Source organism: Ranitomeya imitator, chromosome 1 (genome assembly GCF_032444005.1).
Source record: "Ranitomeya imitator isolate aRanImi1 chromosome 1, aRanImi1.pri, whole genome shotgun sequence".
NCBI lineage: Eukaryota > Metazoa > Chordata > Amphibia > Anura > Dendrobatidae > Ranitomeya > Ranitomeya imitator.
In genome coordinates, this window is record NC_091282.1 from 294,930,798 (window position 1) to 295,002,886 (window position 72,089).

General features: G+C 43.8%; 1 protein-coding gene across 1 annotated transcript; it reads right to left on the minus strand.

Moving 5' to 3' along the window:
- Positions 1 to 20,240: 20,240 nt before the first annotated feature.
- Positions 20,241 to 47,046, minus strand: UBE2L3 (ubiquitin conjugating enzyme E2 L3). Its single transcript, XM_069756704.1, has 4 exons — positions 46,979 to 47,046; positions 33,103 to 33,198; positions 27,587 to 27,773; positions 20,241 to 21,213 (listed from the first exon to the last, which is right to left on the minus strand). The coding sequence occupies exons 1-4, from the start codon at positions 47,003 to 47,005 to the stop codon at positions 21,059 to 21,061; spliced, it is 465 nt and encodes a 154-aa protein (XP_069612805.1). The 5' UTR covers positions 47,006 to 47,046; the 3' UTR covers positions 20,241 to 21,058.
- Positions 47,047 to 72,089: the final 25,043 nt, after the last annotated feature.

A 72,089-nucleotide genomic window follows, 5' to 3' on the forward strand; every position in this document is an offset into this window, starting at 1 on the left:
TGGCAACTGTGTCTCATCATTGAATGATTGAGACACTAATTGCCATTATTCTTCTGACCATGGCTGATGAAATACTTGGGTATCACTACATACGATCTCCTCACGTCCTTCTTGAAATGTGCAGGATGAGAGGTCAGAATCAATAAATTAAAATGTAAAGACTTGCTCCTTGAAGTGTCCAAGTACGGAATCACTTGCCTCCTGGACTCACCATGGTGGGAGAAGAAGGATCAAGTTGAGAATTATGTGGTCCAGACTCTTGGCTAGTGAGACTGGACCATGTGGAAGATGGGGTGGTGCTGGGAAACATACAGATGGATTATCTGCCATCAAACCGACCACCTATTCGCACCGTTCTGGCTTCAAAAGCATTGTTCTGTGCCTCCTGCAAAGTGGGACAGGAAGCTAGGGCTTGTGGATGACCATGTTTGCCTGCAAACTGTATGGTGTTATTTTTTAAAATAAAATATATAGCCCTGGAAAATTTTTGAGTGAGGGCCAACTTCTGGCACTCAAAAAATTATGAGAGGGCCACCTGTGGTCCACCAAAATTTATGAGGGAGAGCTGCCGGATGGGCCTCCAAAATTTATGACTGAGGTCCGCTTGATGGCCCTCAAAAAATTTGGAGCGAGCGCTGTATGATAACACTGTTGATATGATGTAGGAGTAGAAAAGAAATAATAAATCATGAACCATATACTCTTTTTGGGCTGGGAAGGGGTGCAGGGAAATACACCAGAAATAAAAAGAACATTTGAATTGCCTTCATATTCTGCTGCTGTCATCCTGTGGGGTTGAGAGGTCTTGGCTAATCCATTCCTTGTTCATTTTAAGAACAGTCAGCCTGTCAGCATTTTCAGTTGACAGGCGGATACGCCCTTATGCCCCTAAAAACCCACAGAATCAACTTAAGCAGGGAGGAAGCAGTGATGGCTGCCTGGGAGCCTCAGATTGGCCTCAACTACGAGTAAAATAAAAATAAAGATGCAATAATACAATGGGAAAAAGGCCCAAATGCACTTTTTATATGAGTAAAAGGACAAAGGACTTGTGGTGTTCTATCCCTGGGATTGGTTGGAGAAGTTTCTCCCACATGGTTCATGAATTTTCATTGGCAAAGGTCTCCAAGGAGATAAAAAAAATGTTTTGATACCCATGATTTAACCCCTTTGAAGCCTCAGGGCTACCTGATGCCCTGAACTGGCACAGGAGGAACTACCGTCCACCTTAGATGCAGCAAAATTGGAGTCAGATGGCTGAAGGTCCTTGATGTGCCAGTTGTACCCCGAGTAGCGGCCTCAAATCTGGGACTCCTTTTTGTTGGCCACAGAAGTCCCACTCTTAAATGTAATGTTTTCTGAGGCCCAACACTATGTGTGTTTCAGGGTGTATTGGAGTGCCTCCTAATTTTTGGAAACCCATGCACATAGTGCACACATTTTACTAGTCTAGGGGTCTCACTCCTTCCAATGGGGAAAAACTGTTTTCTGAGGCTATACTCTGCGTGTATTCCAGGGTGTATTGCAATCTCTTCTTTCAATTTTTGATAGGCCTTGCATTTAGTGCATAGTATTCACCAGTCTAGGAGTCGCAGTCCTTACAAATGAGAAAAAATCTCAGAAATCTCATGCACACAATTCTTTTTTTTCTCCTGACTGAAATTGAGAACTGCTGCATTTTTGATAGAAATGGCATGTCAATTCTTTCAGCATGTTTTGCTGCATTTTTCACCATTGAAAGCAATGAGAAAGTGCAAAAACGCTACGTGTGAACATAGCCTAAGGGGTGTAGGAGGCAGTTTTTCTCTCTTTATAATTTTGCAACATATACAAAACATTATACAGGAAAGAATGTTTCCTAACACTTTTTTCCTGTATAATCCATTTTATCTTTGGTTTTGTATGTTTTATTGTCAAACTGTAAAAGTGGCCTAATACTCTGACAACATTGTTCCCAATAGCGACCTGAGAGTCACAAAGGTGTCCAGGCGTCTTGTCCATTGCATCTGAGCACTTTGTCCTTACATTTTAGCGATTTTACTGCCCCCAGACCTCCTGAAAGGTAGAAAAAATGCTCGAGTATCCCATTCACTTCCATTAAACTCATTACTGGAGTTGAGCACCCGAGCAGTTTTATTTTAGTGCTCGCTCATCTACTATATAATCGTCTAATTCCGTCTGTCTGTAACAGAAATCCCGCATCACTGATTAGTCACGCCAGTCGCCAGTGACCAATCAGCGACAGGCGCTGTCAGGCCGCGAATTGGCGAGGGATTTGAACCACGCTTCGCTGATTGGTCGCGGTCGATATTGGCGCGGGATTTATACTACATACATATTCTAGAATACTCAATGCGTTAGAATCAGGCCACCATCTAGTCAATAATAATTATGCTAAAGCATAATACCACTCTTAAAGGGAATCTGTCAGCAGTATTTCACCACCCAACTGTTTATATGTGCATGTAACTCTTTCAGAGACAAGTCCACCAATACCATTACATGGCCAGTCAGTTCCTCGGTTAGGGAGAAATATTCATATGAATTGATATGCAAATGAGACTCAAGAGTTATTGTAGATCTTCAGAGAAGCCTGTCATTCTAGCTCTATTCCCCGCTTGACTGACAGCCTGTAGCTGTGAGACATTAGACCGTGGAGGTGGTGGCACTGGGCAGGGAATAACGCTGGAGTGACATCTACCATAGTTCTCATGCCTGATATACATATAAATTGAAACACTGATTTCTCAGTAACAAAGGAACGGACTAGCTATGTATAGGTATTGCTGGACTTGTCTCTGAAACAGTTACATGCACATACAGCTCTGACAAAAATTAAGAGACCACTGAAAAATGTTCAGTTTGTCTCATTTTTCTCTTTATAGGTATATTTTTGAGTAAAATGTAAATTGTTCTTTTATTCTATAAACTTCTCACAACACGTCTCCGAATTTCCAAGCAATAATTTTTTTATTTTTTTCTGACAAAGAAAAATGGTCAACATTTAAAACCCCCCACAGTGCTTTCAGACCTCAAATAATGCAAAGAAAGCAAGTTCATAATCATGTAGAAACAACAACACTAATGTTTTAACTCAGGAAGAGTTCAGAAATCAATATTTGTTTGATGGCTTGTGACTATCCATCATTCTCTTGATTACATTCCAGAGGTTTTCAATGGGGTTCAGGTCTGGAGATTGGGCTGCCCATGACAGGGGTTTGATGTGGTGGTCTCTAAATTTTTGCCAGAGCTGTATAGTTTGGGGAGTGGGAAAGATTAAATCCTGCTGACAGATTTCCCTTAACACTTTAATCTACTATATAAAGCTGAATGTGTGTGTGTGTGTGTGTGTGTGTGTGTGTGTGTGTGTGTGTGTGTGTGTGTGTGTGTGTGTGTGTGTGTGTAATCCTGCTGACAGATTTCCCTTAACACTTTAATCTACTATATAAAGCTGAATGTGTGTGTGTGTGTGTGTGTGTGTGTGTGTGTGTGTGTGTGTGTGTGTGTGTGTGTGTGTGTGTGTGTGTGTGTGTGTGTGTGTGTGTGTGTGTGTGTATGTCCGGGATTGGCATCTGCACCGTCGCAGCTACAGCCACAAAATTTTGCACAGTCACACGTCTGGAACCCGAGAGCGTCATAGGCTATGTTGTGAGGCGAAATTTTAACCCCGCGCGTTCCAATTCACCAAACAATTTTGCCCCTATCTACATAATGGGGAAAAAAGTGAAAGGAAAAGTGTTGGAGGCGTCGCAGCTACAGCCACAAAATTTTGCACAGTCACACGTCTGGACCCTGAGAGCGTCATAGGCTATGTTGTGAGGTGAAATTTTAACTTCGCGCTTTCCAATTCACCAAACTATTTTTCCCCTATCTACATAATAAGGAAAAGTGTTGGAGGCAAATTGACAGCTGCCAGATGTGAACAAGGGGGACTTAAAGAATGAGAGCGATGGCGCAAAAGAGTATATACCGATCAGTTGCTAAGGTGGGGCCCCGACATGGGATACTCACCACACACGGGGATATGAACACACACACAAAATGCGCCACACACTACCACGTGCTTGAACACATATTACCCTCACACACATTTCACCACACATACACCAACCTCACCACATAAAAGTCGAAACACAAAAGTCGCCGCTCAAAACTCGCCACGCGCAAAACTCGCCACATGCAAAAACTAGGCTCACGCAAAACTCGCCACAAGTGCAAAACTCACCTCATGGAAAACTCGCCACACGCAAAACTTGCACACGCGGAAAAATTGCCACATGTACAAAAGTTGCAACACATGCAAAAGTTGCCTCACACAAAACTTGCACATACTCAAAAGGCACCACACATAAAACTCGCCATGCGCAAAACTCGCCATGCACAAAACTTGCTGCACACAACTTGCTACACTAACCTGTCACATGCAACTCGACACACAAAAAGTTGATACACGCATGTTGCCACCCAAAACTCATCTCACAAAAGTCGCTACATGCATGTCGCCACATGCAACTCAACACACACACAACTTGACAAACGAAACTCGCCCTAAAACACACACAAGTCTGGTATTATCCTTCAAAAATAAAAATCAGATTAATAAGCAGACAAACTACAAGAGCAACAAATGTACCATATAGGAAATACGGCAGCTGTCAGTCACATGACCTGTCTATTATGTGTATATGTGAGCTAATATATACTGCCAGGGGGAGGGCTTCCTGTTGGCTGGGGATTTATCAGGCTGCCAATTTAGCTTACAAATAATGAGGTAAAAATACTGAGCAAATAACGTGTGAACGAGGTCTAATACAGGAGGAGATGACACACAGGTATATACTATATACAGGGGAGATGACACACAGATATATACTATATACAGGAGAGATGACACACAGGTATATACTATATAGAGGAGATGACATACAAGCACATACTATATACAGGAGGAGATGACACACAGGTATATACTATTTACAGGAGCAGATGACCTACAGGTATATACTATATACAGAAGGAGATGACATACAGGTATATGCTATATATAGAAGATGACATACAGGTATATACTATATACAGGAGGAGATGACACACAGATATATACTATATACAGGGGAGATGACACACAGGTATATACTATATACAGGAGGAGATAACATACAGGTATATACTATATACAGGGGAGATGACACACAGCAGGTATATATATATACAGGGGAGATGACATACAGGTATATACTATATACAGGAGATGACATACAGGTGTATACTATATATATATAAGGGAGATGACAAACATGTATATACTGAGGTGAAAATGAGAGGTGTGAGGTGAAAATGAAAAGGTGTCAGTGCAAAATGAGAGGAGTAAGGGAAAATAGTGGAGTGATCGGAAAATGACAGATGTGAGGTCGAAATGACAAGTGTTAGGGGGGAATGAGAGGAGTGAGGGCGAAAATGAGAGGTGTGAGGGAGAAAATGAGAGATGTGAGGGGGAAAATGAAAGATGTGATTGGGAAAATGAGAGGCGTGATGGAAAAATAAGAGAAGTGAGGTGCTATAACTAACCACAGATATTTACTATGCCCAGGCAACGCCAGGCTCTTCAGCTAGTCTAATATATAAAGCTGAATGTGTGTGTATGTATGTATGTATGTGTGTATGTTAGGGATTGGCATCTGCACCGTCGCAGCTACAGCCACAAAATTTTGCACACTCACACGTCTGGACCCCGAGAGCGTCATAGGCTATGTTGTGAGGCGAAATTTTAACCCCGCGCGTCCCAATTCCCCAAACAATTTTGCCCCTATCTACATAATGGGGAAAAAGTGAAAGGAAAAGTGTTGGAGGCGTCGCAGCTACAGCCACAAAATTTTGCAGTCACACGTCTGGACCCTGAGAGCATCATAGGCTATGTTGTGAGGTGAAATTTTAACTCCGCGCTTTCCAATTCACCAAACAATTTTGCCCCTATCTACATAATAGGGAAAAAGTGTTGGAGGCAAATTGACAGATGCCAGATGTGAACAAGGGGGACTTAAAGAGTGAGAGCGATGGCACCAAAGAGTATATACCATACAGATGCTAAGGTGGGGCCCCGACATGGGATACTCACCACACACGGGGATATGAACACACACACACAGAAGGCGCCACAAACTACCACGTGCTTGAACGCATAAACCACCCTTAGCACACATTTCACCACACATACACCAACCTCGCCACATAAAAGTCGAAACACAAAAGTCGCCGCTCAAAACTCGCCACATGCAAAACTAGGCTCACGCAAAACTCGCCACACGTGCAAAACTCACCTCATGGAAAACTCGCCACACGCAAAACTTGCACCCGCGGAAAAATTGCTACATGCACAAAAGTTGCAACACATGCAAAAGTTGCCTCACTCAAAACTTGCACATACTCAAAACGCACCACACATAAAACTCGCCACGCGCAAAACTCGCCATGCGCAAAACTTGCTGCACACAACTTGCTACACTAACCTGTCACATGCAACTCAACACACAAAAAGTTGCTACACGCATGTCGCCACACAAAACTCATCTCACAAAAGTCGCTACATGCATGTCGCCACATGCAACTCAACACACACAACTTGACACATGAAACTCGCACTAAAACACACACAAGTCTGGTATTATCCTTCAAAAATAAAAATCTGATTAATAAGCAGATAAACTACAAGAGCAACAAATGTACCATATAGGAAATACGGCAGCTGTCAGTCACATGACCTGTCTATTATGTGTATATGTGAGCTAATATATACTGCCAGGGGGAGGGCTTCCTGTTGGCTGGGGATTTATGAGGCTGCCAATTTAGTACTATATACAGGAGAGATGACACACAAGTATATACTATATACAGGAGGAGATGACGCACACAGGTATATACTATATGCAGGAGGAGATGACGCACAGGTATATACTATATACAGGAGGAGATGACACACAGGTATATACTATATACAGGAGCAGATGACACAGGTATATACAGGAGCAGAGGACACACAGGTATATACTATATACAGGAGGAGATGACTTACAGGTATATACTATATACAGGAGCAGATGACACACAGGTATATACTATATACAGGAGGAGATGACTTACAGGTATATACTATATACAGGAGGAGATGACACACGTATATACTATATACAGGAGGAGATGACACACAGGTATATACTATATACAGGAGGAGATGACACACACATATATACTATATACAGGGGAGATGACACATAGGTATATACTATATACAGGAGATGATATACAGGTATATACTATATACAGGAGGAGATGACATCCTGGTATATACTATATACAGGGGAGATGACATACAGGTATATACTATATACAGTGGAGATGACACACAGGTATATACTATATATGGGTGGAGATGACATAAAGGTATATACTGGAGGAGATGACACACAGGTATATACTTTATACAGGAGCAGATGATACACAGGTATATACTATATACAGGAGGAGATGACTTACAGGTACATACTATATACAGGAGAAGATGACATACAGGTATATACTATATAAAAGAGGAGATGACACATAGGTATAGAGGAGGAGAGGACATACAGCAGGTATATACTATATACAGGGGAGATGACATACAGGTATATTCTATATACAGGAGACGACATACAGGTATATACTATATATAGGAGGAGATGACATACAGGTATATAGTATATACAGAAGAGATGACATACAGGTATATAATATATACAGGAGGAGATGACACATGGGTATATACAATATACAGGAGGAGATGACATACACTAGGTATATACTATTTACAGGGAAGATGGCATACAGGTATATACTATATACAAGAGAAGACATACAGGTGTATACTATATGTAAGGGAGATAACAAACATGTATATACTGAGGTGAAAATGAGGGGTGTGAGGTGAAAATGAAAAGGTGTGAGTGCAAAATGAGAGGAGTGAGGGAAAATAGTGGAGTGATCGGAAAATGACAGATGTGAGGTCGAAATGACAAGTGTTAGGGGGCAATGAGAGGAGTGAGGGGGAAAATGAGAGGTGTAAGGGAGAAAATGAGAGGTGTAAGGGAGAAAATGAGAGGCATGATGGGAAAATAAGAGACGTGAGGTGCTATAACTAACCACAGATATTTACTATGCCCAGGCAACGCCGGGCTCTTCAGCTAGTACTCTATATAAAGTTCAGTAACATCATATTTAGTTACTATTAACTCTTCTGTTAAGGTACCGTCACACATAGCGACGCTGCAGCGATACCGACAACGATCCGGATCGCTGCAGCGTCGCTGTTTGGTCGCTGGAGAGCTGTCACACAGACAGCTCTCCAGCGACCAACGATCCCGAGGTCCCCGGTAACCAGGGTAAACATCGGGTAACTAAGCGCAGGGCCGCGCTTAGTAACCCGATGTTTACCCTGGTTACCATCCTAAAAAGTAAAAAAACAAACGCTACATACATAGCACTTTTCCAGAGCCTTTGTGCAACCTGTAACGTTGAGGTCCCTTACATTTCCGTTGACAGATGACGGAGCTGAATGGGGACTTGTTCTTTTTTGTGGATTGAGTTGAAGCTTTTATTGGAAACATTTTACATCACATTTATTCTGCGCGCTACGCTTGGCACCAACATCGGGGTTTCCATCTAAATCTCCAAATGATGTGATTTAGATGATTTCCCAATGGATCCATTCACTATGAGGCAGTAGTTACTCTGGACTTCATTTGACCTCAGTTCAGAGGTGTCCTTTACAGAATTAACAAAACTGTGGCCAACCACGCTTTTATGCCCACTTAAAATAACAGACACCGTTGGATAGGCTAAAGTCCACAGTGCCTCATTATAGGGAATCTTCCATCTGAGGTTCTGTCTGAATCATATATTTCAAAGATTTACACGGGAACCAAGGCAAAACGTTTCTCTTTGTGGAGTGACAAGCCAAGCCTCGCGTGCCAAAGTGAGGAGACTTAAGCCTTGCAATGCTCCTCTGGGATATTAAATATTTAAATCATCTCTTCAGAGAGGAAGAGGACTAGAATTCTAGTGCGATCTATTACAAGTAGCAATCCTAAAAGTCAATATAGATCCTTTAACGAGCCTTGTCACGACTTGGGATAAAATCCAAACCAGAATCTCAATTTGCAGACACTGCGCTTCAGGGTACTGCCCCTCATCAGTGCAAAGTGTGAGATCTGGTTTGACTGGATAAGAGGTGTCTGACTGGGATCCACGACAGGCTTGGCTTGTCACTCTCCACAAGGAAAAAACGTTACCCCTTGGATCCCGCACAGACGCCTCTCATCCAGCCAAATCAGATCTCACACTTTGCACTGACGAGGGGCAGTACCCCAAAACAGTGTCTGCAAATTTAGATTTTGGTTTGTCTTTTATCCCAAGTTATGTAGCCATGTATCGTTAAAGTGTCGATATTGACTTAGGATTGCTACTTCTAATAGATGGCATTAGAGTTCTAGTCCTCTTCCTCTCTGAACAGACAATTTACATAGAGATTTACACTGAAACCCTGAAGCAAGCTATCCGCATGTGAATAAATGTGAGCTCAGCCTTACTGTGAACTTTGGGAGGCAGTATTAACAAATCAACAGCACATCAAGAATTGGTTTTATTTTTGATACCAAACAAGAAACAGATTAAGTGTTTAGAAGACTTTATTCTTGGGTCAGTGCAATTACAGCGATACCAGATTTATATTGGTATTTTAAGTTTGCCAGCTGTCACACTAAAAAAAACAAACCTGTTTTTACCCCCCAAAAAAAGTTTTGCATTGCCAAATTTTGGGAACTATACTTTTACTATATTTCTGCCAACCGAGCAATGTGAGGGCTTATTTTTTGCAAGATCATTTTTCGGCACAATATTTTTTGATCGCTCTCAATTCTGACTTTTGGAAGGCAGAATGAAAAAAAAAAACAGCAATTCAGGAATTGTTCTTTCCAGGACGTCCTCCTGACAGCACCCTGGAGGACGTCCTCCTCCCCTTGCTGGGACAGGAAACACACGAGTTTAAAAGGTCAAGTCCCACCCACAGACCTCAGTGTTTTTCCTGTCACTCCAAGGAAGGGACGCACGAGTGAGAAGCTGCGCAGGACTTACCGGAGCTCAGGGGGATCGTGCGGCTTGCCAATACCCTTCCCCCTGTCACGAGGCTCAGGGCAGAAACCCTCCGGTGGGGGGTCCCTCTGCTCCAAAGACCAGGAGTGGGACGAGGCTCCTGGTGGCAGCCGCTCCTCCCGGTGGGAGGCTCTCGGCTGCGGACGCTATCCACGCGGTGTGCGGCCATCCTGGGCAGCGTGGTATCCAGAACGGCGTCTCCAGGCAGGAAGTCGTCAGAACGCGTCACTTCCGGTCCGTCGGCATTTCGTTACCGCTACTTCCGGTAACCCTGTATGTGCGGGGGAAAGCGTGCAGTGAATTGCACAGCGGCAGAAGCGTTCCTGATCTGGCGCTGAGAGCTGCGGGGACCTGCTACCCTCATCATGGAAGCAAGCACTCCAACCGAGGAGGGGGTAAGTGCGCATGGCGCAAGTTCCCCTATCTATATGCAGAAGCAGGCTCACCCCAGTGCTTATCCCTTCTTATGTCATTTAAGGATAAGGGAAACCCCGCGGGTCCTCCTGTTCAGATTAAGAAATCCGGCAAGGCATCTGGGAAATCCTTTAGATGTCCCCTTTGTAATATGAAGCTCCCGGACTCCCATGGGAAATCCTTATGCGGGGACTGCACAGCTAAGGTCGTAAGGGACGAGCAACCCACACTGCTGGCTGAAATGAGATCCCTTATACGTGAAGAAGTACAAGCTTCTTTGTCCACCATGGTGCAGAAATCCAGTCCTATCCCCAGCCGTAAGCGGGCCAGACGGGAGCAGGATTTAAGAGAACAGGAGGTTACTTCTGAGGACAAGTCTAACTCAGAGGACTTTGTCTCAGAGGAAGAGGGAGAGCCAAGATTATCAAAGAAAATACCTCTTCAAGGCAGAAGACACAAATGATCTGGTGCAGGCGGTGCGATGCACCATGCAAATAGAGGAGACATCTAAACCACAGTCCAGGCAGGACTTGATGTTTGGGGGACTTATGTCACGTCAGCAGACAGTATTTCCGGTTAGCGAGCACATTAAGGCCATGATTCTGGAAGAATGGAAAGAGGCAGAACGCCGGCTGGTGTTATCCAAGGACTTTAAAGCTCGTCTACCTTATGAGCCTGAAGACATAAAATTATGGGACGAAATTCCTAAAATAGACGTTCCTGTGGCAAAGGTGGCTAAGAAAACGGCCATACCTTTTGAGGACTCATCAAACCTGCGCGATCCTATGGATAGGAAGGCTGACATATTGTTAAAAAGAGCCTGGGAATCTTCTGCGGCTCTAATAAAAACTAATATAGCTGCTACTTCGGTAGCTCGGTCTATGTACCTATGGATGGGTCAATTGGAGGAGCACCTATCCAATAAGACCCCGAGATCCTCCGAGTTTAGAGGAGGCAGATCCAATAGAGGATCTTATAGGGGCTCCCGTAGCCAGGGCTATAGAAACAGAGGTTTCTTCTTCAGCCCTTCCTCAAAATCTAAATCGCAATGACGCCAGTCTTATAGGGGGTCGGCTCCGCCAATTTTCGCACAATTGGGCCCGGATCACCCAAAATCAGTGGCTCCTTCGGACCATCTCAGAAGGCTACAATATCGAGCTCTACTCCCCCCCACCAGACAGATTTATCAGTCCTACGGTAGTACCGCGAGACTCTCCCATGTTGATAGACCTAATGGAGATGCTCTCCTCAGAGGTCATAATTCCGGTACCATCCCTGGAAATAGGCCTTGGGCATTACTCCTCCCTTTTTTCCATAATGAAACCGTCCGGAGAATCTCGCACTATAATAAATCTGAAACCTCTGAATGCCTGGGTCAGGTACAAGAGGTTTCGTATGGAATCCATCCGTTCGGCAATACTCCTAATAGATCAGAATGCTGTGATGTGCACTCTAGATCTAAAGAGTGCCTATTATCAGGTTCCCGTCCACCCTTCTTCTCAGAGGCTTCTGAGGTTTGCGGTAGTTCTGCCGTTCGGGACCTGTCACTTCCAGTTTCAGTGCCTTCCATTTGGTCTTGCCTCAGCACCTCGTATCTTCACAAAGCTGGTGTCGGAGATTGTCGCTTTCCTAAGAAATCAGGGGATCAGAATAATCCCTTATCTAGACGACTTTCTTCTGGTGGCAAGAACGCCAGAAATTCTATCAGACCACAGGAACCGAACTATTTCGGTGATGGAAGAACTTGGTTGGGTCATAAATTGGCGAAAATCCGATTTAACTCCAGAGTGCAGGAAGACTTTTCTGGGAGTATGTCTGGATTCAATGAACAGAATATCCCTCTTACCCGAGTGCAAGCTGATTGCAATACAGTCTCAGATTCGGCTCCTGTTGGAACACAGGGTGACAACAAGGACGGCCATGCGAGTCCTCGGCCTAATGACGGCCTGTATTCCGTGCGTAAGATGGGCTCAGTTCCATTCAAGACCACTGCAGAAATGGATTATTTTCAGATGGGACAGGAGTCTGTCTTCTCTGGACAGTACTTTAGATCTATCACATCGTGTAAGAAGGTCTCTCCTCTGGTGGACAGAGCCAGAGAAGTTAAGAAAAGGAGTGTTATGGTCCGCAGATCCCTACGTAGTTACTACAGACGCCAGCGCTTGGGGCTGGGGAGCTCACCTAGAAGACAGGATCCTTCAGGGGAGATGGCCGGAAAACGTCATCCACAGCTCCTCCAACTTCAAGGGACTATACGCTGTCTGGGAAGCCTTGAGAAGGAACCGACACATCCTGGAGAATCGTCATGTCAGGATAATATCCGACAATGTGACGACAGTCTCTTTCCTGAAACATCAAGGAGGTGCGAAACACCATGCACTTCAGGAACTGACAGAGAAGATATTTTGTTGGGCAGAAAGATCGGTTCTTTCTATCTCAGCAGTCCACCTGGAGGGCTCCCAGAATGTTATTGCGGACTATCTCAGCAGAAGAAAGGTGTCTGCAACAGAGTGGGAACTCAACCAGGACGTCTTCCAGGACTTATGTCTTCGCTGGGGAACCCCCTGTATAGACCTATTCGCAAGCAGGAGAAATTCAAAGGTCTCAAAATTCTTCTCTCTGAACCCGCGGGATCTTCCGGAAGGGATAGACGCTCTGAGCCAGGACTGGACGGAACCTTTCTCGTATGCATTTCCCCCTCTGGCGTTAGTTCCGGCGGTTCTCAGAAAGATCAAGGAGGATCGAGCTCTGGTCATATTGATCGTTCCATACTGGCCAAGGAGTTGGTTTTCCCTTCTACTAGAGCTAGCAATCGAGAATCCAGTAGAGCTCCCTCTCAGAGCAGACGTAATCCACCAGGGTCCGGTATTCCACCCAAACCCAGAGAAGCTTCATCTCTCGGCATGGATCCTGAAGGGTCCATCTTGAAGGCAAAGGGTCTATCGAGCCAAGTAATATCTACTATGAAGTCTAGTAGGAAGCCTGTTACGTCAGCAATTTACTTGAAAATTTGGAGACGGTTCTGTCTGGAGGGTGGCAGGTCTGAGGTTACGGCAGGCACTCCCGACTTACCCAGAATTTTAGATTTCTTGCAGGCTGGGTTTGACAAAGGTCTTAAACCAAGCACATTAAAGGTGCAGATCTCGGCACTTAGTTCTTTCCTTGACTATCCCCTAGCGTCACACCCGTGGATAGTTAGATTCATCAGAGCCACCCAGAGGTTGCGCCCCACTATCAGACAGATGTCACCTTCTTGGGACCTTAATCTGGTCCTCAGATTTCTCTGCAAAGACCTCTATCACTGCAGGGTAATAGATCTGTCACTGGCACAGAGGCAGATGTGTCAGTACTGTCTCTCAGCAGGAACTTGCAAGCCACCCAGCGTGACCTTTTGGTTTGGGAGTCACAATGGAGACTATCAGCACTACACAATAGCATTGTGCTGATCGGACCAGAGAGGGAGCTCCCTCCATCCACAAGTCGATCAATGCCATGGTCGCTATTGCCAGCGATATCAAAGGGGTTAAACACTAGTGATGAGTGAATATACTCGTTACTCGAGATTTCCCAAGCACGCTCGGGTGACCTCTGAGCATTTTTTAGTGCTCGGAGATTTAGTTTATCACCGCAGCTGAATGATTTACATCTGTTAGCCAGCCTGAGTACATGTGGGGGTTGCCTGGTTGCTAGGGAATCCTCACATGTACTTATGCTGGCTAACAGATGTAAATCATTCAGCTGCGGCGATAAACAATCTCCAAGCACTAAAAAAATACTCGGTCACCCGAGCGTGCTCGGGAAATCTCGAGTAACAAGTATATTCGCTCATTATTAAACACCAGCGATCGACACTAGCACTGATCATGGGCATTACTGCATGGTGTCCGCTAAGATCATATAGTTGACATGCTGATAATTGCGCCGGCTCGGTCAGTGAGCAGACAATTGTCACGCTGTACATGTACGGCGGTTTATGGAGCGTACTTGCCGCTGCGCTGTACATGTAAGGTGGCTGTTGTGAAGGGGGTTAAACTGGCTGTCCGGGCATAGGTATTTAATTATCAGATAGATCATTAATGGCGATTGGAAACCTGTGCTCCCCAACTGATCAGCTATATTTTACTCTAGCAGCCAGATGTTAAAGGGAACCAGTCACCACTTTTTTTCGATTTGAGATAAAAAATATGGTTCAATAGGGCCTGAGCTCTGCTTTACTTCAGTACCTTTCATATCCTCCAATTCCCAACCGTTGCTTATAAAATACCTTTGTAATCTCTGTTTTCCTATGTAAATTACCCTGGTCCGATGGGCGGGGCCTATTCACTGTTCCTCATCTCCTGCCTTGCTCTACGCATTCATTTTTCTTCTTTCCTGCACCTGCACATTGAAGTGGCCTCTCGCGCGTGCGCAGTATGTTTTGCCCAACAGTGGGCATAGCATAAAAATCATTGCACATGCGCCATTTTACATTACGTTCTGTGCCCTGGAAGTCTTGCTATGCAAGGGGGCATAGAATGCAATAAAAAATGTGGGCACATGCACAATAGTGATTTTATGCTTTGACCACAGTTGGTCAAAGCACACTGCGCTGGCGCTAGAGGCCAATTCAAAGCGCACCCGCAGAAACTATGCGGGATCTGTGCTTTTCACAGATCTCGTTACGTCGAGAATGCAGAGAATTGCAGAAACGGCGAATAGGCCCCCCTGGCTGAGGTAATTTACATCGGAAAACGGAGAGATTACAAAGGTATTTTCTCAACAAAGGTGGAGGAATCGGGGGATATGAAATGTACTGATGTAAAGCAGAGCTCAGGCACAATTGAACCATATTTTTTATCTCAAATCGAAAAAAAAGGGGCGACAGGTTCCCTTCAACACTTTGAACAGAGCCAAGCTCAGCTCCATTGAAAATGAAGCGGCTGCTACAAACTGTCACTGGGTATTGCAGCACAGCTTCTTATACAAAAAAACAGGAGCGGTGCAGTAGTAGTCGGCATTAGTGGCTGCACTGACTGAACGGAGCAGCTGAGCACAGCTCCAAAGTGTTTACATCTGGCTGCAAGTGGAAGAAAAACCATGGTCATGGGGGTCATGGCATACCATCACTGCTCGGCTATTGATAACCTATTCAAATACCTATGCCCGAACAATCCTTAAACATTTTTTTGTTATAAATATGTATTTTAACTAAAGAATGTTGAAAATTGTTGTTCCACAGTTCAGGCATAGCTCAGCACACAGAACATCAATTGTTAACTTTTGTGTGCAGGAAATTAAAAATATTTTAAAGTTCATCTGAAATATCAGAAATACAAACTTATTCTTTAGTTCTATGGATGGTGTACTTAAAGGTTCGAGATTTAAATGTGGGGAAATAAAACCTAAATAAAATTGCTACAACTTAAAGAAGCACTCCTCCCATCAAAGCTTTTACCTACTTAATATATTGCAGTAATATTATATAGCACTGCGTACCTACAAATTGCTTTTTGCCTTTTTTTCTACCCAGTTAATGCTTCTATTTGCCATTAGGTCTATGACCTCATGTGAGTAAAAACTGACTAGCTGAATCCTTCTAAGCTCTATGTACAAACAGGAAGTCTCTTTTCTCTGCATGAGTCATAACTGCATAAATCCCTGGCAGGGGGAGGTGGGAAAAGCTTGGTCAGGAGTAGTTACCCGCAAGGGTGGTTTGCACGTTAATGATCGGGCCAATTTTTACAATTCTGACCACTGTCCCCTTATGAGGTTATAACTCTGAAAAGCTTCCATGGATCCCGGTGATTCTGTCATTGTTTTCTCGTGACATATTGTACTTCATGATAGTGGTAACATTTCTTTGACATGACTTGCGTTTATTTGTGAAAAAATGGAAATTTGGCGAAAATTTTGAAAATTTCGTAGTTTTCCAACTTTGAATTTTTATGCCCTTAAATCACATAGATACGTCACACAAAATACTTGTCTACTTTACATCAGCACAATTTTGGAGCCATTTTTTTGTTAGGGAGTTAAAGTTAAAAGTTAGACAGCGATTTCTCACTTTTACAACACCATTTTCTGTTTTTGGGACCACATCACATTTGAAGTCACTTTGAGAGGTCTATACTATACAAAATAACCAAAAGTAACACCATTCTAAAAACTGCACCCCTCAAGGTGCTCAAAACCACATTCAAGAAGTTTATTAACCCTTCAGGTGCTTCACAGGAATTTTCAGAGAGTTTAAACAAAATAAATAAAAAAAAAAATGAACATTTAACTTTTTTTCAGGAAAAAATGTACTTCAGATCCAATTTTTTTTTATTTTCCCAAGGATAACAGGAGAAATTGGACCCAGAAGTTGTACAATTTGTCCTTAGTACGCCGATACCCCATATATGCAGATAAACCACTGGTTGGGCGAATGGCAGAGCTCGGAAGGAAAGTAGCGCCGTTAGACTTTTCAATGCAAAATTGGCTGGAATGGAGATTGGATGCTATGTTGCGTTTGCAGAGCCCCCGATGTGCCTAAACAGTGGAAACCCCCCACAAGTGACACCATATTGGAAACTAGACCTCCTAAGGAACTTACATAGATGTGTGGTGAGCACTTTGAATTCCCAAGTGCTTCACAGACATTTATAACGTACAGCCGTAAAAATAAAAAATAATTTATTTTTTATAAAAAAAAATTTTGCCGCCGATTTTTTTATTTTCACAAGGGTAACAAGAGAAATTGGACCCCAAAGGTTGTTGTCCAATTTGTCCTGAGTACGCTGATGCCCCATATGTGGGGGTAAATCACTGTTTGGACGCACAGAAGAGCTCAGAAGGGAAGGAGCGCCGTTGGACTTTTTCAATGCAGAATTGGCTGGAATTGAGATCGGACGCCATGTTGTGTTTGGAGAGCCCCTGATGTGCCCAAACAGTGGAAACTCCCTAATTCTAACTCCAACCCTAATCCCCAACACACCCCTAAGCCTAATCCCAGCCCTAACCACAAACCTAAGCCAACACACCCCTAACTTTAGCCCCAACCCTAATGGGAAAATGGAAATACATTTTTTTTATTTTATTATTTTTCCCTTAACTAAAGGGAGGTTTGATTTACTATTTATAGCAGGTTTTTATGTTTGGCAGCTGTCACATGCTAAAAGATGCTTTTCATTGCAAAAAATAGTTTTTGCATCACCACATTTTGAGAGGTATAATTTTTCATATTTTGGCTCACAGTGTCATGTGAGGTCTTGTTTTTTGCAGGACGAGTTGACGTTTTTATTGCTACCATTTTCGGGCACATGACTTTTTTGATCGCTTTTTATTACAATTTTTGGGAGGCAGAATGAACAAAAACAGCAATTCAAGAATTTCTTTTGGGGGGAGGGGGGCGTTTATACCGTTACGCGTGTTGTAAAATTGATAAAGCAGTTTTATTCTTCGGGTCAGTACGATTACAGCAATACCTCATTTATATCTTTTGTCATGTTTTGGCGCTTTTATACAATAAAAACTATTTTATATAAAAAATTATTTTTGCATCGCTTTATTCCGAGAGCTATAACTTTATTTTTCGCTGATAACGCTATGCTCGCTCGTTTTTTGCGGGACAAGATGACCTTTTCAGTGGTACTATGTTTATTTATATCCGTCTTTTTGATCGCGTGTCATTCCACTTTTTGCTCAGCAGTATGATGATTAAGCATTGGTTTTTTTGCCTTTCTTTTTTTAATGGGATTAACCCCATGAACTGGTGGGACAGTTTTAGGCTACGTGCACACGTTGAGGATTGGTGTGCAGATGTTTTCGCACTGTTTTTGCAAAATCCGCAGGTAAACCGCACTGCGGATTACCCGCGGATTTGCCGCGGTTATTGTGCACCTGCGGATTCCGATTGAGGAGCAGGTGTAAGCCACTGCGGAATCCGCACAAAGAAATTACATGCTGCGGAAAAAACACCGCTGCGTTTCCGTGCATTTTTTTTACGCAGCATGTGCACTGCGGATTGTGTTTTCCATACGTTTACAAGGTACTGTACAACACATGGAAAATTGCTGCAGATCCGCGTCAAATCCATTGCGGATCCGCAGCAAAATCCGCAACGTGTGCACATAGCCTTATAGGTCGGTTCGTTACGGATACGGCGATACTAAATGTGTACTTTTATAGTTTTTTTTAATTTACATTTTTTTTTTCTTATGTAGGAATTTTTAAAAAATATATTTTTTGCACATGCTTTTTGCATTGTCCCAGGATGGGACATCAGATCGCTGATCTGACACTTTGCACTGCACTGTATCAGATCAGCGATCTGACAGGCAGTGAAGGCTTGCCGGTCCTGATCACAGCAGGCACTGAGAAGCCACCTCTCTGCAGGACCCCAAAGGACCACACGGCCATGTTGGAGCTGGGGGTCTGAAAGGAGAACCTCAGGACAACGCTGTGACAAGGAGAACCTCAGGACAACACGATGACAACGCGATCACATCGTGTTGTGCTGAGGGAAGCACGTAGGGAGCCCCCTCCCTGCGCAATGTTTCTCTATGCCTCTGCTGGCACCGGAATGCTGCATTCTTGATTGATCGCAGTGTATCTCGGGGGTTAAAGTGACGGGAGCAGTCCGTGATCACTCCTGGCACTTAGTGCCGAGTGTCAGCTGTGAGAATCCGCCGACACCCGGCCGCACACCACCCGTGTGTGCGGCCGATGACGTACTGTCCCGTCCATGGTCAGACGGGCCCATGGCACATGGACAGGATAGTACGTCAGATGGCAGAAGGGGGTTACAGATTAGAAGGATTCAGTTAGTCAGTTTTTACTCACATGAGGTCACAGACCTAATAGAAAAGAGAAAAATTAACTGGGTAGAAGAGCAAAATGAGCAATAGTAAATATGCAGTGCTATGTAATAAGACTGCAATATATTAAGATGATAAAAACTTTGATGGGAGGGTCTTTAAAATTACATAAAGTAGTGTTCCTAATATCAACCATACATTAATAAATCAAAAGAAAAGGCCAAAATTTGGTAAACATAATCTTTTTTTGTTACACAAAGTGGTGCAGCCATAATAGTTTTCACTTGTGACTCAGCTATCTAGCAACTTATGGTAATCTTTTTACTGATTGACAAGCTGACCAAAGGAGTTAGAAGTTATTTAAAAAGACAATCCAAAGTTAAAGAAAACACAACAATCAGAAACGGTGTTAATATTTCTATAAGCAAGACATAATCAAACAAACTGGAATAATTGCTTTAATTTCCTCAGATTTGCTACCACCTGCTTCAATCTCCAGCCAGTGACTACCCTGAAGCCAGCACACGCTGGTAGATCACATAATTGAATAAAAAATAGAATAAGAAAAGAAAACCCCTTTTTGTTATTCTATTTTTCATTAAGTTGGGGCCCCTTACGTAAAGTTTTGAGGTCTTTCTTCTAGAGTACATAACTAGCAGCTGTAAACAATGATTTGCCCTGGATGGCTAGTTGGTCAACAGGAGACGTAAGAATTGATTGTTTGGGTATTTAAATACCGTTGATGCTTTTTCCAATTTCACAGACAACCCCATTAGGTACCACTAAATGTAAACCTGTATCATACAAGCTTTAAGAAACTACAAAAATGCAAGTTAGGTCTTAAAAATTGAGTCAAAACAGGGCAGCTTGGTTTACCCCTTTAATAAACATAATCTCAACATCCGGCAGAATTACAGAAGAACGGGCTCATTTCCCACAGTTTAAAGTGTTTTTTTTTCCTTTTTTTATTTAATATTCTTTATGTTACAAACTGAAGGAGAACTTACCAAGTCCCACAAAGCACAGTGCAACACTGAAAGGAAAACTAAGAGCCGAATGTTCGACAATCCCCCTCCCTTTGGTGGGTTTGCATGGGCCATGGTTGTGTAATCCCTCCAAAGTCAGACATACAGAAGACAGATCTGACACCGAGAAGACTGCCAATGGGAGAGGAAGTGACAACAGACTAAAACCTAACATATAAAGGACCTTCGCCTGGGAGTGTTCAAAATTAGATGACAGGAATATTACCAAAGGTAAAAAAGTAAAAAAAAAACAAAAAAAAAACCTAAGCGGTGCTACAGTTTAACCCCCATGGGAAAAAAAAAATACATTGAGATGTGTGTGTAATTTATTTCTTAATACAATAAATGAAAAGAAAAACAATTTCTGCAATTAAGAATGAAAAAAGTGATTATTTTTTTTTTTTTACAGAGAGCAGAACTGCACTCCCAATTTCACACATTTTTAATCCTCCTCTAACAGTTTTAAGTAGAGTTTAGCGAAAGCCGCGGGTTGACGCTGCGCCTCTTTCCGTGTTCCCGCGGAGTCCTGCCTCGTGTGTATTTTCAGGGTAAAGGTGAAGGAGGGGATTCTGAACTCACTGACTCCAATTCTTCAGTTGCGCTTTTTGAATTTGTGTTTGTATTTTGTGTATGTTTCCCTCTGGCGCAATGCCTCAATATCTAGTCCACAGGTCGCTTCTCTCCGTATTTCTTTGTAAACTCTTCAGCATTCTTACAGAATTTTTTACGGTCCTTTGAGTATTCTTCCGCTAGATCTGCACGCAGTGGGTGCTCTGGTTGGGGATCGTTGACCAGGGCAATAAGCGACTGGATGACTGTGTAAAGAAAAAGTCTGAATTTACTACAACAGAACTAATTTCTACAAATACCAATTATCAGTGGAGACAGTAATCAAATTATCTTAGAAATTTGGTGCCACATTGGTTATAGAAATTCTCATTCCCTTACCACCCAAAAAAAAAAGATTTTGTCCCGCCTTTAGAGGATAGGTGCACTCTGTAAAACAATAAACCTAAAGGTTGCATTTCAGCACACAATATACAAATCTTTTCACTCTTTCAAGGGAACCTGTCAGCAGAATTGTGCACAGTAACCTACACACAGTGTCAGATCGGCACCATTATACTGAATAAAATGATACCTATCACTATTCTGTGATGTGACCAGTTTCACACACAATCTGGGGATCAGTCCTCTTTAAATAAAAAAACAAACCAAAAACAATTACACAAGTTTGCCACCGGCACAATCATGCTAACCCAGAGAATAAGATTTCCATAAATAAAACTGAAGCATTGTGAGAACTTTTGCATAGTGAACCGTCGGTATTATTGACACAACTTAGGGTACACATGATGTTTTGATTGCTTTTTATTGTATTTTTTAGGGAGGAGAGGAGAATGAAACCATGCAGAACCTTTTCCACCAAGACCTGGAGAAACTCACTGGTGTGATGAGCTTTGGTGTCTTTTACTGCCAATGTCTTGGTAACCATTTCTTTTTTGTCACAAACAAATCGGACATTGATTGCAAAATAGTTCACTCTGTGACGTGTGCAGGCATCCATTTTAAGAAACAGAAAGCGTCTCTTGAGAGTTTTTTTTAAGTTCTTCCTTTTGTTTAAAAGCTTCTTTGATTACTAATTTTCTAATACTCTCTCTCTCTCTCTCCAGAGAAACACCAAGCTTGCGGGCAATTTCCCCATTCAGACACATAAAAGCTGGTCGTGAAAATAATGAAATAGGCACACTATCCTTTACAACAAGCTCTATTATCTGTTTTCTAAATGTATCTACTGTCATTGTCACAGTAACTTTGTCACTGACAAAATATCTTGCAACTGATGGCTGCAAAGTTCTCTGCTCCTTTGTTTGGCTGGAAGAGCTGGGCACTGGTTCATTGGTTTGGATGCAGTCTTTCTAATCCACTGCTTTCAGTACTTCTGGATGAAAGCGCTGTAAATGTCTCTTTAGATTAGAAGCTCTGGTAGGAGCATTTTTATCTTTGCCTGAATATGCACTGATCTTGGCTTCACAGCATTTGTTTTCGTCTGGATCATTTGTCATACACTGACAGACAATGTTTTTTATCTTGAGTGATGGTGAAATGTTCAAATACAGCTGATTTAATGTGACGCTTCTTTGACATTCTCAGGTTTTTAATTCTGCATTCACAATCCAAATGACAATTGTTTTTCCTAAAAACAATTGTACAAAATTATTGCCAGGTCGTACAACTGATATAGTGGTCAGTAATATTGTTATTCCTCATGTACTCACAGTTAACTGATGCAAAGTTTGTTGAAAGGATAATACTTCTTACAGTCTTCCTCTTCTGAGTAGCAGCTGTGAGATGCTTGGAAGACGCACACCAAACATCTAGTCTAGAGGAGGAGCTTTACTACTAAGAATTTGTAACACATTTTCACTTTCATACATTGTAAGGCCATGTGCACACGTTCAGTATTTCACGTTTTTTTTCGCTATAAAAACGTGATAAAAATGCAAAAAAACCGCTTACATATGCCTCCTATTATTTAAAGTGTATTCCGCATTTCTTGTTAAAATGTTGCTCTTTTTTCCGTGAGAAAAATCGCATTGCGGAAAAAAAAGCAACATGTTCATTAAATTTGCAGAATTGCGGGGATTCCGCACACCTAGGAATGCATTGATCTGCTTACTTTCCGCATGGGGCTGTGCACACCATGCGGGAAGTAAGCAGATTATGTGCGGTTGGTACCCAGGGTGGAGGAGAGGAGACTCTCCTCCACGGACTGGGCACCATATAATTGGTAAAAAAAAAAAAAAGAATTAAAATAAAAAAATAGTGATATACTCACCCTCTGATGGCCCCGGAGTCCTCCCGCCTCTCATCGGTGCACGCTGCCGCTTCCATTCCTATAGATGCTCTGTGTGAGGGACCTGCGATGACATCGCCGTCTTGTGATTGGTCACGTGACCGCGACGTCATCGAAGGTCCTGCACACACATACCATCTATAGGAACGGATACCGCTGAGGAAATCGGCTGTCTGAAGGCAAGTATAACCATTTTTTTTATTTTTTTTTATTATTTTTAAACATTCTATCTTTTAATATTGATGCTGCATAGGCAGCATCTATAGTAAAAAGTTGGTCACACTTGTCAAACACTATGTTTGACAAGTGTGACCAACCTGTCAGGCAGTTTTCCAAGCGATGCTACAGATCGCTTGGAAAACTTTAGCATTCTGCAAGTTAATTTCACTTGCAAAATGCTAAAAAGAAAAAAAAAAACGGGAACACGCAAAAAAAAATAATGCGAATTTCTTGCAGAAAATTTCCGGTTTTCTTCAGGAAATTTCTGCAAGAAATCCTGACAAGTGCACATACCCTAAAGGTAACGTCACACTAAGCGACGCTGCAGCGATACCGACAACGATGTCGATCGCTGCAGCGTCGCTGTTTGGTCGCTGGAGAGCTGTCACACAGACAGCTCTCCAGCGACCAACGATCCTGAAGTCCCCGGGTAACCAGGGTAAACATCGGGTTACTAAGCGCAGGGCCGCGCTTAGTAACCCGATGTTTACCCTGGTTACCGTTGTAAATGTAAAAAAACAAACACTACATACTTACATTCCCGGTGTCTGGTCATGTCCCTCGCCTTCAGCTTCCAGCACTGACTGAGCGCCGGCCGTAAAGTACAGCGGTGACGTCACCGCTGTGCTCTGCTTTACGGCTGACCGGCGCTCACCAGTCAGTGCGGGAAGCTGAAGGCGAGGGACATGACCAGACACAGGGAATGTAAGTATGTAGTGTTTGTTTTTTTACATTTACAACGGTAACCAGGGTAAACATCGGGTTACTAAGCGCGGCCCTGCGCTTAGTAACCCGATATTTACCCTGGTTACCAGTAAAGACATCGCTGGATCGGCGTCACACACGCCGATTCAGTGATGTTAGTGGGAGATCCAGTGACAAAATAAAGTTCTGGACTTTCCCCAGCGACCAACTATCTCCCAGCAGGGACCTGATCGTTGGTCGCTGTCACACAGAAAGATTTAGTTAACGATATCGTTGCTACGTCACAAAAAGCAACGATATCGTTAACGATATCGTTCATTGTGACGGTACCTTTAGTAGAGGGGTTGGGGCAGCATGAGGTTAATCAAGTATAAGATTAGATAAGGGCAGTGGAGAACAGTGACACACAAGAAGTAAAGGCCCCGTCACACATAGCGAGATCGCTAGCGAGATCGCTGCTGAGTCACAAGTTTTGTGACGCAACAGCGATCTCAGTAGCGATCTCGCTATGTGTGACACGTACCAGCGATCAGGCCCCTGCTGTGAGATCGCTGGTCGTGTCGGAATGGCCTGGGCCATTTTTTGATCGTTGAGGTCCCGCTGACATCGCTGAATCGGCGTGTGTGACGCCGATTCAGCGATGTCTTCGCTGGTAACCAGGGTAAACATCGGGTTACTAAGCGCAGGGCGGCGCTTAGTAACCCGATGTTTACCCTGGTTACCATCCTAAAAGTAAAAGAACAAACGCTACATACTTACCTATCGCTGTCTGTCCTCGGCGCTTTGCTTCTCTGGTCTGGCTGTGAGCGTCGGTCAGCCGGAAAGCAGAGCGGTGACGTCACCGCTCTGCTTTCCGGCCGCTGTGCTCACAGCCAGACCAGAGAAGCAGAGCGCCGAGGACAGACAGCGATAGGTAAGTATGTAGCGTTTGTTTTTTTTTACTTTAACGATGGTAACCAGGGTAAACATCGGGTTACTAAGCGCGGCCCTGCGCTTAGTTACCCGATGTTTACCCTGGTTACCGGGGACCTCGGGATCGTTGGTCGCTGGAGAGCGGTCTGTGTGACAGCTCTCCAGCGACCAAACAGCGACGCTGCAGCGATCCGGATCGTTGTCGGTATCGCTGCAGCGTCGCTATGTGTGACGGGGCCTTAAGAAATGTCTATCTCCAGCAGAACTGCTAATCACTGTTGTTTATAGTTTGATAGAACATATATATTTGAGTAAAGGTACCTTCACACTGACCAACTTTCACAACGATATCGCTAGCGATCCGTGACGTTGCAGCATCCTGGATGGCGATATCGTTGTGTTTGACACGCAGCAGCGATCTGGATCCTGCTGTGACATCGTTGGTCGGAGCAGAAAGTCCAGAACTTTATTTCGTCGCTGGATCTCCCGCAGACATCGCTGAATCGGCGTGTGTGACGCCGATTCAGTGATGTCTTCACTGGTAACCAGGGTAAACATCGGGTTACAAAGCGCAGGGCCGCGCTTAGTAACCCGATGTTTACCCTGGTTACCAGTGTAAATGTAAAAAAAAACCAAACACTTCATACTTACATTCCGGTGTCTGTCGCGTCCCTCGGCGTTCTGCTTCCCTGCACTGTCAGCGCCGGCCAGCCGTAAAGCAGACACGTCACCGCTGTGCTTTACAGCCAGCCGGCGCTCACAGTCAGTGCAGGAAGCACAGCGACGGGGGACAGACACCGGAATGTAAGTATGTAGTGTTTTTTTTTTTTTACATTAGCACTGGTAACCAGGGTAAACATCGGGTTACTAAGCGCGGCCCTGCGCTTAGTAACCCGATGTTTACCTTGGTTACCGGGGGACTTCGCATAGTTGGTCGCTGGAGAGCTGTCTGTGTGACAGCTCTCCAGCGACCACACAGCGACGCTGCAGCGATCCGGATCGTTGTCTAGATCGCTGCAGCGTCGCTAAATGTGACAGTACCTTAACATTTAAAAAAATTCATATGAAGGTTCAATTATGAAATATTAATACATTTTTTTTTAAAGCTGGAGTCGAAGTCGGTACATTTCTACCGACTCCGACTCCAACCAAAACTAACTCCGACTCCACGACTCAAACTCCACAGCCCTGAAAAAGTATAGCCCTGTACACATCAGAATTCATCTGGTTGATTCTGTCACATTAAACACTAGCCATACATGCCCATGCCATCACACTGGCCCCACCATGTTTTACAGAAGATGAGGTTTGCTTTGGATCATGATCTGTTCCAAGCCTTCTCTGTATTTTCTTCTTCCTATCATTCTAGTACAGGTTTACCTTTGTTTCATCTGTCCAAAGAATACTTTGCCAAAAAACATCTAAATAAACCAGCCAAGCTCTGGAAAAGTTGAGTCTGGCCTTTCTATTTTTAAGGCCGATTACTAGTTTGCACCTTGCGGAGAACCCTCTGTATTTGCGCTCATGAAGTCTTCTCTTTATGGTAGACTTAAATAATTAACCCTGCTGTTCTGTTGGTCAAAAATGACCGACCTTGAACTTCAATATTCTTTAAAATATTCAAGATGCGGCTCTGAAACCCGTGGCCGACCGACCCATCCTCATTTAAGTCAATCAACCACAAGTTTCAGAACCGCATCTTGAACACCCCAAAAAATACCAAAGTTCAAAATAGGTCTCCCCAGACCGAACAGAACAGCAGGGTTAAAACAGCTACTTCATGGAGAGTTTTCTTCATTGCGCTTTTTTTTTTTTTCAAAATGCACAAATGTGTTTATTTCGCCACTCATATTTCTGTATTCGTCCTGATGGATTTCTTCAGCCTAATAATTGTGTTTCTCTTCCATTGAGATATCCTTTGGCTGCATGTTATGGATTCACAGCAACAGCTTCCAAATGCACACATGGAATCATCTCCAGACCATTTTACCTGCTTAATTGATGATGTATAATGAGGGAATAGCCCAGGCAGCCCATGAAAGAGCTTTTCAGATAATTGTCCAATTACTTTTGATGCCTTTAAAAAGAGACAGCTACATATTACAGAGCTGTAATTCATAAACCCTTACTCCAAGTAGGATGTGAATACTCTCACATTAAATGGGAGTTTGCATTTTAAAAGCATACTGATTATATAACTATATTTGAACTTTTTTTTTTAGATACTTTTTATATGCTAAAAGTTGTGTCACTGTCCAAAAATTCCTGCACCTAACTGCATATTAAGTTGTAACACCCCAATGCGGTTTTTAATTAATGTTAGATCTTTCTTGCCCTTTAAATTTACAGTTTTTTAGCCAGCGACATAGCAATAAAAAAACTTGCAGTTTATTGTGGCAGTGAAAACCATCCTCCTGAAGCAACACAAACCACCAGTAAATCTAGACAATTCTATAAATCATTGCAGACATATACAAATACAGTGTAAGCAATACCTTGGTCAGTTTTAGTTGCTGGTTTCCAGTTTTCAGCACTGATCACCGGCAGGCATACCTGGCCTTTCTCATCAATGTTCGGGTGGTAGATTTTGGTTTTGAAGGTTATCTTGGGTGGCTTGAATGGATACTCTGCAGGAAAGTTGATTTCAATCCGAAATGCTCCTTTGTCATATGGAGGATTGTCCTGATACAATATAAAAGAATAAATAATATTGGGAATGTTGTTAGATAAACATTAAATTAGTTCCGGACCACCCATAGACGTTAAACATCTGGGTGGCCTGCACTTTAATCTGCACTGATGTTGTAAAATGTCAATGCAAAGATCAAGCATCTGTAAAAGTGGAGAGTATGCTGTAGACACATTTGGACGCAACATAGAGAATTCAGACAAGGTTTATTACCATCTCAGCCTTCCTGATTACTGTGCATACAATATAGGAAGCACTAATAGCTCTGGCTGCGACAGAACCTTTTTTTTAAAAAAATTATAGTAGGATCATAACTACCCATATATATGTAGGTCGGTGGGCGCGGCCATCTTTGTGAGGCCGCGTGTGCGCAGATGGCGATCTCGACGGCCATTTTCCTGAAGCCGTGTTCGCATCTCGGCTGCAGGAAAATGGCCGCCGCGATCTCCATCTGCGCACGCGCAGCATTCCGGACATTTTCCTGAAGCCCCGGGAAGCCGAGAAGAACCATCTGCGCACGCGCGGCCTCACAAAGATGGCCGCGCCCACCGATAAACGGCTGAATAGCGCAGATCGCGCTATTTTCCTTGAAGCTGCGCAGTGGATTCGCCACTTGGATATGCGCACACCACTACGCCACCAACGGAGATCTGGGGGAGAAACAGCGCTGTCACCACGCCCATATGACCTGACCAGCGTGAGTGACAGCCCAAAACGGCGACTTTACAAAGGTATTTCGGCAGCATAGGTGGGGAATAAAGGCTCCAAAATACACTAATGTAAAGCCCAGCTCTGCCCCTATTTAACGCTATTTTTAGCTCTTCTTGAAAAAAACGGGGTGACAGGATCCCTTTAAAAAATAAAACCTAAACTATGCATGTTTGGGATCTGCCTACTCAAACTGATCTGGCGAGACACAATGCCATGTCAGTTTTACCATATCGTGAACATGGTAAAATAAAAATAAAAAAATCTTACAGATGTGCCTTTTCTGGTGTGACTGGGTGCAGATGTTTTTCGCCAGGGGGGAGGTCGCAATATCCATGGTCCCTCTCTGGGCTATTTACCCCTTACCGACCTCTGCCGTACTATTACTGCGGAGGTCGGATTCCCTGCTTTGATGTGGGCTCCGGCGCTGAGCCCACCTCAAAGCCGGGACATGTGAGCCGTTTTGAACAGCTGACATGTGCCCGCAATAGCGGCGGGTGAAATCGCAATTCACCCGCCGCTATTAACTAGTTAAATACCACTGTAAAATGCTGACAGTGGCATTTAACCGGCCATCAGGCCGGAAAGGCGCGCATCCATTACCCCCGTCACATGATAGGGGGTCAGCGATGCATTGGCATAGTAACCAGAGGTCTCCTTGAGACCTCTATGGTTACGGATGCCGGCTTGCTGTGAGCGCCACGCTGTGGTCGGCGCTCATTGCAAGCTTGTAATTCAGCTGCATTGGAGAGATCTGATGATCGCTGCTATGTAGCAAAGCCGATCTGGCTATGCCAGGCTATTGAAGCATGGCAAAAGTTTAAAAAAAAAGTTTAAAAAAAATATGGAAAAAAATAAATAAATAAATAAATATAAAAGTTTAAATCACCCCCTTTCGCCCCATTCAAAAAAAAAATAAAAAATCAAATTTGGTATCGCCGAGTTCCGAATCGCCCGATCTATCAATAAATAAAAAAGCATTAACCTCATGGCTAAATGGCGTAGTGAGAAAAAAATTTGAAACGCCAGAATTACGGTTTTTTGGTCGCTGTGACATTGCATTAAAATGCAATAGCAGGCGATCGAAAGAACGTATCTGCACCATAATGGTATCAATAAAAACGTCAGCTCGGCATGCAAAAAATAAGCCCTCACCCATCCCCAGATCACAAAAAATGGAAACGCTATGGGTATCAGATTATTTTGCAATTATTATTTTTTTAGCAAAGTTAGGAATTTTTTTTTTACCACTTAGATAAAACGTAACCTAGACATGTTTGGTGTCTATGAACATTTTGTGAACCTAGCAAAAAAGCCAAACAAAAAACAAGTGTTGGATTGCCCTTTTTTTTTTTGCAATTTCACCGCACTTGGAATTTTTTTCCCGTTTTCTAGTACACGACATGCTAAAACCAATGATGTCGTTCAAAAGTGCAACTTGTCCCGTAAAAAACAAGCCCTCACATGGAAATAGACGGAAAATTAAAAAATTTATGGCTCTGGGAAAGAAGGGAGCGAAAAATGAGAACGCTAAAACTGAAAAGGGCAAGGTCTTGAAGGGGTTAAGGTACCTTCACACATAACGATATCGTTAACGATATCGTTGCTTTTGGTGACGTTGCAACGATATCGTTAAGGAAATCGCTATGTGTGACAGCGACCAACGATCAGGCCCCTGCTGGGAGATCGTTGGTCGCTGAACAAAGTCCAGAACTTTATTTCGTCGCTGGATCTCCCGTGGACATCGCTGGATCGGCGTGTGACACCGATCCAGCGATGTCTTCACTGGTAACCAGGGTAAATATCGGGTAACTAAGCGCAGGGCCGCGCTTAGTAACCCGATGTTTACCCTGGTTACCATCCTAAAAGTAAAAAAAACAAACACTACATACTTACCTACCGCTGTCTGTCCCCGGCGCTGTGCTCTGCACTCCTCCTGCACTGGCTGTGAGCGTCGGTCAGCCGGAAAGCAGAGCGGTGACGTCACCGCTCTGCTTTCCGGCCGCTGTGCTCACACAGACAGTACAGGAGGAGTGCAGAGCACAGCGCCGGGGACAGACAGCGGTAGGTAAGTATGTAGTGTTTGTTTTTTTTACTTTTAGGATGGTAACCAGGGTAAACATCGGGTTACTAAGCGCGGCCCTGCGCTTAGTTACCCGATGTTTACCCTGGTTACCGGCATCGTTGGTCGCTGGAGAGCGGTCTGTGTGACAGCTCTCCAGCGACCAAACAGCGACGCTGCAGCGATCCGGATCGTTGTCGGTATCGCTGCAGCGTCGCTTAATGTTAAGGGGCCTTTAATATCTGCCCTCAGTCACTGACTTTCCCTCTCTGGTGGAGAAAATTGTGTGGGAGTCCACGCCAGATTTTTCCGTGAATTAATCCTTTAATTTTACACCTACAGCTCCAAAATTTTACACACACACAACACTAACATTATTAGTGACGGACATATAATATAACGGATATGCAATGGTTTACTGTATCTAAGCCATGTCTCATATCCTGTTGGGTTCTGCAATGATTTTACTGAACTCGACAATCGAATTATCGGCTATTCTGCTATCTAACTCTAAGAAATTATATATATACATACACACAAACATTTAGTTTATCTGTTCTATTTTAACCTGTCAGTGTGATTTTACATTACACCGCACTGAATTGCCGGCTTTTCTAAAGGACACTGGTGCGTATTTCTCGCAAGTCACACTGATTGTCCATGTGGTGTGCGAGTTTTTCCTCACACCCATAGACTTTCATTGGCGAGTCTCGGCCGTAATACGGTGTAAATCGCAGCATGCTGCGATTTCTCTCGCACGTATAATACGGCCGAGAAAACAACTGATAATCTATGGGGCAGCTCCTATCAACATTGGTTCGAGTGCTATGCGATAAAAAAAAAAAAAAAAGTGCCATTTTACGCTCTAGTGTGACTCCAGCCTAAGGCTAGTTTCACACATCAGTTTTTTGTTTTCAGGCTAAATCCGGCTAATTTAAAAAAAAAAACGGATCCGACGTAAATTGTGAAAAACTGATGCTCCGGATCCATTTTTTTTTTAGCTGGATCCGGTCTTCTTTAATGCGCATGGATTTTTTGACTTTGGGGGAGGGGGACAGAGAAAAAGAGAAAGAAAGAAAAAGAGAGAGAGAGAGAGACCAGAACGGCAAATCTGCATGATTTGTATGGAAAATGCTTTGAAAACCGGATCCGGGCGCCGTATTCATTGTTTCACACCTCCGTTTCATGTGTTTTTGGCCGATTCCGTCACTGCGTTTTTTTCCCGCTGGACAAAGAAATGTTGCAGTGGACATTTTCTCCGTCCGCCGGAAGCGCCGTATTCAATGTTTCACACCTCCGTTTCATGTGTTTTCGGCTGATTCCGTCACTGTGCGTTTTTTTTTCCGCCGGACAAAAAAACGTTGCAGTGGACATTTTCTCCGTCCGCCGGAAACGACTATTTGCATGGATCCGGAAAAAAACGGATGAAACGTCTGGCCATCAGACACAATCCGGGCTAATACAACTCTATGGGAAAAAAACGGATCCGGCGTAAAAAAAACAAAACTAAACGGATCCTTTTTTTTTCTAAAATTGCCGGATTGTGCCTGCAACAAAAAACCTGATGTGTGAAAGTAGCCTTACTTGAGTTTACTGAACATACTCAGGTGGTCTCCGAGTATCTTTGGAGTACTCGTAGATTAGGTTTGAGTCCCCTTAGCTGCATGATTTGTGGCTGCTAGACAGCCTGAATACATGTGGGGATTTCCTAATAAACAGCCAATCCCTGCATGTGTTCAGGTTGTCTAACAGCCGCAAATCATGCAGCAGCGGCGACACAATCTACGAGCACGCCCAAGATACTCGGAGAACACCGGAGCATGCTTGGAAAACTCGAGTAACGATCACACTCGCTCATCACTTGTGATAGGTCCTCTTTACCGTAGTTTTTAGATTTTTAACCTCTACTGGTCAGAACCAGGGCTGGAACCAAGAAAGGACAGTACCATTTTTACAGCGCTGATGAACAGAGGCCACAATTGAGTAGAGAACCCTTTTAAAAGGGGTTGAGACAAAACACTGCAATCACTCTGACTGTAAAATCATAATTCCCGAGTATGAGTGGGCAGTCACATGTATATGATTTGCATATTTGTGGTCATGTGACATCTAGACATGGTTAACGTTTCTCAATAGAAGTGTATTGAGAAAAGCCAGAACAGTCTAGTCGGCACTTGACGGCAAGTATGCAAATCGCATATGTTTGGTCACTTGCCCGACTGGTCAACCCTTTTAAGATCTTTATACACAGATGTACTACAGAACCACTGAATGTATATTAGCTCTCTATGTGGAAGAAAGTATGGCGATGAGTCCTTGTTTCCCTAAATCAGCATCCTTGCCCATTTCAAATCAAGTGCCTTTTCCAGTTTTTAAATTCCATCTTGCTTTGCCTTTCTCAACCCTATGATACCACAGTATGGCTCTACTAGCTCATGCTGGCAGTCTGCTGACTCTGCAGTGGGAGGATAGTGTGATCATCTCCTAAATGTGCTGAGAAATTACAGCAATGGAGCCAGGGAGAGAACAGTGTGCAACATCTGTATACTTACTGGAACTATGAGCCCCTGCCAGGTCAGTAGATTGGCTTCATCAACCTGTATATTACGGAAATTTTTCATCCCAGATTTGCGGATCTCTTCAAGCTCCTACAGAGAATAATATACAAATAAATTAAAAAAGGCAAAGTTGGGTTTACCTTAGAGAACAGATATAAACTCCATGGATCTTCTGATGCTCACTATGTGATATTACACAAATCAAAATCATCTCAACATACACTGGCTCCTAAGTAGAGGTCATAAGTATGTATTTTTCCAACAGGCAGACAGACCGCTGTAGGACTGCTCTGGCCCCACTGGAACAAAGAACTGGGCATGATTAAATTTATCATAGCTGATTTTTACCACATCGGCCATTACGGAGATTTGGAACCTCCATACACATAATATAGTCAGCTGACATCAATCTAATGTACATGGCTCCTTTGAGCTGCTTTTCCATCCTGCACTTTACATTGCAGCTTTGACTGCCAGCAATTAAAGGGCTTATCTGGACCTTTTTTTTGTTTTCTTCTTTGCTGATAAGCAGTCATCAGTAGGTGGTTACTTACCTCTTCTACACTGCAGCAATATCTCTCCGGACCACTGCAATCACAGAGTGTTGTCCCATCAACAGAGCAGGTCCTGCACTTCTGCTTTGCTGATGGTGTATCACTGCTGACATTACACTACTGACAGCAGAGGATAAATGAACTAGATTAAATATGTTTACGAGCATCCAGATTGTTGCTGACTTACCTGTAAATCTCTCTCTCTCTCTATATATATATCTCTCTCTCTCTCTCTCTATATATATATACATATCTTTTTGTAAAGCTCGTTTTACCAAGGGCAGAAGTGCAGCACAAGCAAACAAGTCAGAGGGGACGTTAGTCTCCGCAAGAGAAATGGACATGCTGCAGTCTGGAAAGATGCACTGCATGCCCATCTCCGCGGGTGAGCCACATCTGGACGCTGCAGGTTTGATTTTGCTAAAGTACGCAGTGTCAAACAGAGAATAGCTAATCTACACAGTCCTTCTGGACTGATCCCATTGCTTTATAATGTTCTCTTAGACATTATATTGACAAACCAGCCGATGCGATCAAAAGAGAAATGGGAGAGTGAAATGGCACCCTTAGCGGAAAATCACTGGTCAGATATACTGGAAAGAGTTCCACAGCTGTCTTTAAGCGAATCCCATAGACTGTCTCAAATATGTGTGATACACCAGGTATACAGGACACCTCAATTATATATATATATATATCTCTACAGTATATCTATATCTATCGAGATATCTATCTATTTATCTATATATATATCTATCTATCTATCTATATATATATGTCTAAGGGTCACTTCCGTCTGTCTGTCTTTCTGTCACGGTTATTCATTTGCTGATTGGTCTCGGCAGCTGCCTGTCATGGCTGCTGCGACCAATCAGCGACGGGCACAGTCCGATTAGACCCTCCCCTACTCCCCTGCACTCACTGCCCGGCGCCCGCTCCGTAATCCCCTCCACTCACCACTCACACAGGGTTAATGGCAGCGGTAACGGCCCACGGTGTAACGCACTCCGTTACCGCTGCCATTAACCCTGTGTGTCCCCAACTATTTACTATTGATGTTGCCTATGCAGCATCAATAGTAAAAATATGTCATGTTAAAAATAATAAAAAAAAAACCTGCTATACTCACCCTCCGCCGCCTTTCCTGCTCCTCGCCACGCTCCCGGGACCGCTCCATTGCAAGCGGCAGCTTCCGGTCCCGTCCCAGGGCTGGTGTGCGACAAGTACCTGCCGTGACGTCACGGTCATGTGACCGCGACGTCATCATAGGTCCTGCTCACACCAGCCCTGGGACCGGAAGCTGCCGCTTGCAATGGAGCGGTCCCGGGAGCGTGGAGAGGAGCGAGAAAGGCAGCGGATGGTGAGTATAGCAGGACTTCCAACTGGCCTTCGGAAGGTGAGTATATGTTTGTTTTTTTAAGTCTCTATACTACGTGGCTCTGTGCTGGTCAATATATTATGTGGCTGGGCAATATACTACATGGCTCTGCTATATACTATGTGGCTGGGCAATATACTACGTGACTGGGAAATATACCGTACTACGTGGCTCTGCTATATACTACGTGGCTGGGCAATATACTACGTCACTGGGCAATATACCGTACTACATGGCTGGGCAATATACTACGTGGCTGGGCAATATACTACGTGACTGGGCAATATACTACGTGACTGGGCAACATACTATGTCGCTGGGCAATATACTACGTGGACATGCATATTCTAGAATACCAGATACGTTAGATCGGGCCACCATCTAGTCTATATATATATAATTGTCTAAGGGTTTTTCCGTCTGTCTGTCCGTCTGTCTGTCACGGATATTCATTGGTCGCGGCCTCTGTCTATCAAGGAAATCCAAGTCGTGGCTGTTTTGCAACTTTTAAACTATGCAATTTCTGCCAACATCAGACAAACTAAATAAATATGAGTCACGGATTTAAACAATTATATTTGCCCTCTGAGAAGGCTAAATAAAGCTACAGCATTATATGTTGCCAAAATGACCAAGATGTAGAGCAATTGCAGGCTCTGGCTTGTAACCGACAGCTGAAGAACCTTTCATATCTTCAGCACAAGAGATTTTAATAAACTTTCAAATGTACCGTATAAATTAAGATGTCCCCTTATCCTGTTTTTGAACCAATTTGCTCATTGTCATAGTAAATCTCTATTCAGTTCCACAGATATGACTACTGTGTTACAAGAGTGGGGTGAGGGGGTGGGGCAGGGGGCGGTGCCTACACAGCGTGCGCGCTCCTGACCGAATCTCATGCACTGTTTGTCAGTACATCAGCAGGTTACCTCAGTCTTCAGCACAGTGCTCCAGCTCTTGTAGCTGTTTGTTATCAACACACAGCTCCTCCTTCACTGTAGGCCGGTTGTCCTGTGTGCTTAGTAACAATCGGCTTATAGTGCAGAAAGGGCACAGCAACATCGGCACTTCCCCTGCCCTGTCAGCTGCTTCCTCAGTGACATCGGCACTTCTCCTGCCATCAGCTGTTTCCTGTGTGCTCAGTGACATCGGAACTTTTCAGTGTTCTTGTCAGATGCTGGCTTGTGTTGCCTATGAGTGATGACAATTCTAACAAATGTGCCTCAGAACAATCAATAAATGTGTTATGCACTACACAGTCCAATTATACACTCTGCTGGCATTAGAGACAGAGTAGTTAGACATATCTATAGTTAGATATGCAACAAGCTATAAAACAGCTCGATCGACTGAAAAATGTTAAAGGGGTGGTTCGAATTAAACATTGATTTACGGTAATCCAAAATGTCTATTTATTGTAATAATCTAATTTCTTTTCTAACATACCTTGATTAAAAAGTATACAACCAAAGTCAGGGTACAAAGTACCCAGAAAAACACCACTCAAAAAGAGCATAACATGTAAAGATTTATTTTAAAGATTAAATGTAAAAAAGACATGAACCAGAGAGTAAATGGGACATGTAAGAGGATTCAAAAGGGGATAAAATCAAGTAGATTAAAGTGGGAGGGGTTTTCACAAAAACCCATACCCATATTAAGGTGAAGGGACCCACATACAGCCACCAGTGCCCCATGGCGATATGTGGTGGCTGTATGTGGGGTCCCTTCACCTTAAAATGGGTAAGCTCTATACTACCTTTATGTTAGATATGGATTGAGGGTTTTTTGTCTTCCAATATTATACTGCATGATATACATATAAATGAACCGATTATTTTTGTCACTATACTGTCTTAATAGTCTGTACTAGGATTTACGGCATCATGCCTTATATGCAAATTCTTACGTGAATCATGGAAGTTCATTAGTATTCCCTGCTTTGTCTGATATAGACTACCTTGCTACCCTTTATTTTTTGTGAAAACCCCTCCCATCCTTATCTATTTGATTTTATTCCTTTTCAATCCTCTTACATGTCTTTTTTACATTTAATCTTTAATAAAAAGATCATTACATTTTATACTCTTTTGAGTGGTCTTTTTCTGGGTACTTTGTTGTATATATTAGTAGAACCCACCGGTTATTGATCTTTATATAATGGGAAAACCCCTATAACCATGTTTATATGTTTTTTTTTATATTTTTATTGTCTTGATTAAAAAAGTCCCTATTGTTCCCTCTGTTTTCTAACCTACTTCCGGTCTGATGAAATTTCATTTCAAAATCTCCAGTGCATGCTGGGATACTCAAACGAGGCATCAACAGGGGTCTGCAGCCTCTGTCGCCACCCTGAAATGAATTGTTAGGGTATGTGCTCACGGTCAGCAAACGCTGCGGGTTGGATGCTGCATACATCTGCAGCGTCCAACCCGCAGCGGCCAGATGTTACAGCATAGTGGAAGGGATTTCAAGAAATCCCATGCTTACTATGCGTGCACGGACACCTCCAGCTTCCCCGTGGAGACGCACATGCGGCACATCTGTCCAGACCGCAGCATGTCTTTATCTTGTGGAGACGCTAGTCCCCACTCTTCTGCACATGAATCAGTTTGTCAAACTTGATATATGCTCGATACAAGTTCACTTGTCACCTTGCAATATCCTGTTCAATGTACAGTGACAGTGCGCTCCCTAGCCAGCTCTGATGAGTGGTGATGAGCTGGCAATAGAAAGCACTGTCAGTGCACATTGTAAGGAGAGAACCAGGCCAGAGAGAATAGAAACAAGCCCTGTTTCAAGGTGGAGACAAACTGCGGCAGTGACCGCTGCCTCTGAAACCGGATGACATCTTGTTTGAGTAAGTACTGCGGATTCTCAAACAAAATGCCATAACACCATAAGTAGATTAAAAAAAAATTTAAAATAAAAGCAGTTTGAGTAGAGAGGGAATGTTAGGGACTTTTTCAGTACGGTATATTAGAAAAGCGATTAGATTACAATATATAGGCATTTAGGATTACATCAACATTAGTTTAGTTCCACCCATTTAAAGGTCTCAGAAAATAGCGACATGCCAACAATTATATGTTCACCATTTATATGAAAAAAAAAAAAAATACATGCAAGTTTGGTATTCGTAATGTCCTGGAGAATCATGCTGTCATGTTAATTTTACAGTACAATGAATGCCATAAACACAAAACAAAAACAATACCTTTTTTTTTTTTTTGCACAATTTTGGCGGATTTGGAATTTATTTTTCTGTTTTTGAGTATATTGAAAGATAAAATGAACAGTATCAATAAAAACTACAACTCATCCTACAAAAAGACATCTGATGAAAAAATAAAATTATAGCTCTTAGAAGAAGGGAAGGAAAAACGGAAAAAGGAAATTGTCCACTCAGGAAAGGGTTACAAAAAAAACAGTGTGAATAAGATCCAAAGCAACTTCTAGGGTAGAGTCCTAAATTTGAGATAAAATCGATTTAGGATGGATGCTATGCATGACATGTTTGCTGCAAAAAGGTTCAAAACCCTCAGCACAGCAGGACTGGAGTCAGAACGCTAAACTTCTTCACTGCTTTTTGATAAATTGGAGTCCCATGGGGCATGTGCACATAACTTCTTTTAAATTCAGGTGAACCCTGCAAACGTTTCAAGCAAGAGAGGATTCAGGAAACGGACGTTTTTATTTTTCCATAACACCTTCAGGACCAACTTTTTTCGTTTTTCGCTCCCTACCTTCCCAGAGCCATAACTTTTTTATTTTTCCATCAATATGGCCATGTAAGGGCTTATTTTTTGCGGGATGAGTTGTACTTTTGAATGACACCATTGGCTTTACCATGTCGTGTAATAGAAAACGGGAAAAAAATTCCAAGTGAGGTGAAATTGCAAAAAAAAAAAAAAAAAAACTGCAATCCCACACCTGTTTTTGTTCGGCTTTTTTTGCTAGCTTCACTAAATGCTAAAACTAACCTGCCAGTATGATTTTCCAGGTCATTACGAGTTCATAGACAACAAACTGTCTAGGATATTTTTTATCTAAGTGGTAAAAAAAAATTTAAACTTTGCTAAAAAAGAAAACAAAACTGCACAATTTTCCGATACCGGTAGAGTCTCTATTTTTGTGATCTGGGGATGGGTGAGGACTTATTTTTTGTGTGCCGAGCTGACGTTTTTAATGATACCACTTTTGTGCAGATACGTTCTTTTGATCGCCCGTTATTGCATTTTAATGCAATGTCGCGGCGACCAAAAACGTAATTCTGGTGTTTATAATTTATTTTATCGCTACACCGTTTAGCGATCAGGTTAATCCTTTTTTTTTTTTTAATTGATAGATCGGGAGATTCTGAAAGCGACGATACGTCGGCATGACAACAAGAAGTCTATTGAGGACCTCTTGTTGAGATGCGAACTCGGCTTCAGGAAAATGGCCGCCGCGATCTCCATCTGCGCACGCGCGGCATCCCGCGGCCATTTTCCTGAAGCCCCGGGCAGCAGAGCACTCCATCTGCGCACGCACGGCCTCAGGAAGATGGCCGCCCCCACCGATCACCAGGGAAATAGCGGCGATCGCGCGTTTTTTCTTCGCCTGCACACTGGATTCAGAAGTTGGGCATGTGCAAACCACTACGCCACCAACGGAAAGATATGCAAGATCTGGGGGAAGAAACAGCGATTTCACCACGCCCATCTGACCAGACCAGCCTGATTGACAGGCGAAAACGGCGACTTTGGTAAGTTATTTCGGCAGCATAGGTGGGGAATCAGGGTACACAAAATACACTAGAGTAACGCACAGCTCAGTCCCTATTTAACAGTATTTTTATCTCATACTGAAAAAACGGGGTGACAGGTTCCCTTTAAATATGAGTGTCTGAGCAAAGGGTCTGAATACTTATGACCATGTCATATTTAAGTTTTTCTTTTTTAATAAATTTGCAAAAATTTCTAAATTTCTGGTTTGTTTTTTTCAGTCAATATGGGGTGTGGAGTGTACATTAATGAGAAAAAAATGAAGTTTTTTGACTTTATCAAATGGCTGCAATGAAACAGAGTGAAAAATTTAAAGGGGTCTGTATACTTTCTGTAGCCACTGTAAAATGATCTATCCCACTGTGTGTGATAGCTGCCGGATATAACATACATATTTATATGCTAATATGATCTAATAGGTGTTTAGAAGCAAGAAGAAAAGGAAATAATTTATAGAAAATGAATAATGGTTCCTAATAGTATACCATGACGGCTGAATTTACTGAATGGTGTGGCATGAAAACATGTTTTTACTTTCAGTTTCACTTGTAAAGCAGATGTAAAGTTAATGGGACTGGACTGTCAGGCTATGTTCCCATGGTCAGTAATTGGCAGTGCTTTGGATACAACACATGTCCGCTCTGTCCAAAGCGCTGCCGGCTTTTGAACACAGATTATTCCGCATGCGTTTACTGAACCATGCAGAATCGCCACATCCTATACATTGTACAGGAGATATTTATCTTGCGGAGACTCGCATCTCCGCAAGATAAATTTACGTGCTGGGATCTGGAAAGGACGCGCCGCATGTCCATCTCCGTAGTTAAACCGCGGGCACTGGTGCAAGCATAGTGGAGATGGGGTTTCTTAAAATCCCATTCACTATGCTGTAACATCTGGCCGCTGTGGAATGGACGCTGCTGATCTTTGCAACGTCCAACCAGCAGCGTTTATTGACCGTGGGAACCCTCAGAGTATAGCACCTGGTCATTCCAATAGCAGTAAGAATGGGAGTCCCAGGGGCCTATTCTAATAATTGTGGGGTGTCCCTGCAGTCAAGACATTTCTATCCTATGAAGATGTCAATTGTGGCGCAACTTTTATAAATCAAGTTTGCATCTCGGCTTTGGGAAAATGGCCGCCGCGATCTATTCTGCGCACGCGCGGCATCCCGCGGCCATTTCCCTGAAGCCCCGTGCAGCAGAGCACTCCATCTGCGCACGCGCGGCCCCAGGAAGATGGCCGCCCCCACCGATGACAGGGGGTAATAGCGCAGATCGCGTGCTGCTTCTTCACGTGCGCGCAGTGGAATCGTCACTGCGACATGTGCACACCACTACACCACCAATGTAAAGCTGAGGAAGAAACAGCGCTGTGCCCACGCCCACCCGACCAGCCTGATTGACAGGCGAAAACGGCGACTTTGGTAAGTTATTTCGCAGCATAGCTGGGGAATCAGGGTACACTACATACACTATTGTAACGCACAGCGCAGGCCCTATTTAACAGTATTTTTATCTCAATCTGAAAAAACGGGGTGACAGGTTCCCTTTAAAACATATAAGATGTCATAAAAAATTGAAGACCGACATGTCAGATTTAAACGTGCCCTATGCATTATGTAATGTTATCATGATGAATCTACCGAGCCTATTTAACCCCTTAGCGACCGCCGATATGCCTTTTAACGGCGGCCGCTAAGGGTACTTAAACCACAGCGCCGTTAATTAACTGCGCTGTGGAAAAAGTAAATAGCGCCCCCCAGAGTCGGATTTTCTCCGGGGTCTCGGGTGCCGGGGGTAGCCGAGACCCCAGAGAACATGATTCGGGGAGTTTTTTACCGACCCCACATTTGCGATCGCCGGTAATTAACCGTTTACCGGCGATCGCAAAAAAAACAAAACCGCGATTTCTTTTTAATTTCTCTGTCCTCCGATGTGATCGCACATCAGAGGACAGAGAAAAGGGGTCCCAGATAGCCCCCCGATACTCACCTATCTCCCCCGGTGCTCCTCGTGGCTCCCGGTGGGCGCCGCCATCTTCAAAATGGCGGGCGCATGCGCAGTGCGCCCGCCACCGGGAGAATTTTTGGGGTCTCGGCTGCCGGGGGTAGCCGAGACCCCAAAGAACATGATCGGGGTCGGTTTTACCAACCCCTGTTTTGCGATCGCCGGTAATTAACTGTTCACCGGTGACCGCAAAAAAAAATAAAAAAAAATGAAAGTGTAATTCTCTGTCCTCTGATGTGATCGCACATCAGAGGACAGAGAAATAGGGGGATTCGGGGGACCCTATTATACTTACCGGTGTCCCTGGATCCTCCTGCTGCTCCTCCTGGTCTTCTTGGCAAAAGAAAATGGCGGGCGCATGCGCAGTGCGCCCGCCATCTGTCGCCATCTACCGGCCGGCAGGAGAAGAGCAGTCGGGGCTAAAATTAGGGCTAGGGTTAGGGCTAAATTTAGGGTTAGGGTTGAGGCTAAATTCAGGGTTAGGGTTCTTTCACACTTACGTCGGTACGGGGCCGTCGCAATGTGTCGGCCCGACATACCGACGCACGTTGTGAAAATTGTGCACAACGTGGGCAGCGGATGTAGTTTTTCAACGCATCCGCTGCCCAATCTATGTCCTGGGGAGGAGGGGGCGGAGTTACGGCCACGCATGCGCGGTCAGAAATAGCGGACGCGACGTACAAAAAAAAGTTACACTGAACATTTTTTGTGCCGACGGTCTGCCAAAACACAACTGATCCAGTGCACGACGGACGCGACGTGTGGCCATCCGTCACGATCCGTCGGCAATACAAGTCTATGGGCAAAAAATGCATCCTGCGGGCACATTTGCAGGATCCGTTTCTTGTCCAAAACGACGGATTGCGACGGAATGCCAAACGACCCTTAGGGCTAGGGTTAGGGTTGGGGCTAAAGTTAGGGCTAGGGTTGGGGCTAAAGTTAGGGTTAGAGCTGGGATTAAGGTTAGGGTTTGGATTAGGGTTGGTATTAGGGTTAGGGTTGGCATTAGGGTTACGCTTGGGATTAGGTTTGGGATTAGGGTTAAGGTTAGGGTTGTGATTAGGGGTGTATTGGGATTAGGGTTAGGTTTGAGGTTAGGGTTGAGATTAGGATTAGGGGTGTGTTGGATTTAGGGTTTTGATTAGGGTTATGGTTAGGGTTGACATTAGGGTTGTTTTGGGGTAAGGGTTGTGATTATCGTTAGGGTTAGTGATTAGGATTATGGATCGGGTTGGGATTAGGGTTAGGGGTGTGTTGGGGTTAGGGTTGGAGCTAGAATTGGGGGGGTTTCCACTGTTTAGGTACATCAGGGGGTCTCCAAACACAACAGCCAATTTTGCGCTCAAAAAGTCAAATGGTGCTCCCTCCCTTCTGAGCTCTGCCGTGCGCCCAAACAGTGGGTTACCCCCACATATGGGGCATCAGCATACTTGGGATAAATTGGACAACAAATTTTGGGGTCCAATTTCTCCTGTTACCCTTGTGAAAATAAAAACGTGGGGGCTACAAAATCTTTTTTGTGGAAAAAAAAATATTTTTTTATTTTCACGACTCTGCATTCTAAACTTCTGTGAAGCACTTGGGCATTCAAAGTTCTCACCACACATCTAGATAAGTTCCTTGGGGGGGGTCTAGTTTCCAAAATGGGGTCACTTGTGGGGGGTTACTACTGTTTAGGTACATCAGGGGCTCTGCAATCGCAACAGAACGCCCACAGACCATTCTATCAAAGTCTGCATTCCAAAACAGCGCTCCTTCCCTTCCGAGCTCTGCCGTGCGCCCAAACAGTGGTTTACCCCCACATATGGCACATCAGTGTACTCGGGATAAATTGGACAACAACTATTGCGGCCCAATTTCTCCTGTTACCCTTGTGAAAATAAAAATTTGGGGGCAAAAAGATCATTTTTGTAGAAAAAATGCGATTTTTTATTTTCACGGCTCAACGTTACAAACTTCTGTGAAGCACATGGGGGTTCAAAGTGCTCACCACACATCTAGATAAGTTCCTTAAGGGGTCTAGTTTACAAAATGGTGTCACTTGTGGGGGGTTTCCACTGTTTAGGCACATCAGGGGCTCTCCAAACGCGACATGGCGTCCAATCTCAATTCCTGCCAATTCTACATTGAAAAAGTAAAACGGCGCTCCTTCACTTCCAAGCTCTGCGGTGCGCCCAAACAGTGGTTTACCCTCACATATGGGGTATCGGCGTATTCAGGAGAAATCGCACAACATCTTTTGTGGTCTAATTTCTCCTGTTACCCTTGTGAAAATAAGAATTTGTGGGCGAAAAAATCATTTTTGTGTAAACAAATGCGATTTTTTATTTTCACGGCTCTACGTTATAAACTTCTGTGAAGCACTTGGGGGTTCAAAGTGCTCACCACACATCTAGATAAGTTCCTTAAGGGGTCTAGTTTACAAAATGGTGTCACTTGTGGGGGGTTTCCACTGTTTAGGCACATCAGGGGCTCTCTAAACGTGACATGGCGTCCGATCTCAATTCCAGCCAATTCTGCATTGAAAAAGTCAAACGGCGCTCCTTCACTTCCATGTTCTGCGGTGTGCCCAAAAAGTGGTTTACCCCCACATATGGGGTATTGGCGTATTCAGGAGAAATTGCATAACAAAATTTATGGTTACATTTCTGTTTTTACACTTGTGAAAATAAAAAAAATGGTTCTGAATTTAAATGTTTGCAAAAAAAAGTTAAATGTTCATTTTTTCCTTCCACATTGTTTCAGTTCCTGTGAAGCACGTAAAGGGTTAATAAACTTCTTGAATGTGGTTTTGAGAACCTTGAGGGGTGTAGTTTTTAGAATGGTGTCACACTTCGTTATTTTCTATCATATAGACCCCTCAAAATGACTTCAAATGTGATGTGGTCCCTAAAAAAAAAAAAGGTGTAAAAATGAGAAATTGCTGGTCAACTTTTAACCCTTATAACTCCCTAACGAAAAAAAAAATTTTGTTTCCAAAATTGTGCTGATGTAAAGTAGACATGTGGGAAATGTTATTTATTAACTATTTTTTGTGACATATCTCTCTGATTTAAGGGCATAAAAATACAAAGTTTGAAAATTGCAAAATTTTAAAAATTTTCGCCATATTTCTGTTTTTTTCATAAATAATCGCAAGTAATATCGAAGAAATGTTACCACTAATATGAAGTACAATATGTCACGAAAAAACAATCTCAGAATCAGCGGGATCCGTTGAAGCGTTCCAGAGTTATAACCTCATAAAGTGACAGTGGTCAGAATTGCAAAAATTGGCTCGGTCATTAAGTACCAAATTGGCTCTGTCACTAAGGGGTTAAAGTTTTGGAGAGAGTGATACTGTTATTCATGCTATTATGAAGGCTATAAAGAAGAAAGATATTATACCTAGTTTACTTTTGAAATGCTGTGGTGGTGGGTGGGAAAGAGAGGGAGTGATCAGATAATTGTTTCAGGTCCGGTGCCTAAGGCTAAGTGCCCATGTTCCGGATGTAGCAGCACTTTGGACGCACCGTATTTTCACTGCGTCCAAAATACTGCCTTCTATTGAACGCAGATAAAGCCACATGTGTTCACTGACCCATGCAGATTTACCGCGTTCAATACATTCTATTGATGTCATTTCTGTTGCGGAGACTAGTGAAATTGGCATGCTACAGATCTGACAGACGCGCCGCATGTTAGTTACGGCAGGTGATCCGCTGGTGCACAGAGTCACATAGTGGACATGGGAATTCTAGAAATCCCATCCACTAGGCTGTCACAGCTGGCCGCCGTGGGTTTGACACTGCATAAATACACTGCGTCAAACCCACAGCAATTCCAGAACGTGGGAACGTACCCTAAAAGCAATATGGTATGGTGCTTATAGCGCTAAGCAGATAGTGACTTCCTATCCCCCGATAGGTCATAGGAATGGTTTGTGCCATGAAGCAATCCTTTCGGCACTTACAGCAGCAGACATTGTAGCATTATTGGAAAAATGTGGTTCAAAATTTATGGCGATTTTCCGATGTTTTAAGATGTTGCTCAAGAGAAAAAAAAAAAAAAGAGAAAAAAAAAGACAAAATAAAGGGGCGAGTCGTACTCACCTTTTTAATCGTGTTGTAATTGCTACCATCACTGCTGAGAATGGCGACTGCCTACAGCAGGCAGATTCCCGTGATGTGGACCACCAGAGCAGTGGCAGAGGGGCAAAACAATTGTAAGTTAGCGAAGATGTTACTTTAGTTTATACCATTTCTTCCTCATTGGAAATTTAAATACTTGAGTGAAACAGTCATGAAAAACGACACGATTTATAAAGTCACTGACACTGGGAGGAATCAAAGAGGAAGAAAATACAGACAGATGCCCAATGCTGCGCACTTGACCCAAATTGTCAGATCAAGGTCTACAAGGGGCCTTATCGACATGAAGTGTCACTGACATCCAGCAGCTCTGCCTCCATGGCCATTATAGGAGTCTCCTGACAGGCAGCGGGATATGGAAGGGGGGCAGGTGTCATACGGATGACAACTGTATATAACTATCAAGTGTTAATGGACAGAAGTTTCACCCCCGTCCCAGGCCGATGATCATGGACGACTCCATTGTAGGTGTTATTTTATTAAAGTGATGCTTCCCATCACAGGTAAATATGTAGAATGAGCTCTACACATCCCAGTCCATAACAGAACAGAACCAGCAGACATATAGGAGCCATTCCCAGAGCGGGGGCTGCTGGTGGAATCACTGCTGGTCTGTAGATGTGAGGTTTGTCAGGGACCCCAGAGCCATGCTGACAGTGAGCCCACCAATCAGGATGCAGGGGCTGTGGGTGAGCCGGCTCCAGGTGCGCCATTCCCCCACACTGCGGGGATTACACTACCGGGGGGCTCCAGCCGCGGCCCCGCACCACACGGACCCCATGTCCTCGTCTTGTCGGCGCAGTTCTCCTCTCCCGCCGCGTCCCTGATACTCCCCACAACGCGGAACAGGGAGTGCCGGAGTCGGCGGGCGGCGCGGGGAGAGGCCGGGGATTCTAGGCCTAGTCCCGGGGTGTATAGTGCTACTAATTAGTGCCTTTAGTTACCCTACAAGGGCTGAGAGGTCACCGCAGGGCAGTGTCCACCCGTAAAATTGCTTTTTCCGAATGAAAGAGCCGCCCTATCCCCCCATTACCTTCATCAGCCTCCTGCTGGCCGCCATCTTGGATCTGAGGGGAGTTCCCACAATGCATCGCTGCTAAAGGGCCGGCACTTCCTGGTGCGCCCAGACCGGGTCACCGAGCAACCGAGGGGGGAGCTGCAAACATTCATGTGCTGAGCGCGTGGTGCCGGGGACGGTCTCCGGTGTCAGGACTCCGTGCACACGGTGCAGTGTTGTGAGCCTGCGTTATAATACAGCTCCGCACTGATATGTCTGTATTACCGTGTGTGCACTCCTCACACTACAGCACCAGGAAGGAAAAGTCTGGAGTCAGGGAAATCACAGGATGGAGAGACATGAGTGACATGGAACTGATGGGAAAATAGAGAATGTATTATTAAATCGGCTCCATTTATTCAGAATGGAGAATGAGGGCCACACAGAAGTCGCCTGCTTACCTGCTGTCAGTGAGGGGATCACTGGTGTAGGTATAGGCTGCGCACAGCGACACGTGAAAAACGGTTCTTGGAGAAATGGCCACTGGTTCCACCAAGTCAGTGCACCGAGGTGTGAGGGTATGTTTCCACGTTCAGGAAATGCAGAGACGCAGCGTCCACATGTTACAGCATAGTGGAGGGGATTTAATGAAATCCTGTCTACTATGCGTGGTAACACGCATCCAGCGGCCCTGCGATTCCGGACATGCGGCGCGTCTTTTTAGATCGCAGCACGTCCGTTTACCTAGCGGCGATGCTGCGCCCCTGCAAGGTAAAACACAGGGCCCTATGTGTGGGGTGCGATGATTCCAGATGTGTGCAATGAACACATCCGGCATCATCGCGTCCCCAGAAGGGGGCGCAGCGATTTTGCCGCTCCGTCGAAACCACCAGCCATCCTGAACGTGGACACGTACCCTAAGGAATAAAGAATAGAGGGGTCCGGATACTATGCCATCCTACACTATAATGCAAGAGGCAGGATGGTGTGACATCCCCACACGAAAGCCTCTTGGTGTTGCCCACGTGGTCTCATCAGACTAGGGGAATGGTGCCCATTGATCTATTCTGTACTGGAAGTGAAATTGAAGGTTTTATACCCAACCCGTGTCTACACAAACCATCCTAAAGTGTTTGCATGATGACGACGAGCCAGATGTCCGGCTACAGGTGCACCATTCACCTCACAATGTTCTCAAAGGCCACCATGGTGCAGCACAAGACAGCAGTGGAGGTTGTAGTGGAGTCTCATTTTTGACGAGTCCCACTTTTGAATCGGAGATTGGTCTGGAGACCACGTATTCAACTCCATGAAGAGGCCTTCACAAGGTAACTTGAAAGTGTCCCAGGAGCCATTTTTCAACACTACAATACCTGGTCCCATGTTGCTCATGCTACTGTGAGCAGCCTGCATGACCTAAATGTGCTACCATGGCCTGCAGCATCTCCAGACTTGCCTCCCTTCGAGCACATCGGAACATTATCAGTTAGCAATGGCAAATGGAGCTGGCAGCAGCGGATCTTGATGATTTGCCCATGTGCACCTAGGAGAGCATTCCTCAGACAACCTAATAATCTGATAACATAACAAGGTGTAGGTATTTATGGTATGAGACAAATTACCCAACAGGAATTGACAACATTCCTATTAATTGTACGATTTTGGCTATTTCTCCAGTGTCAATGTTATTAATGACAGTTGTTAGTCCCTTTAGGAGTGATTGAGCATAGAATGGTGTGAGGGACGAGGGAGACTCCATTTTGGATTTATTAATTCAGGCCCCATAGATTATCCAGAGATCTACCTCCACTCCTGAAGTGGCCCCCACCCTTGGGATAAGTACACAAATCCCCAAAAGAACAGAACTTTTGCCACATGGCCAGAGAATTAGAGGCCACGAGTTAATGAAGGCAAGGTGGAGCAGAGCTGGGATCCCATGCTGTCTTTTGTACAAGGCAGCTCACATCAAGGGAAAGCTCTAGACACTTGATCACCGACACCTAGAGATGAATTATGAGAGTACCATACACCTCAGGGTGAAGTCCAATATACCACCAGAACCCTGGGAGCCCTCCGCACACAGCCCTGCATCTCATATTTCTCTCACCGTATAGGTCCAACCCCAATGAACCCGTTGAGACGTCAATCCTGTTTGGACCTCCCCCTAGGAAGTTATGACCCATCCTAGATATTGTGAATTATTTCAGCTAGGAGGTCAAGGGAGGAGAATTCAGTCCAACCGAGAGGGGCGGTGGAAAATATGGGAGGGGGTGAGCTAGAGGTTAAAAGCTAGCTACGCACTTTTAGCTTTTGTCATTGTTCTGCCATGGAAGCCACGTCACGTCACACGTGGAGACGGACCAGAAACTAAGAAGGTGCCTGTGGACACGAGAGCTTCCCTCCATCCATAAGTGATAAGAAATGGTAACTACAACCATATAGAGAAAGTGCATAAAAATTAGGATCACCACATCAATCATAAGGTACAAAAAATATATATAGTTTTTATTGAGAACACACAACAAGCATTTAAAAACAAAAAACCCTACAACATGGGTAGAGGATACGGGTCAACAACAATTACAGGTAAATACCAAGAAGAACACTCCACAGCCAATTTACAATAAGGTATATATCAACAGAATCAGATAACGGATGCCAGCACTTTTTAGATATACACATGCTGTTATTTCAAAAAAATATAATAACAATAACAGACCTCATGATAAGTAACATTGGTACAAATGCCAAAAATCAGTGTGTAAACCAGAGGAGGGTGCCCGACCTAATTGTTGGTCAAGGAGATATAACAAGCCCTGAGTGTTCCAAAGGGTTTTCACCCTCAAACCCTATAGTCTTACCTAACCTAATAGAAAGGTAACCCCTCAAGTCCTGGCCTGATAGACATGGTAGATCTGGTTGGCTGTGTCCGTGTACAGACCCACGCGTATCGACGCTTAAAGGGACACTGTCACCTGAATTTGGAGGGAACAATCTTCAGCCATGGAGGCGGGGTTTTCGGGTGTTTGATACACCCTTTCCTTACCCGCTGGCTGCATGCTGGCTGCAATATTGGATTGAAGTTCATTTTCTGTCCTCCGTAGTACATGCCTGCGCTGTGCAAGATTGCCTTGTGCAGGCGTGTACTATGGAGAACAGAGAATGAACTTCAATCCAATATTGCAGCCAGCATGCAGCCAGCGGGTAAGGAAAGGGTGTATCAAACACCCGAAAACCCCGCCTCCATGGCTGAAGATTGTTCCCTCCAAATTCAGGTGACAGTGTCCCTTTAAAGCGTTTTCCTCAAGGTCAATGATACCATGATGGTGTGTCCCATGATTTAAATAAGCAAATAGTTTATCAATACACCTACCAGTGAGGAGAGCAATGGTGGCGCAGGTACATCGGTTCAGAGTGTTACAGAGTCTACTGCGCAAGCGCATGAGTTTCTGATAGCCGGAACTAAAACACTGTTACAAGGCACATACGCGATCAATAGTATTATCCGCCAGGTATATGTGGCAAATGGCGGCATAAGCACAGCAGTCCGGCGTATTGCACAATCTACTGCGCAAGCGCTGGCGCTTCTAATGACCGGACTTCAACCCATAGTGCATAGCGCATGCGCGATCGGTACCAATTTCTTAGGATGTTTTCAGTATATAAATCGCAATTGGATCTAGACCGGAGGTATGGGCGTATACATTCCTTAAGTGTAGTGTGGCTTGTATGCCCGAATTAAAGGAATCAACTTGCAGTATTGTAGGCAGATTGTCATAGCAGCAATCACAAAGGTCGCATTTAACTTAGCGCATGTGTAGATCCAAAAACCAAAGTATCTGTAACGGCTATAGATGGCAAGGTATAAAATTAGAGAATAGCAACCAAACTTATACGAGCTTAATTATAAGTGAAATATTCATAATGGCTGTTACCACAATAGGGGTATATACCCACAAGGTAAAGTGCAGGTACCTGAGTATAGATTAACTCAGAATATTAAATTATCATAAACCTATAGAGAATAAAGCAGCACATCTAACGCATGTGCAAAAGCATGACGCTTTCAGTGTTAATTCCGTACAGTATAGTATCTAAAATGGCAGATTCCCTATAGGAATACACATAAGCCGTATTAAATATTTGCTCTAAATGGATCCAGTTGAACTATATGCTGCAGTATCCTACATCTATTGACAATATGTTAAGCCAAATAGAGATAGATAACTCATATTCCCCGGTCCTAAATAGGGGAGGTCTAATTCCAAATAGGGCTAAATATATCTTAATACCAAATAGGATTTTAATAGAGAGTCCAGGAGAGGATATATATAACAAAACCCCAATTTCAAGGCCAGATAGAAATAACAGCATGAATATATATATATATATATATATATATATATATATATAAAGAGATATATTGTTATTATCATTGTTGCGTTGGTTGTTATGCTTGACTTTATTCTGTTTCTTAAGAAGTCCATACTCCCAATTTCTCAACTGTCCAAAGGGTATAAAGATGACATTTCCTAATCTCTAGGGGGAATCTGTAATAAATTAGGAGACAAAAATATATATATGTAAATATCCACAAATAACCACATGTTGTATACAGCTGTACTCATAAGGATCCACAAGAAAACATAGAACAAAGTCACTATAGTTTTTTGCAGAAATCTGTATACAGTAATTCCTCATTTAGACCCCCCGGTGTTAGACTTTTGAGTTCATAAATCCAGCGAGATTCTCTTCTCAGCAGTTCATCAGTCAATTTTCCCCCTGTACTATTAGGGGTGACTCCCTCCAACCACATAACTCGGAGGGTCCTGGAACTGCCATTGTGATACTCTAGAAAATGGGTTGCAACAGAGGTAATTTGTTTTCCTTTCTCTTTATCATTTTTAGCTGTGGATATATTTGAAACATGCTGTTGCACTCTACGGCGCAGCTCTTGGGTGGTTTGGCCCACATAGATTTTATTACAGCCACATATCAAGGCATAAACTAAGTTGCGTGTCTGACAGTTAAAATACGACCTCGATTTGACCTGAAAGGGCAAGGATGGGATTGAGATTCCCACATTAGCCAACATCAATGGACATATGGAACAGCCCCCCCACGGAAATGAACCAACAATTTTATTACCTGAGCATACTTTGGACGTTGGTCATCTGAAATGACTCCTTGACAAACAGTCTTTTAGGTTTCTTGCTCTTCTTGCCACTACCCTCGGTTTACTTGGGATAAGTGCCTTGAGCCTTGTGTCACTCAGCAGGAGCCCCCAATTTCCCTCCATTATTTGATGGACATCACCCCACTGATTATTGAATTTAGTTATAAGGCTCAGTTGGTTTGAGCTGGTTCTTGACCGTGTTTGTAGGACTTCTTCTCTTGGTCTCTGTCGGGAATATTTGAATGCCCTTCAGATGATTTTACGTGGGTAACCCCGTTCCTGAAAACAGTTTGTAAGTGATCTTGATTCATCCCGAAAATCCGACATAGTGCTACAATTCCTCCTAAGGCGCAGGAACTGTCCTTTTGGGATGCTATTGTGTAGGTGGTTAGGATGAAAACTTGAATAATGCAATACATTATTTGTGGCCGTCCTTTTATGGAAGAGAGTGGTATTGATCCGATTATCCCGAATCATAATTTTCAGGTCCAGGAAATCGACCGAGCTGGTAGAATAGTAAGATGTTAGTCGAATGTTACATTGATTGGTATTCTGCTCCTCAACAAAATTTTCCAATGCTTCTGCCGTACCTGTCCACAAAACAATAATATCATCAATGAATCGATACCATTTTAAAACATTCTCATGGAAGTACCGATTCTTAGCCACCTGAGTCTCCTCCTACCACCCCATAAAAAGATTTGCATATGAGGGCGCGCACCTAGCCCCCATAGCTGTTCCTGACACCTGCTTGTAGAAAATTCTGTCAAAAATAAAATAACTCTTTTCCAAAATCATTCTTAAAAGGTCCAAAATAAATGAGTCGTGACCCCTATTTCCCGTTGAAAACTTATCCAAAAAATATGCCACGGCAGAAATATCTAAGTCATGCTTGATATTTGTATACAGCGCCTCTACATCAAACGTGGCAAGAATGGTGTCATCAGGTAGCATCAAGGGGTCCAACTGTTAGATCAGGAATGATGAGTCACGTATGTATGAATCCAGTTTGAGGACAATGGGCTGTAGAAAGAAGTCAAGATAGGTACAGGATTTCTCATAAAGACCCCCGATCCCCGAAACAATGGGCCTACCAGGGAATTAGACAAAGATTTATGCACCTTTGGTAACATATAAAACGTTGGAACAACCGGGTGCTTGACCGTCAGGAAATCCAATTCCTTTTTGTCTATGATGTTTAGAGAGTGGGCATTACCCAAGAGTCTATCCAAACTAGATTTAAACACCACCGTCGGGTCCGAAGGTAAGGCAACATAGTGCTGTGGATTACCCAATTGTCTTTTAGCTTCCTTACTATACATATCTTTGGGCCACAGCACTATGTTGCCCCCCTCGTCTGCCTCCTTTATCTCAAAGAGTTCATTGGATTTTAGTTTTGATATGGCCTGTTTCTCTTCTTTGGACAGATTATTTTGACCAAATCTATCTATCCTTAGATTCTGAATGTCCCTGCTAGTTTTTTCAAAGAAGATTTGGATGGCTGGGAATAAGGAAAATGACAGGGTGGCCTGTGATGGCAACCTGCTACTAAATTTGCACCTACCTTATTAGTTCTCATTTTCCTCAAGAAGCTTCATCAGATCCCGCAAAAGCTGTCTATCCATGTCCGTTAGGTCATCCAATATTGAGGGATTTTGATACAGTAATCTGAAAGTCAGTTGTCTACAAAATAAGTACAAGTCCTTCGTTAACTCAAATTTGTCAAGGGTGTTCATTGGGGAAAAGGACAGACCCCTAGATAATAACACCCTTTCGGCATAATGGTAACTGACACATACAGCTGCTATCCCCAACCTGTACCCTACTTTTAGCTGTACTTCTAGCTGAAATATCTGTATATTACTCTGTTTATATTTTAGAATCTAGTGCGTCTTTCGACAATTAAAATATCAATTAGTTTTGGGCTGCTCTTTTATCTCGAAACCCGATTTCCCACGTCCGTCATTTTGGCTAGTATTTACACGCTACCTGGGGTTGGTTTCTGACCTGATATAAGCTTGTTAACGAATTGGGCCTATATCTAATGAGGAACTGGTGGCAACATACTGTTCTGGTGTTATTGGGGGATCCTGGCAGTGACGGATCCGAAGTTTATATGTATATACCCAGTCTGAGACTGTTGATATACCGCCCTCACTACAGAGTGCCCCTATAACCAGTACGAGACAGGGCAGCCTCTCAAGTGACTACTTATCCTAGGTACAGTTCCCTGACTGACCTGAGGGTAAGGGGGCGCCAAAGAACTGTGACTGTGTAAGCTTCGTCACAGATTGGTGACAACAGGGGGATATCAGTATCCCCTGGCTCCCCTCGTGTGAGTTTCCTTACAAATGGCATTAGTAATTACATTAGTCTCTCTATTGTATGTAAACCAGCTTACAATGTGTGGTCTTTAGTGAGTTGCTGTTAAGGTACCTTCACACATAACGATTTAGTTAACGATATCGTTGCAACGTCACGCTTTTTTCTGACGTAGCAACGATCCCGCTAACGATATCTTTATGTGTGACAGTGACCAACGATCAGGCCTCTGCTGGGAGATCGTTGGTCGTGGGGAATGATCAGGACCTTTTTTTGGTCGCTGATCACCCCGCTGTCATCACTGGATCGGCGTGTGTGACGCCGATCTAGCGATGTGTTCACCTGTATCCAGGGTAAACATCGGGTTACTAAGTGCAGGGCCGCGCTTAGTAACCCGATATTTACCCTGGTTACCATTGTAAAAGTAAAAAAAAAAAACACTACATACTTACATTCTGATGTCTGTCACGTCCCCCGGCGTCAGCTTCCCTGCACTGTGTCAGCGCCGGCCGGCCGTAAAGCAGAGCACAGCGGTGACGTCACCGCTCTGCTTTACGGCCGGCGCTTACACAGTACAGGGAAGCTGACGCCGGGGGACGTGACAGACATCAGAATGTAAGTATGTAGTGTTTTTTTTTTTTACTTTTACAATGGTAACCAGGGTAAATATCGGGTTACTAAGCGCAGCCCTGCGCTTAGTAACCCGATGTTTACCCTGGTTACTTGGGGACTTCGGCATCGTTGAGGACAGTTTCAACGATGCCGAAGTCTTTCCCCGGATCGTTGGTCGCTGGAGAGAGCTCTCTGTGTGACAGCTCCCCAGCGACCACACAACGACTTACCAACGATCACGACCAGGTCGTATCGCTGGTCGTGATCGTTGGTAAATCGTTTAGTGTAACGGTACCTTTAGTGTAATGTTTAGGCCACATTCACACGTTAAGTATTTGGTCAGTATTTCACATCAGTATTTGAAAGCTAAAATCGGGAGCAGAAAAATCAGAGGAAAAGTATAATAGAAACACGTCACCACTTCTGTATTATCACCCACTCCTGATTTTGGCTTTCAAATACGGAGGTAAAAAACTGACAAAATACTGAGACCTACAACTGAAACATAGTAATTAATAGATACAGACCTTCAGAACTCGTATTATCAATATATTTAAGTAAAATAATTTTACAATCGGATCTTGGTCTATATGAAATAAGGCCCCCTTCACACGTCAATGTCTCCTGTAGGTATGGTGACAGTTTTCACACGTACCGGGGTCACTAACACACATAGACCCATTCAAGTGAATGGGTCTGTGCACATGTCAGTGGGGTAAACATGCTGACATATTTGTTTTTTTTCAGCAGCATGGGCCACAAAATGTCCCACACATGTGCACACTGGAGAAATTGTTGTGTTATTAGTGAGACCTGTACTGGCACCTGGGAATGAGCGGTACTGTTTGCCGTGATCCCGGGTGCTGGAGGCAGCTCTCAGCATTTTCCTGTACTCATACTGAGATCAGCAATAGCAGGGGATAATGTTGAGAGTTGTATTCAGCCCCTGCTGTCTACATTGAGTGTAAGATGAAGAATAAAATAAAAAAAACACATTACACTCACCTTAACACATAATCCCCTGAAGCCATTGTCCCCTGTAAATGAACTAAAATTAAAAAACAATATCCCTAACCCCTCTGAAGTTGAAAGAATCCACAGTGTCCCACGGGGTAATCCATGAGTGCGACATTTGCTCATTAGCGTGAGCGGTGGCCTGAGGCGACCGCTCATTCTGAAGAGCAGAGGAGAATGACTTTCTGCAGCGAGAGCAGGTCCATGAACTTCGCTGACCTCAGTGACATCATCGCAGTTCACCGGGAGAGTTCTCACGATTCATGCACCCGCTTTCGCTGCGCGATACATGGCATAGCACACGTTCGCTCTGCCAGCACTATAAGGCTGTGTGCACACGATGCAGATTTGGTGCAGAAAAATCTGCTGCAGTTCTGCACTAAATCTGCATCTCCTGGCAGAATCTGCAGGTGCGTTTTTTATGCGTTTTTGATGCGTTTTTGATGCGTTTTTGATGCGTTTTTGATGCGTTTTTTGAGCACAAATCTGCACAAAAAACGCATCAAAAACGCATCAAAAATGCATAAAAAACGCACCTGCAGATTTCTATTATGGAGGGGTGCAGAAACGCTGCAGAACTGCACAAAAGAAGTGACAGGCACTTCTTTGAAATCTGCAGCGTTTCTGCGCAGATTTTTCTGCACCATGTGCACAGCTTTTTTTTTTTCACATTGATTTACATTGTACTGTGATCACAGTGCAGTTCTGCAGCGTTTCTGCTGCAGAAAAATCTGCTGCAGTTCTGCACTAAATCTGCATCGTGTGCACATACCCTTATAGTCTATAGCCCCGTCGGCGCATAAGTCCAAATCCCGTTTTGCAGGGTGATGAAAAGCACAATGTGAAATCACCCTAAGGTCCATTTGGAATTAAAAAATAGTCATGAACAAGCATTTCACGATAATCCTACTGTGTAAACTGGCTGCCAATTACACGATGATCGAGCAAAGTGATCAATCCTCTGGTGAAATTATCAAAGCAAAATATGGTTTGTCTACAGGTTATTAACCCCTTTCTGACAACTGACGTACTATCCCGTCGAGGTGACATGGGCCCGTATGACCATTGATGATCTGCCGGGCTCACAAGGGGAGCGCGGCCGGGTGTCAGCTGATTATCATAGCTCCCGGCACATTAGCCCCTGGAACACTGCGATCAAACATGATCGCAGTATTCTGGTGGCATAGGTAAGCATCGCGCAGGGAGGGGGCTCCCTGCGTGCTTCCCCGAGACCCTCAGAACAACGCAATGTGATCGCGCTGTTCCGAGGGTCTCCTTCCTGCAGGCCCCAGATCCAAGATGGCCGCAGGGGTCCTTCCGGGTCCTGCGGGGAGGTGGCTTGCGAGCGCCTGCTGAGAGCAGGCGGTGGCAAGCCTCCTGCACTGCCTGTCAGAATGCTGATCTGACACAGTGCTCTGCCAGGTGTCAGAACAGCGATCTGATACTATGTAGTGATGTCCCACCCTGGGACAATGTAAAAAAAAAAAATTACACTGTAAAAATATTTTTAAAGGCAATCTGTCACCCCATTTTAGGCGTATAAGCTAAGGCCACCGCCATCAGGGACTTATCTACAGCATTCTATAATGCTGTAGATAAGCCCCAATGTAACCTGAAAGAGAAGAAAAACAAGTTATATTATACTCACCCAGGGGGCGGTCCTGGTGCTGTCCGGTCCGATGGGCGTTGCGGTCCGGATTCGGTGCCTTCCATCTTCATACGATGACGTCCTCTTCTTTGCTTCTTGCCGCGGCTCCTGTGCAGGCATATTTTGTCTGCCCTGTTGAGGGCAGAGCAAAGTACTGCAGTGCGCAGGCGCTGGGAAAGGTCAGAGAGGCTCGGCGCCTGCGCACTGCAGTACTTTGCTCTGCCCTCAACAGGGCAAATCAGTACGCCTGCGCCGGAGCTGGGACAGGAAGCAAAGAAGAGGACGTCATCGCATGAAGATGGGAGGTGCTGCACCTGGACCGCGAAGTCCATTGGACCGCATTGGGACCGCCCCTTGGTGAGTATAATATAACTTGTTTTTCATCTCTTTCAGGTTACATTGGGGGCTTATCTACAGCATTACAGAATGCTGTAGATAAGCCCCTGATGGTGGTGGCCTTAGCTCATAGGCCTAAAATGGGGTGACAGATTCCCTTTAAAAAAATTCCTAAATAAAGAAAAAAAAATATTGTTCCAATAAATACATTTATTTATGTAAATAAAAAATAAATAAAAGTACATATATTTAGTATCGTCGCGTCCGTAACGACCCAACCTATAAAACTGTCCCACTAGTTAACCCCTTCAGTGAACACCATAAAAAAAGGCAAAAAAACAATGCTTTATCATCATACTACTGAACAAAAAGTGGAATAACACGCAATCAAAAAGATGGTTATAAATAAACATGGTACTGCTGAAAACGTCATCTTGTGCCGCAAAAAACGAGCTGCCATACAGCATCATAAGCGAAAAAAAAAGTTATAGCCCTCAGAATAAAGCGATGCAAAAATAATTATTTTTTATATAAAATATTTTTTATTGTATGAAAGCGCCAAAACACAAAAAGATATACACTGTTCCAAATTATTATGCAGATTACATTTTTCTCGGATTTTCCTAACTGGTCGGTGCAAATGACAGTCAGTCTAATAAAAGTCATCACCCGTTAGATTATACATCGAATTTTATTAATGAAACCTCCCAATGATAACAGTATAATCTCCAAAATGAATAAAAACTCAAAATGCACTGTTCCAAATTATTAGGCACAGTAGAATTTCTATACATTTCATATGTTTTAAAGAACTGAAAATGCTCATTTGTGGAATTTGCAGCATTAGGAGGTCACATTCACTGAACAAAAAAGCTATTTAACTCCAAAACATCCTAACAGGCCAAGTTACATGTTAACATAGGACCCCTTCTTTGATATCACCTTCACAATTCTTGCATTCTTCAGTTTTTGGAGAGTTTCTGCTTGTACGTGTTTGCATGAAGTCAGAATAGCTTCCCAGAGCTACTGTTTTGATGTGAACTGCCTCCCACCCTCATAGATCTTGTGCTGGATGATACTCCAAAGGTTCTCTATAGAGTTGAGGTCAGGGAAAGATGGTGGCCACACCATGAGTTTATCTCCTTTTATGCCCATAGCAGCCAATGACTCAGAGGTATTATTTGCAGCATGAGATGGTGCATTGTCATGCATGAAGATGATTTTGCTCCTGAAGGCACATTTCTGCTTTTAGACCATGGAAGAAAGTTGTCAGTCAGAAACGCTATTTACTTTACAGAGGTCATTTTCACATCTTCAGGAACCTTAAAGGGCCCCACCAGCTGTTTCCCCATAATTCCAGCCCAAAATATGATTTCTCCACCTCCTTGCTGACGTCGCAGCCTTGTTGCGACATGGTGGCCATCCACCAACCATCCACTACTCCATCCATCTGGACCATCCAGGGTTGCTCGACACTCATCAGTAAACAAGACTGTTTGAAAATTAGTCTTCATGTATGTCTGGGCCCACTGCAACCGTTTCTGCTTGTGAACACTGTTTAGGGGTGGCCGAATAGTAGGTTTATGCACCACAGCAAGCCTTTGAAGGATCATACACCTTGAGGTTCGAGGGACTCCAGAGGCACCAGCAGCTTCAAATAACTGTTTGCTGCTTTGTAATGGTATTTTAGCAGCTACTCTCTTAATCCAGTGAATGTGTCTGGCAGAAACCTTTCTCATTATGCCTTCATCTGCATGAACTCTGCCTGTGCTCTGTTTCAGTCACAAATCTCTTCACAGTATGATGATCACAAAGTTTTTGTGAAGTATCTAATGTTTTCATACCTTGTTCAAGGCATTGCACTATTTATTGCTTTTCAGCAGCAGAGAGATCCTTTTTATTTATCATATTGCTTGAAACCTTTGGACTGCTTAATAATGTGGAACATCATTTTTAAGTAGTTTTCCTTTAATTAGAATCACCTGGAAAACTAATTATCACATGTGTTTAAGATTGATTTCAGTTATCTATTGAGCCCTGAGACACAATACCATCCACAAGTTTGTTTGAAAAACAAAACAATTACATCTTTATGACACTTAAATCCAATTTGCATAATAATTTTGAACACAGTGTAAATGAAGTATCGCTGTAATCGTACTGACCCGAAGAATAAAACTGCTTTATCAATTTTACCAAACGTGGAATAGTATAAACGCCCCCCACAAAAGAAATTCATGAATTGCTGGTTTTTGTTCATTCTGCCTAACAAAAATCGGAATAAAAAGGGATCAAAAAATGTCATGTGCCCGAAAATAGTAACAATAAAAACGTCATCTCGTCCAGCAAAAAACAAGACTTCACAAAAACATGCTGTAAAAACCCGCTATAAATAGTAAATCAAATCCCCCTTTAGCACCGCCTTAGTTAGGGAAAAATAATAAAATTTAAAAAAAAAAATGTATTTCCATTTACGCATTAGGGTTAGGGTTGGGGCTAAAGGTAGGGTTAGAGTTGGGGCTAAAGGTAGGGTTGGGGCTAAAGTTAGGGTTAGGGTTTGGATTACATTTACGGTTGGGTTAGGGGTGTGGTTAGGATTGTGTTTAGGGTTAGGGGTGTGTTGGAGTTAGGGGTGTGTTGGGGTTGGGATTAGGGTTAGGGGTGTGGTTAACGTTTTGGGGTGTGTTGGGGTTAGGGGTGTGCTTAGGGTTGGGATTAAGAGTTAGGGGTGTGTTAGGGTTGGAGTTAGAATTGGGGGTTTCCACTGTTTAGGCACATCAAGGGCTCTGCAAACGCAACGTGACACCCGCAGACCAATCAAAGTCTGCATTCCAAAACGCCACTTTCCCTTCCAAGCCTCGACGTGGGCCCAAACAGTGGTTTACCCCCACATATGGGGTATCAGCGTACTCAGGACAAATTAGACAACAACTTTTGTGGCCCAATTTCTCATTTTACCCTTGGGAAAATACAAATTTTGGGGCTAAAAAATAATTTTTTATTTTCACGGCTCTGCGTTATAAACTTTAGTGAAACACTCGGGGGGTTCAAAGTTCTCACAACACATCTAGAAAAGTTCCTCGGGGAGTCTAGTTTCCAATATGGGGTCACTTGTGGGGGGTTTCGACTGTTTAGGTACATCAGGGGCTTTGCAAACGCAACGTGACGCCCGCAGACCATTCCATCAAAGTCTGCATTCTAAAATGCCACTTCTTCCCTTCCGAGCCCGGACGTGTGCCCAAACAGTAGTTTTCTCCCACATATGGGGTATCAGCGTACTCAGGACAAATTGGACAACAACTTTTGGGGTCTAATTTCTCCTGTTTCCCTTGGGAAAATACAAAACTGGGGGCTAAAAATCACTTTTGTGGCAAAAAAAAGGTTTTTTATTTTCACAGCTCTGCGTTATAAATTTGAGTGAAATAATTGGGGGTTCAAAGTTTTCACAACATATCTAGATAGGTTCCTTTGGGGGTCTAGTTTCAAAAATGGGGTCATTAGTGGAGGGTTTCTACTGTTTAGGTACATCAGGGGCTCTGCAAATGCAACGTGATGCCCGCAGACCATTCCATCAAAATCTGCATTTCAAAACGGCGCTCCTTCCCTTCCGAGCTCTGTCATGCACCCAAGCGGTGGTTCTCCCCCACATATGGGGTATCAGCATACTCAGGACAAATTGCACAACAACTTTTGGTGTCCAATTTCTCCGGATACCCTTGGAAAAATAAAAAATTGGGTCAAAAATGTCATTTTATGAAAAAAAAATGATTTTTTAATTTTCACCGCTCTATACTATAAACTTTAGTGAAACAATTGGGCGCTCAAAGTGCACACCACACATCTAGATAAGTTCCTTAGGTGGTCTATTTTCCAATAAATGGGGTCACTTGTGGGGTGTTTCCACTGTTTAGGCACATCAGGGGCTCTCCAAACACGACATGGCGTCTGATCTCAATTCCAGCCAATTCTGAGTTGAAAAAGTCAAGCGGTGCTCCTTCCCTTCCTAGCTTTACCATGCATCCAAACAGTGGCTCTGAATTATAAACTTCTGTGAAGCACTTGGGGGTTCAAAGTGCTCACCACATATCTAGATAAGTTCCTTAGATGGTCTAGTTTCCAAAATGGGGTCACTTGTGGGGGGTTTCCACTGTTTAGGCACATCAGGGGCTCTCCAAACGCGACATGGTGTCAGATCTCAATTCCAGCCAATTCTGCGTTGAAAAAGTCAAACGATGCTCCTTCCTTTCCGAGCTCTGCCATGCGCCCAAACAGTGGTTTACCCCCACATATGGGGTATCAGCGTACTCAGGACAAATTGCACAACAACTTTTGGGGTCCACTTTCTACTGTTACCCATGGGAAAATAAAAAATTGGGGCAAAAAGTTCATTTGTGTGAAAAAAATATGATTTTTTATTTTTACGGCTCTAGATTATAAACTTCTGTGAAGCATTTGGGGGATAAAAGTGCTCACCACACATCTAGATATGTTCCTTAGGGGGTCTACCTTCCAAAATGGTGTCACTTGTGGGGAGTTTTCACTGTTTAGGCACATCAGGGGCTCTCCAAACGCGACATGGCGTACTATCTCAATTCCAGCCGATTTTGCATTGTAAAGTCAAATGGCGCTCCTTCCCTTCCAAGCTCTGCCATGCGTAAACAGTGGTTTACCCCCACATATGGGGTATCGGCGTACTCAGGACAAATTGTGCAACAACTTTTGCGGTCCAATTTCTCCTATTACCCTTGGTAAAATAAAACAAATTGGAGCTGAAGTAATTTTTTTGTGAAAAAAGGTTAAATGTTCATTTTTTTTAAACATTCCAAAAATTCCTGTGAAGCACCTGAAGGGTTAATAAACTTCTTAAATGTGGTTTTGAGCACCTTGAGGGGTGCAGTTTTTAGAATAATGTCACTTTTTTATATTTTCTATCACATAGACCCCCTCAAAGTGACTTCAAATGTGATGTGGTCCCTAAAAAAATGGTGTTGTAAAAATGATAAATCTCTGGTTAACTTTCAACCCTTATAACTCCCTAACAAAAAAAAAAATTTGGTTCCAAAATTGTGCTGATGTAAAGTAGACATGTGGGAAATGTTACTTATTAAGTATTTTGTGTAACATTTAATGTAATATCAAAGAAATTTTACCACTATCATGAAGTACAATATGTCATGACAAAACAGTGTCAAAATCACCGGGATCCATTGAAGCGTTCCAGAGTTATAACCTCATAAAGGGACAGTGGTCAGAATTGTTAAAATTGTCCCAGTCATTAAAGTGCAAACCCACCCTTGGGGGTAAAGGGGTTAAACGAAGTCTGATAGGTTAATATTTACAGTTTGGTGGTAGTTTAATGTAAACAAACCTTTAGTTGTTTTTATTTATTTTCGTTTTAATCCAAATACACTGAAAAACTGCATGTATGATTACAGCCTCATTATATTTCTGGACAGTAACATGACTCCTCAAATCTTATTAGCAGTCCAAAATAGGAACCGAGGCATTGTGAATGACAATGTATGAGAGTCCTGCCCACTTTGACTCAGCAGCTCCACACTGAATCAAGCTGAACTGGTTGGATTCCTCTCCATTATAAAGTCAAACAAATTAACTGACATCATAACCGCGTCCCGTCACATCACTGCCTTTTCAAGTTTTGGTACAACGTTCCAGTTTTCTTAAGGACATAAAAATTCAGTGCATCTGATATTCGAATACCTTGGGAATGTGTTCCCAAGGCTCCACCTTTCTGACCCTACTTACTCCTGCTGCCATGCTAGCACAGATACAGCAGTGGAGAATGAGCAGCCTCAGTGAGTACAATGCCTCAAATGCTCTGATGCACGTTACTCGAAACGAGCAATTCCGGATGCTCATTTCGAGTAACGAGTATGATGGGAGTCAATGGGGAAGTCCAGCATTTTTCACCGCTGAATGGAAGGAGAATAGCATGTGGAAAACCCCTGGAAGCATCTCTCACTCCAAGATTGCTGCTGAGAACGATGGTGTCACATTTTTACTCCACTTTAAGGACTGACAATAAAACATTCAAAATCAAATAGAAATTGGAGTTTTCAGGAAAAAAAAGTTAAGAAACATTCTTTCCTGCATAATGACTTGTATATGGCAAAATTGAAAATGGATTTAAGAAAATAATAAGTTAAGTAAACTGAAAGTGAAATTCTTATTACAAAATTGGAAATTCCAGTGTAATTTATGAGGGAAGCAAGAACTGCTAAAAATTTGATGGAGGAGTGACTCAGAAACACTCTGTAATAGACATAAAAGAGGGCCTCATACACATTCTGTTCAAATTGTCATGTGGTGGTACTTCTAGACTCATAAATGCTATGCACTAAGTGTAAAGCCTGCCCAAAATTACAAGCAGGGTCATCTATACACCCCTGAAGGCACCAACTGTACTGCCTCATTCAAATATTGTGAACAAAGTGTAGTTGTGGTACTCCTACACTTATAAAAGCTCTGCGCACAGTGCAAAGCCTGCCAAAAATTACAAGCAGGGCCATCCATACACCTTTAAAAGCACCAACTGGAAGGCCTCATTCAAATATAGAAAAAGTGTAGTTGTGGTACTTCTACACTCAAAAAGGCCATAAATAGCCAATGGAATACATAATCTGTCTTATTGCTCTATCATTTTTGTGTAGCCAAAATATTTGCTAGGACAGACTAGGACCATATTTGGACAACTGCAATATGTATAGAATATACTCAAGAAGCAAAGAAGCAGTCAAAAAGTCCCAAATTGTATAAACGTGCAAAAACTTTAGTAATATAAAGACAGGTATACAACATGGCAGCCGGGAAAATCCCCTCCGTCAAACCCCGCACATATCAAAGGGACAGGGCAGGGTGCACGTGACTAGCCATAGACAATGATCCAAAAGTCCATATTAGGTATATAATTACATCATGCACATGAGGAAGGTAGTCACCGAAACGTGCGTCGGGGTGGACGGGAACTGCGTGCATGTGTACTGTGACCCCCTACTGCGGTATGTATATGTATTAACCCTATATTTACAACTAAGGTCACATGTACCCATGACAGTTGTCCTATATTTTGCTAAATGTGCATGATGTAATTATATACCTAATATGGACTTTTGGATCATTGTCTATGGCTAGTCACGTGCACCCTGCCCTGTCCCTGATATGTGCTGGGTTTGACGGAGGGGATTTTCCCGCCTGCCATGTTGTATACCTGTCTTTATATTACTAAATAAAGTTTTTGCACGTTTATACAATTTGGGACTTTGTGACTGCTTCTTTGCTTCTTGAGTATACTCATAAAGGCTCCGCATGCAGTGCAAAGCCAGAAAAAAATTGGGGGTCATCCATACACCCTGGAAGGCAACAACTGGAGGGCCACATTTAAGTATTGAAGATTAAAAACACAGTTTGTGCTGCTGTCATCTGGTGGTGTGGAGAAGTCGGAGCTAATCCAGGCTTTGTTCATTATTATCAGACTGAGACTGTGCTCATTTTCTGTTGACAGGCAAAAGCGTCTGTAATGACCGCCCCCCCCCCCCCCAAACCTGCTCATACAAGGCGCTAGCAGCAGGAGAGCACAACACCTCCAAGGCATACGAAGAAAGCTCATGCCAGGTGTCCTGCTTTGAGACCCAATAGTTAAAGGTCACAAATGAATTAGGGAGTGCACTGATTTTGTCACAAGGTATTGCTTAACCACCTTTAAAAACTTTTCATCTCCTGGTCAAAAATACCCAGTCATCAGGGCCTGGATGCTGAGACTGTGTCATGAAATTGACACAGGCCTTTGACAGTGTCCCTGTCACAGGTTTACCGCAAAAGAGAGAGGGGCCAAAAGACCACGGTGTCTGATTCCACGTACCCCTGCACTGATTGGAAGCACTTCACTATCATATTAAACGGTGCAGGTTTCTGCTAGCAGTGCAGGGGTTAAATCTGTTCAGTTGAGAATCTCTGAAGCTTTCCTGCTTTGATTAACTCAGCTGTTCAGTGTTGGCTACTCCCCTCTGCTATATGTACTTGCCTCTGGCAATCAGAATTGTCAGCGTTAGTTTTATACTGCCAGGTGTGGAGTTCGGGGTATTTGTTTTAGAGGCTTTTGGAATTTTGTTCTAAAGACTTGCTTGGTGAATTGTCTATGTGCATACTCCCATCCTCTCCTATTTATTTTTTTCTTCCTTTACTTCCCAGTGTTCCACTTTGTTATTTGTAAGGGTATATTTGTATTATTGATATTTTCATTTATCCCTGTCCATCATCCCTTGTCAGTCTGGTTTTGTATTCTTATATACAACTACTCCCCACTTCCCTGGGTGAGGGAGGGGACAGATAAGGGCTGATTCAGGTGCTCAGGAAGGTACGTGACCCCGGCATCGTCAACATTGGAAGTAAATCGGGGAGCAGGGATAGCTAGATCGCCCCTAGCTTTAGGGATGGGGAAGGAGCCCCTTGCCTGCCTATCTAACTACTGTCTCGTGACAGTATCCCTGCCTCTGCTGTACCTGGTGTGTGTCTTCCTTGCTCTCCTCCTTGGTTGAACAAGGAAGCTTGCCCCCTGCTACCTATGTGTTATGGGAATTTTTTCCACATATTTTTCACAATGGATTTATGGTATAGCACCATTTTAGTAGACCTCTCCGCCTCAGGAAGGAGAAATGCAAGGTTGTCCTTGTAGCATGGATCTAGCAGGGTGGAAAATCAGTACTCTTTTTAGGCCAAGATGAATATAACGCAAGGGTCAAAAGAAAGGCAGCTGTACATAAAGTCGGCCATATGTGCCAAGGTCTCTACAGCCAACAATTCCCTGTCTCCACCATGATGACAACTCACCATCTCCTCTTCCCTCTCTTCCTCCTCAGTCCATTCACTTAGGAGAGACGGGATGAAGCTTGTGTGGGTACTAGCGACCAGCTCTTGTTTTTCCTCAAACTCCACATCCTCATTGTTAACCAATCTGCTCTGAGCAGGTGAGATGAGGCTGGGCTGGGTAGTATCTTCCTGTCTCATGTCTTCCTCCATCTTCAAAGCTTCATGTTTAATTGTCAGCAGTGACTCTATGTAGGCACAGAAGCGGGTTCATTGTGCGGATTATGGCATCATTGCCACTTGCCATCTTTGTGAAGTCCTCAGAGTCTTGAAGAACCGCACAAATGTCAGATACCCATTCCCACTCTTCAGTTTTTATTTACGGAGGCTAATCAGACTACCTGCTGCCTCTGCTGTTCACAAAGTCTTGCCAGCATGTGCAGTGCGGAGTTCCAACACATTGCCATGTCGCACACCAGTCACTGAGATGACACTTTCATGCGCTGCTACGGCACTGACAGAGCAGCGGCAGATGTAGCTGACTTGCTGAAATGATTGATGACGTGGTGTACCTTCACATGAAGCTCTAGCAAAACTGTCTAGGTTTTCAGAAACTGCTGAACTATCAAGTTGAGCACATAGGCCAAGCATGGTACGTGTGTGAGCTAGCCAAGCTTCACAGCTGCCACCAGGTTACGGCCATTATCACACACCACCATGCCTGGTTGTAGGTTCAGGAGTGAGAGCCACAGATCTGTTTGATCTGTTATTCCTTTCAGTAACTCTGCCGTGGTGTATGGTTTGTCTCCTAGATAAATTACCTTTAGCTGAGCCTGTTGCCGCTGCACATCGAAGATAGAGGATGAGGAGGAGCAGGAGAGGTTGCAGGAAAAGGTGTAGGAGATGGAGGAAACTCTGCTAGACGTCGGGCCAGCAATCCTCGGCAATAGTAGCACATGTGCCATGCCAGGGTGGGAATCGGCCCCTGCCTTCACAATATTCACACAGTGTGCCATCAGGGAAATATAGTGTCCCTGGCCACAAGCGTTTAACCATGTGTTGGTCGATAAGGGGACAATTCCAGTTAGTGCCTCAGTAAGGGCACCGGTGATGTTCCTGGACACATGCTGGTACAAGGCGGGGAGGCAATACAGGGAGAAATAGTGGCAGTTGGGGACTGAGTACCGAGAGATGGCTGCCACCATAAGTCGGCAGAAGTCCTCCCTGTCTACAAGCCGAAACAGCAACATTTACACAGCAAGCATCCTGGAAATGTGTCAATTTAAAGTTTGGGCCTGTGGGTGAAACGTTAGGAATTTTCTTTTTCATTCCAAGGCCTGGTGTAGGAACAGCTGATCGCTTGTGCTGGGACAAGGATTTGGAAGTGAGTGATGATGGTGCTTCAGAATGTGCAAGGACAGGTGCAAGGCGGGAGGCATCTGCACCAGTGTCATGGACGGGATTGGAAAGCACCTAAAATGGGAAGAGGTAGTGGTGTCACCCACTGGCACCAATTGTGGACCCAGGCGTTCAGCACACCAAGTCGGGTGCTTAGATGACATGTGTCTGATCATGCTGGTGGTGCTTAAAGGGAACCGGTCACCCCCAAAATCGATGGTGAGGTAAGCTCACCGTCATCATGAGCTTATCTACAGCAGATAAGCCCCCGATGTAACCTGAAAGAGGAGAAAAAGAGGTTAGATTATACTCACCCAGGGGCGGTCCCGCTGCGGTCCGGTCAAATGGGTGTCTCAGGTCCGCTCCGGCGCCTCCCATCTTCATTCCATGACGTCCTCTTCTGGTCTTCACGCCGCGGCTCTGGCGCAGGCGAACTTTGTCTGCCCTGTTGAGGGCAGAGCAAAGTACTGCAGTGCGCAGGCGCCGGAAAGGTCAGAGAGGCCTGGCGCCTGCGCACTGCAGTACTTTGCCCTCAACAGGGCAGACAAAGTACACCAGCGCCGGAGCCGCGGCGTGAAGACCAGAAGAGGACGTTATGGAACAAAGATGGGAGGCGCTGTTCCGGACCTGAGACACCCATCGGAGCAGGACCGCCCCTGGGTGAGTATAATCTAACCTTTTTTTCTCCTCTTTCAGGTAACATCAGCGGCTTATCTACAGCATTACAAAATGCTGTAGATAAGCTCCTGATGACGGTGAGCTTACCTCACCATCGATTTTGGGGGTGACAGGTTCCCTTTAAGCTCTTAGTAGTCAGGTCCCTGCTGATATTGGCATGGTACAAGTTGCAACTAATCATTTTTTTTGTCTCAGCACTCTCTTTAAAAAAGTCCCAGACTGGGGAACACCTAACTCTTTGACAGAGAAATTCACAAATGTCAGTGCTCTGCGGAACAGTTGCCCGCCTTCTCACTCTGGCCACCCCACTACCCCTTCCTCCCTGTTTATTTGCTGCCAATCCAACCCACCTCATCACTGCTGGCCTTGCTCTGCATGCCAGCTTCCCAGGTTGGGTCCACCAACCAGGTTGGGTTCCAACAACCAACCTAGTCCTCCTGACTTGGTGACTTAAAGGGAACCTGTCGGCAGGATTGTGCACAGTAACCTACAGACAGTGTCAGGTTGTGCCGTTATATTGATTAAAATAATACCTTGGTTGATGAAATCCGTCTTGTGGTTGTTGTTTAATCTTTATTTTCAGTTTTGAGTTAATGATATGCTTGTGCTCCGGGCAGCCTGTGGGGGGTCTTCATGTTGTGCTCTGCTTAGGTATTCATGTGTATGGCTTCTGACAGGTCACTGATCCCTCAGTGACCTGCCCCCTCATTTACGTAATGAATATTATATATAACTTGAAAAAAAGTTAGCCAAAGTTAGGTGCTGGCGGTGGCGCCTGCACTGCAGCCTGTTCGCATGTGTAATGTGTTTATAATTAATTTTTTTTGCCTAACTTATCGGCAACTGTGTCTCATCATCTACCTCCTTAAAATTTGCCGTTTACCACCGTCATCTTGTGATCGTGGCTGCTCTAAGTTTTGTGCATCACTAAACTGCATGTCCTCCTCTCCCACTTGGAACATGCAAGGTGAGAGGCCACAATCAAGAAATGATTATGTAAGGAGCTCCTTGGACTATCCTAGTGTGGGATCGCTGGTCTCCTGGGACTCCTATTCCTAAAACTGTGAACACAGGCCTGGACAACAACTCTCTCCCTCCAAAAAGAACCGTCCCTGAGCTGTGTAACAGTGTCAGTGTGCCGAGCGTGGTGATGCCAGTCCTTTTATAAACTCTGATGAGATAATGCGGCCAGCCAATCACAGTAATGCCACTACCAAGACAGCTACGGCATTACATTGACTGGCACTGTTATTCACTGTGTAACAGGCAGCAAACATGCGGGGCAGGGATTTGAGCATTCAGTCCGAGCACCAGCTAATGCTCGACGAGTCCCGAGCATATCCGATCACACAGATATTCGAGTAATATCTGAGCACGTTCACTCATCACTAGTTGCTGTATTAACTCCAGTCCTAAAAATGACCTGTGGATTTGCCACTGAACAATAATTTAAGCGGTTTTCTTTAGTTGCAGCCCTAGAGTGATGCTTCTAAACTAAATTCCCTGCTCCTAGTTTCATACCAACTCTTCACCATCTTCACCTTCTATCGCTGCTGCTCCCGTCATTCTCCAGCAGTTTATGACCACCTGAATTGCTCCAGTGTTTGCTGGAGCGAGGTGGAGGTCACTTTTTAATGCAAGTCTATGAGTGTTTCCTTATAGCTCTCATAGACTTGCATTGAGCTCTTGTGACCAGTACGTCTGAATTCTGGCCAGTCAGAATTTGCAGTCACAAGATGGCATCACATTACCGGAGCGGTGCCAATAAAAGGTGAAAACAGCAGCGGGTAAGTATAATACTATGGTTAGGGACAGTAGTGTAGCTACCGAGGGGCTCACCGGGGCTATGCTACTGCACCTGTATTGGCATGCACTCATACAGTTACTCTATGCCACCATCAGCCGAACAGTGTGAGACCTGTGAGCTTTGGCGTGGGATCCGATGCCAGCATTGGGCCCCCGGCCCGTAATCGCAAGTTCGTCTGTATTGGCTGGATGCCGATACAGTTGTAAGCAATGATGAGACATCATTCCCCACCGTGTCTAACTTCAATGACATTGACAGCGGGCACGATGTCAGTACATGGTGCCCACTGATGCTGAGATGAGCGGGTCCTTGGAGCAGCGGAGGAACGAGGAGGAGAGGTGAATATTGTATTTTTTATGGGGAGAGCATTATACTGTATGGAGGATTTTGGGGAGTGCATTATACTATACTAGATGGTGGCCCGATTCTAACACATCAGGTATACATACATATATATATGTATGTATATAGCAGCCACCTAGTATATAGCACAGGCCACGACATATTCTTGAATACCCGATGCGTTAATACAGGCCACGCAGTATATAACAGTGGCCAGGCAGTATATAACACAGCCCAAACAGTATATAACACAGCCCACGCAGTATATAACATTGCCCACATAGTATATAACACTGGCCACGTAGTATATAGCAGCCATGCAGTATATAACACAGCCCACACAGTATATAACACTGCCCACATAGTATACTAAATAGACGCCTATGGGGAGTGCATTATGCTATATAGAGGCCTATGGGGAGTGCATTATACTAAATATAGATGCCTATGGGGAATACATGATACTATATGGAGACCTATGGGAAGTGCATTATGCTATATAGAGGCCTATGGTGAGAGCATTATACTATATAAAAGCCTGTGGGGAGTGCATTATACTATATGGAGGCCTATGGGGAGTGAATTATACGATATAGAGGTCTATGTGGAGTGCAGTGTACTATATGGGGTGCATTATACTATATAGAGGCTATTTAGTAACCATCTGTATATCTTCAGTGTGACACGTACTGGCGCCTGGGAAGCAGTAGTATATTTATCGCTGTTCCCCAGCACTGGGTGCTGAAGTTCGCTCAACATTCTCATCTGCCCTGCCGGCGATCAGCGTGAGCAGGGGAGAATGCTGAGAGTTATATTCAACTGATAATAGCGACTATATACTCCCATTGGCCTACGCCTTCTGGCACCTGTGCTATAAATAAATGAAAAAAATGCCATGGGTTCCCCTCTACTTTGTATAACCAGCCCAACAAAACTGACAGCTGCTGATTGCAACCCTCAGCTTCAGCAAGGATGGTTATCAAAGATAGAG

Excerpts from the sequence above, each read along its gene's own strand:
- UBE2L3 (XM_069756704.1), bottom strand. The coding sequence starts at position 47,005 with ATGGCGGCCAGCAGGAGGCTGATGAAG. Across the intron at positions 27,774-33,102 it reads GGCAGGGGCTCATAGTTCCA|GACAATCCTCCATATGACAA; the intron begins GTAAGTATACAG and ends ATATTGTATCAG. Across the intron at positions 21,214-27,586 it reads AGCAACTAAAACTGACCAAG|TCATCCAGTCGCTTATTGCC; the intron begins GTATTGCTTACA and ends TTCTTTACACAG.